The 71293-nt window shown below is 44.9% G+C and overlaps 2 protein-coding genes across 6 annotated transcripts; one reads left to right on the top strand and one right to left on the bottom strand.

The window, feature by feature from the left end:
* Positions 1-18594: 18594 nt before the first annotated feature.
* Fam114a2 (family with sequence similarity 114 member A2) lies at positions 18595-50163 on the bottom strand. 4 transcript variants are annotated; one of them, XM_041665700.1, is made up of 15 exons: positions 50110-50142; positions 49657-49716; positions 47437-47633; positions 46990-47089; positions 46604-46696; positions 44200-44288; positions 42099-42233; positions 41487-41645; positions 40082-40205; positions 33691-33770; positions 28699-28821; positions 27673-27812; positions 25529-25601; positions 21978-22031; positions 18595-19824 (listed from the first exon to the last, which is right to left on the bottom strand). In XM_041665700.1, exons 3-15 carry the CDS (start codon positions 47614-47616, stop codon positions 19690-19692), a joined length of 1485 nt encoding a protein of 494 aa, XP_041521634.1. In that variant the 5' UTR covers positions 47617-47633; positions 49657-49716; positions 50110-50142; the 3' UTR covers positions 18595-19689. The 4 variants fall into 4 exon arrangements, with proteins under 4 accessions (XP_041521634.1, XP_041521635.1, XP_041521636.1 ...); XM_041665701.1 differs by lacking the exon at positions 49657-49716 and having other exon boundaries at positions 50110-50163; XM_041665702.1 differs by lacking the exon at positions 49657-49716 and having other exon boundaries at positions 47437-47630; positions 50110-50163.
* A 38-nt stretch (positions 50164-50201) lies between these two features.
* Positions 50202-69115, top strand: Mfap3 (microfibril associated protein 3). 2 transcript variants are annotated; one of them, XM_041665262.1, is made up of 3 exons: positions 50202-50244; positions 61296-61721; positions 64716-69115. In XM_041665262.1, the coding sequence occupies exons 2-3, from the start codon at positions 61457-61459 to the stop codon at positions 65477-65479; spliced, it is 1029 nt and encodes a 342-aa protein (XP_041521196.1). In that variant the 5' UTR covers positions 50202-50244; positions 61296-61456; the 3' UTR covers positions 65480-69115. The 2 variants fall into 2 exon arrangements, with proteins under 2 accessions (XP_041521196.1, XP_041521197.1); XM_041665263.1 differs by lacking the exon at positions 50202-50244 and adding an exon at positions 52449-52549.
* Positions 69116-71293: the final 2178 nt, after the last annotated feature.

The following is a 71293-nucleotide window of genomic DNA, read 5'->3' as shown; positions in this document are numbered from 1 at the left end:
TCAACAGAGAGAGGTAGGTAGCTATTACCACCTCTCGCGGAACTGTCGACAGGTTTATGAAGTAGTAGTCCCCGTAAACGTTCCTTATTGTACAAATACAAAAAGAAATCTTGTAAGACCAAAAAAATTAATCCCCTGGAAATACCACTTCATAACCCTGCTGAGAAGTATGTATTTCTTGTACAATAAAAAGAGAACGAGAAAAATTCAATTCCATTAAAATATCAGTGTAGAAAAAGATCCTATTGTTGTGGAGGTGGTGTTAATTTTCTCCCTTCCACTTACTCTCACAGTTTCGTAGCAATGAACACACACTACTTGGCTAACATAGCGGAGAGCTGTTTTCATAAGCAGCGTACTTTGTATTCAACCTTCAGGTAGACACGATGCAGGAGAGCTTGTTCCCTGGGCTCTTTCCCCGTGGAATGAGGCATAATAGACAGAGATGAAGAACAAGCCTGGAACAAATGCATTGCCCCATGGGGCTAGAGGACCCCGAGGAGGAGGAGCCTGCTAGCTGTGCCCTGCAGCAGCGAGGCAAGGCAGAGCGGTCATGCTTCTCACAAAGATGAGCAGAACGCCATCTGGACCGTCCCTCCTAGGGATGGGGGGGGGGCGGTGGAAGCCGGTTTTTAGGGGCACAGAAGACCCAAAGCAAACAATTCTAATTCATGTCTTTGGGCAGAAGTCACAAACATCCTTGGCCCTGCCCTGGCTGGAGGCCTGGAATGCAGGAAGGGAGGGTGCTTGCTTGGTTTTGTTGTCTCTTTCTTCTCCTAAGTGACCACCTCTGCCTGGAAGCGATACCGGAGGAGGTGACCCAAGCAGAGAACAGACAACCTGGATACCTTGAAGTGACCAGGTCTCCTTCCTCTTCATGACTCACCCTAGTCTCTGGCATAAATCCTATGAAAAATCGTTTTTAAACGATTATCGGTTGTCTAGTGTCCCGTGTACAGCGGCTGGCTAGTGTCCTCCTCCTAGGTTCAGGAGGTCCATCTCCTTTCCTAAGTTCCTACCCATGCATCTATAATAAAACTTCTTCCAAACTCAGCTTTTGTCCATGAAGTTCATTCTTTGAATCTGAGAGAGAACGGACTCCGTGGAGATTTTGTGTGACTGTGAACATCTAGAACCCTAACTCCCAAGTTAAAGTCCCCATGAGCCAATAAAGGAAGCCTCTATGTGACTCAAAGACACCCCACTTTCCCCCTTTCCCTAAGTGCCACGGTGTGTGGTTACTGCTCTATGACAAAGGAGGAAGTTTCTGGGCCCTGTAGAGTGTCAGGCTGGGCAGGGTTTGCACAGCCATATCTGAACTGAGCACAACAGTTAGCTGTGAGGTCTGTGCCCGGTGAGAGTAGGGAGCGGCACTTACTGCCACACAGACCTGGTCCATTGATGGGGATGGCGAATTAGAGAAGGCCCAGAGTTACCATCCCTGACCCAGCTCCTGCTCTGCCACTCCCTCCTGTGTGGATCCTACCCCCCTTCTCTGGAAGCCAGCTCCACAACTTCTAGGCTCCAGCCTGTCTCTGCCTCTTACCCTGCTCCTTAACATTGGCCAACCACTTGAGCCTACGGAAGCCCCCAGATCCTCTTCAGAGCAAAAGAGGACCTCACCTAACTCAGAGAGGCCCTGTGTTTAGGATTCCACAAAGCAATTCCCGAGAGGCTCCTAACAAGGCGTCCACCGCATTTTTGGTTTGGGGAATGAAAACTCGAGGTGCAGCCTGCATCTGAATTTATCGCGAACGGCTCTAGGTATCTGGCGTTATGAGGCATCACAAGCCAGAACAGAGGAGAAATGAGCAGCCCCGGTTCAGCGCGCAAAGGAAGGCTCTGGAGCGGACCCTGAGCAGACAAAAAGATTCCAGCCACAGCGTCTCCCTAGCCCATATACTAGAGCCGGCACTGCCACCTGCTGGCGAGAGAGGAGCTTTGCAAGAAAGCGCTTTCCCAACTGGCCCGGATGAGACTAAACCTCTAATCCCAGGAGATTGGACACAGGGGGTGTAATCAATGGAAAGGACTGGGGGCTGGTACTGGCATTCTAGAGCTATGAAGCCCTGTTCCAGATTCCTGCTTTTAAACGTAGCAGCTGCACACTGATAACTTCCCAGGCTTCCATTCCCTGGTCCAGGAAACTTCTAGTCCAGTCTTGTTTCCGCTATAAGAAAAGCACTCAACAAAAAGCAACGTAGGAAGGAAAAAAACTCATTTGGTTTAAGATTCCAGGTTACATGACTGACGGGAGTTCAAAGCAGGAACTTTAGCGCTGTATCCACAGTTAAGAGCAGGAGAGGCTAAACACACGGGTCCTTGCTCAACTGTGCTCAGCTAGCTTTCTTTCCTACACTGTTCATGGCTCCCAGCTTAGGGCACGGTGACACCCACAATGGACTGTGTCTCCCTACACCAGTTAGTATTCAAGACCATCCCCCCAGAGACATGCCCACAACCCAACATCTAGATAGTGAGTACCTCATTAGGACTTTTCCCAGGTGATTCCACCTTGTGTCAAGTTGGCAATGAAATCTAACCAGCACGATCTACCCTTCTGTCAACTTGACACAGACATGTCACTTTAAGCCATAATTTTCTATTTCTTGTCTCCAAAGTAGCATGCTAAAATAATAATATAAAATACAATTCAACTCCAAAGAGTCCCCCAAGTCTTTAAAACTTCCAGTACTTCAAAAGTCCAAAGTCTATTTAAATCTCCAACGTCTTAGTTGTGGGATCATATAAAATAAAAAACAAGGGACTGGGGAGATGTTAAGAGTGTGTGAAGAATTACGAGTGTCTACTGCCTTTGCAGAAGACCCTGGTTCAGATCCCATCACCCAATCAGGCCTCTAGCTCTACCAATAACTCCATCCCCAAGGAATCTGGTGCCCTCTGATGGCCTCCACCAGTACTGCATGCCACCCATTATACAAGTGCATTTACACAAACATAAAACAATATCTTTTTTAAAAAAAAAAATATTTGCACGCCTTTAATCCCAGCACTCGGGAGGCAGAGGCAGGCAGATCTCTGTGAGTTCGAGACCAGCCTGGTCTACAGAGCTAGTTCCAGGACAGGCTCCAAAGCCACAGAAAAACCCTGTCTCGAAAAACCAAAAATAAAAATAAAAAAATTATTTATTTATTATGTATATAATATTCTGTCTGTGTGTATGTCTGCAGGCCAGAAGAGGGCACCAGACCCTATTACAGATGGTTGCTGGGAATTGAACTCAGGACCTTTGGAAGAGCAGAGCCATCTCTCCAGCCCCAAACAATATCTTTTTTAAAAAATCAAAAACAAGTAATACTGCCGCATTTGTGGATGAAAATGAATATTAAGCACCTGAGTAAGTTGAGGGGTCAGTGGAAGTGTCCCCCTTCACATCCACTGGAACTTCAAGGTAAACTGCAGCACGGAGCCCTCCACACCGTGCTATGTCATTACCCCTGGGTGCTTATCACAAAAGCAGGTGCTTAGGCCCCTCTGAATCTGCTCCCTGGGCTGATGGCCTAAGAATCTGCACAGTGGCAAGAACCCCACTCCTCTGTGATTCCTCATATCCATCAAGGTTCAAGAGTTCCCACAACAAGGCCAGGGCACCAGGCTAGACGCTTTTGCCAGACTCCCCCAGAACGGCATTCTCTTGGAATCTCTCCAAGTCTCCTTTTTCCTTTCCATGCAAGAGGTCGAGAGTCCTGTCTGGTGAGCCCCGAGAGATTATGATTTGGTGAAATAATGTCAATGCTGACCAGATGACTAAGGTACCAGATGTGGGATTCCCCTCTGTATGCTGTGAATGTGTTATTTTACCAATGGTTAATAAAAATGCAATTTTGGCCTATGGCAGGGAAGAATACAACAAGGTGGGAATTCCAAGCAGAGGTAGAGGTGGAAAGAAGGCGGAGTCAGAGAGATGCCATGCAGCTGCTGAAGGAGTAAAACTCTAGAACCTTACTGGTAGGCCACACCCTTGTGTTGATCCGTGGATTAATAGAAATGGGTTAATTTAAGATATAAGAGTTAGTAAGAAGCCTGAGCTAGTAGGCCAAACCGTGTTGTGATTAATATAGTTTCTGTGTGATTATTCAGGTCTGGGTGGACGGGAAAGGACGTGCAGTGGCCAGTTACAGGTACCTGCTCATCAGGGGCTGGCCTCTTGAGAACAAGAGGCTTGGGAGACATGAAGTCGCTGGAGTCAGGTGGGTGGAAGGATAATGGGCAAAGAGGTGTAGGGGTTAGTAGTTATCTCAGGCTACTTCTAGAGGGGCCAGTACACAGGGAACTTGGTGGGTGGGGCCCAACAGTCCTAAAGGCTGTGGTGTTGCATACAGGAGCCATCACAGTTGAACTCTCCCTCCTGAGCAGCAACAACAGAGGAGCCTGGGGTAAAGGTCTCGTTTCTATCACACAGAAAAGAAATCCAAACCAGAAATGGTATGTAGGGGGAGAGCCTTGTTACTACCACACTGCATATTTTCATACATTCTGCAAGTAAAAGGTTGGGCCATGTGGCGAACGTTTCAAATGAGAATGACTTCCATAGGCTCATTTGAATACTTGGTCCCCAGTTGATGAAACTGTTTGGGAAGGATTAGAAGGTGTGGCCTTGTTGGGGGGGGGTGCACCACCGGAGGCAGGCTTTGATGTTTCAAAAGTCTGTGCCTTTCCCAGTTAATGCTCTCAGGTTCTCTCTCTCTCTCTCTCTCTCTCTCTCTCTCTCTCCTCCAGAATGGTTATCTCTTGAAATAAGTTTCAGCTACTGATCCAGTACCAAAGCTGCCTGCCTGTTGCCATGCCCCTGACATGATGGTCGCGGACTCACCCTATGAAACCATAAGCCCCCTATAAACTCTTCCATAAGTTCCCCTGGTCATGGTGTCTTATCACAACAATATAAAAGTAACTAAGACAGGGGCTGGAGAGATGGCTCAGAGGTTAAGAGCACTGACTGCTCTTCCAGAGGTCCTGAGTTCAATTCCCAGTCAACCACATGGTGGCTCACAACAATCTATAACGAAATCTGGTGCCCTCTTCTGGCCTGCAGGCGTATATGCAGGCAGAATACTGTTCACATAATAAATAAGATCTAAAACAAAAAAAAAAAAAACCTATATTTAAAAAAAAAGGTAAGACAAGCCTCTTCCAACTCTATCCTATTAGGACTCTCTCTCCCCCTCTCTCTCCTTCCTTCTCTCTCTCTCTCTCCCTCCATCTCTCTCCCTCTCTCTCCTTTCTTCTCTCTCTCTCTCTCCCTCCGTCTCTCTCCATCTCTCCCTCTCCCTCTCTCCCTCCATCTCTCTCCCTCTCTCCCTCTCCCTCCTTCCTTCCCTCTCTCCCTCCCTCTCTCCTCTGGGTCCCTGAGCACACCTTGACGTACCCTACTGATTCTCATGTGTTCATTATCTCTCCCACCACACCAATTCTCATCTCTTCTCTTGGATATTTGTGAACATTCTCCAGTTCTGGACAGCTCAGGTCTGTTCTCAACTTCTTCAGGAAGGCCCGCCCCCACCCCACACACGAACCCTGTATTCCTAACTGGTGTCAGTGCTGTGCTCTATCAGCTCAGACGCTGTTTGCTCAAGGAAAATTCCCTCCTAGAGGAATGGACTTTGAGATGTGGTCACAGTGTCCAGAGTTAAAGCCTGAGCAGCCATGTCTGAAAGCTCCTAGCTCAGCCTAGCCATGCCGGGCTAATTTTACTATGACCATGATCATATTAAGAAATACCTTGAACCCCGACAACAGACACCTTTGGACAGGTCTGTCTGTGAGGGAGTTTCCAGAGAGTTTAACTTGGGAGCAGGGAGACCCATCCTGAAAGCTGGTGGCTCTGCTCCATAGACTGGTATGGTACGGTGAAGTGAATAAAATGGGGAAAAGGAGGAAGCCAGCTGAGCACCTCGTGGTTTCCTTCTGCTTCCTGATCCTCCCAGACGTGGCCGAGCAGCATCACACTCTTGCCACTATGCCTTCTCGCCATGATGGAGTGGACCCTAAAACTCTGGGCCAGAGTAAGCCTTTCCCCACTTCTGCTGCTTCTCATCAGGTGTGGCCATGGTAGCAGGAAAGGAGCTGCACCAGGACTTCCCACGCTTACAAGAAATGTGGGGGATGTTTTATTTATTTAGTAAAATCTATTTAACATCCCCAAAACTGGTGCTCAGTGAACCACCCTAAGGAAATGAGAGGAGCTGGCTGTCTGGGCAGTAGATGTGATGGTCAGGAGGCCATCCCTTCCACCTGCCCTCAGCTCCACTCCTGTCAAAAATGCCTGCATTTTATAGGAAGTGCGGTTAAGATAAAGGAATGGAGTCCCCTGGTAGAATTTAATGCCACAGCCAGTCCCTGGGACGGTAGGCATCAGAACATCATTCACTAAAGGTGTGGGCATCTGTAAACTCCTTTATTTCTCTGGGCCCCGCTCCTGTACTGTCAACACGGTGAGGATGGATGAGTCACAAGTTAACAAGTGTTCAGGTCAGATCCCGAAAGACTCACAGTCTCCATATAGCCGTGTGTGTGTGTGTACTACATGTGCAGGTACACATGTAGGTATGCACGCATCCATTATGGATGCCAGAAGTCAACCGCAGGTGTTGTTCCAAATGTCATAAGAGAAACACTGTTAGAACTAAAACCACAGATCAGCCACACCACAGTGACAGTTGGGGACTTCAATACCCCACTCTTATCAATAGATAAGATACGGGACAAAAACTGAACATAAAAACGTGAGGGATAAATAATGTCATCAATCAAATGGAGCTAAGAGACAGATAAAGCACTTCACTCAAACACAGAAGAACCCATGTTCTTCTCGGCAGCCTATAGAACTTCCTCCAAAATAGACCACAGAATAGGATACAAAACAGGTCTCAGCAACTATAATTAAAATAATATCCTGTGTTCTAGCTGACCACAATAGGATAAAGCTGGATAGCATCAATAATAGAAACCATATGGAGTCATGGAAACAACACACTAGTGAAAGATAATTGAGACAGGAAAGAAATTTTAGAATCCCTCGAGGGACTGAAAATGAAGGTACAGCATATAAAATCTGTGCCACGGTGAGGAAAATCCAGACAGGAGAGTGTCTACATCAAAAACATTAAATCTCAAATTAATAACTGAAGGATGCAACTGAAAGGACAAACAACACCAAAACGAGGAGATGAGAATGGGGCTGGAGAGGCGGCTCAGCAGCTGAGAACACTTGCTGCTCTTGCAGAGGACCCAGGTTTGGTTCCCAGCACCCACACAGTGCCTCCCAAGTCAAAAAAGCCCAGGGCCAGATGGATTCAGAGCAGAATTCTACTCAAAAGGACTTCAAAAGGGAACTAGCACTAATACACCTCAGATTAGTCCACAAAATAAAAGAAGGAGGAACGTTTCCAGCTCTTCTTATGGGGCCAGTATTACCCTCATACCAACAAAAAAAAAATCATAGGACAATATCTCTGATAAACATAGATACAAAAACTCTCAGATAAAATACTTCCAAACCAAACTCAAGACCACATTTTAAAATATTATCTATTATCCACCATGATCAGGCTGGCTTCATCACATACAGGGATAGTTCAATATCGGTAAATCAATAAATGTGATCTACCACATCCACAGATTTAAGGACCAAAACTTCATTAGCTGCAAAAAGACCTTGGACAAAATCAACATCCCTTCACGATAAAAGCCCTAAAGAAACTAGAGACAGAGATACTGGGGATGAACCTCAACATAATAAAGACAATTTACAGAAAGCCCACAGCCACTATCAAGGTAAACAGAAGAAAAACTCAAAAGTGTTTTCAAAAGAGTGGGCACCAAGACAAGGGTGCCCACTCTCTCTGTTCCTCTTCAAAGCCATAGCTGAAGCCTCAGCTAGAACAGTAAGTGAAAGAGATAAAGGGGGCACAAACAGGGCATGAAGAACTCAAAGTATCCTTACTTTCAGGGATATGATTTTATGCATAAAAGGCCCTAAAAACTCCTCCAGAAAACTCTCACAGCTGATAAGCACATTCAGCAGAATAGCAGGGTGCAAGGCCAGTACACCAAAGTCAGTAGCTTTCCTAGCTCCAACAAGTGTACCAAGAAAGAAATCAGGGACGCGCTCCCATTCACGATGCCCTCAAAAACAATAAAACAGCCTGCAATAAACTTTACCAAGAAAGTGCAAGCCTTATACAAGAAAACACTGGCTACTCAAATGTGGGTTTGGGGATCGAACACAGACCCCCGTGCTTGCCTGATTGGCACCTTACCTGCTGAGCCATCTTCCCAGCACCAGCCTCTATATTTAGCAGTTTCCTGTTCCACTCTCACAGGAAACTTAATGTGCTTATAACCCTAGTAAAGGAGGCCTTGATGTGACATAATTCTGGAACACTGGGCCCAAAGGTCCTGAGACGTTTGGAAGGTATAGCGCCTGCACTACAGGACGGTATGCAAGCCAGGAACTAGGCTGGAGATTTAAAAATACGCGCGCACAGACAGAGACACGGGGACACGGGTCATCCTTGATACAAGAATGCCAACTTTATTGCGCTCCAGGGAAGATTATATAGGGATCCTTAACTGATAGCCACGCCCCAGCTCTTGGGATTTCCAGCTGTAAAACCCACCAGAATTCACTCCCTTGTCATCAGGAACCCATGAGGGTCTCGTGCTCAGAGCAGCTGCAGGCACAGGTAAACAAGTTGTTTTGCTCAGTTCACTCCAGCAGGCAAAGGGTTGAGGCAGGCAAAGAAAGTCAAGGGGTCAGGGGTCTGCAGCCCACAACAAGAAAGGAAGGATTCCTGTACTGCCCGTCACCCAGGAAGGTTTCACAACGGAAAGGAAAGGTGAGCTGGGCCCGGCATAAACAGCACGGACAGCAGGAGCCCTGGGAAGGACTAGCAACAGTCAGCAAAGGCCTCTGGGTACCAACAGTCTGGGCTCCGTATGGGCAGGTCATTTGCTTCAAGGAGACCAACCAACCACTGGGAGTTTGGCAGCCTTGTGGACGGTTTGTAGAGGATAGAGTCATCAATGGGTCCTGGAGGAAACCCAGAGCGACAGCCAGTCTGCTGAGCAGAACACAGCAGCAGCATTTGCCACAGTCTGCAACACGTTCCCTGAAGAACTCAGAGCTCCCTCCCTAAAGCCGCCACCAAGCCTGGAAGAGCGAGTTTCAGAGTGACAAACTGTGTCCTGTGGTTGCTGGAAGGATTTGGGGCCTCTCAGAGGCAGCGAGGCAGGATGGGCAGGTGAAGCACAGAACTGGGAAAATACTCAGTGCTGGCACCGCAGATTCATCTGTCCCACCTCTTCCTCCCCATCTCCCAGACTCCCAGCCCCTCCTCTGTCCCTTCCTCCCCAGTATTTGATGTCATTGGCTTTTGTTTGAAGTTCGTTTTTTGGTTTTGTCATTTTTAGATAGGGTCTCACACCATGGCCTAGTCTAGCCTCAAACTCCTGGTGATCCCCTAGGGTTCTGGAGCTACAGGTGTGAGCCTCCATGCCTTGACTGTTTCCTTAAACATCCATTCTGATTGGATTAAGGTGGAGTTTCAAAGTCGTTTTGATGTGCATTTCTCTAGTGGCTAAACATGCTAAACATTTTTTAAATTTTATTGGTATTACTGGGTCTCTGTCGGAGACCATGGGAGTTGCATCAGGTGACAACTAGAGTTCAAATGTCAACCCACCAGAGGCGTGATTCTCTGAAGGAAGAGAATTCCATCTGGGAAAGGCCTGTGGGGACACTGGCTCTGGAAACGGTTGCTCCTGTCCTGTTGTAATTTCACCTGTGCAAAAGCAGCTATGGTGTCTCCCCAACACCTGTACTGTAGTGTGTAATATCATATGATATGTATGTGTAATCTCGTGATTGCACCTCAATCATATGGGCACATATATCCATGGGAGGTCAGGAAGATGACTTTGTTGTAGAATATTATTTAAATATTTTGTTATTTTTGTTGATGCTCTGGACTATTTGTTTAATGATGCAAAGATGTGTTTGATTAAATAAAATCCACCTGTTGTCCAGAGGCTGCATCAGCAACTAGCTGGCAGGGAGGAAGTAGGGAGGAGCCAGGAGGAGAAGGGTTTGTTAAAGAGAGGCAGGGGCGAGGGCAGGGGTGTGAGAAGGGTATGCATGAGAACTTTGTGGGAGACATGAGGAGGTAAACTAGGTGAGCTGCTTGCTATTCAGCCTCTCTGGGAAGAAGGGTTCTACCTCAGTCTTTGAATCTTGAATTCTTTAGTGGGAAGAGATTTAAATAAGTTCTCTTACTAGTTTTGAAAGTCAGTGCAGTGCCTGAGGGAACAGAATTTCTTCAGCCTGTGGCTCTTGCAGGCGAGCCTCTGCTGGGAGCAGGGGAGTTGCAGTTGCTGACTGGGACAGCTGGAGTTGGAAAGGCAGGCCATTAAAAAAGAGGACAACCTGGCTTCTCATTTATCTGTAGAATTTTGTATGTAGAAAATATACTAGGAGATGCTTCCTAACTAGATCTATTGTCCCACGAGGTCTGTAAGACGCTGACAAGCCTGCTTCGTTCTTTCACTCAGACTAACACAAGAAAACAACAATTCTCCCCAGTCTGAGACGAGTTACACACAATCAGCTCATTTTTACCTCAGAGAAAGTTCAAACTAGACTGAATATTTCTGTAAATGGATTGTAAGTTAAAACTTTTACAGATGCGCACAAGAGAGAGCTGCAGCTGTCTAGCCAAGGTTATGAACACAAGGCAACCTAAAAAAAATCATGCCAATTCTTTGCTTGCCAAGTCTCGCAGCTTGTCTCACCAGGCACTGTGCCCCTGGCCTCTCTCTGGTCACAGAATTACACCAGAAACCTTGAAATTTTGTGTTGCCATGGTAAATGGCTCAGTTCCTTATCGTGTACCCAAGGAATGTGCCTTAACCAATGAGATACAACTCTTGTAACTTTCTTCTTATTGCCTCAAACCTCCTATAAAAAAAAATAGTAAAACAAAGAAGTAGGGTAGAATTGAAACAGAGACTTGGGACTAAAGAGAATTAGAGAATAATAAAGAGAATGACCCTCAGATCGTGTGTGAAGTTGTTATAGAAATCTCTTAATCTCGCTCCTGAGAAGTCTTCTCTGAGTTACCCTGGGTAGCGCCTTGGGAGCTGGACTTTCAAGCCACTAAAGGCCTCATAGTAACCCAGGCTAGACTTAAACTGGGTGTCGCTGGGGACAACCTTGGATTCTTGATCTTTTGCTTCCACCTCCCGAGTGTTGGTTATGCCTTGTAAGCATCTCGTCTTTGTTCTCTCGATGACGGGATCTGAGTACCCACTGGCTGATTGGAGGTGTGGGTTAATTTCCTAGTTCTCTGTGTGTTCGGGACAGCAATCCCATGTTGGATGGCAAGTCGCCAGAGGGCCTCTCACTGACTCTTCACTTCGCTGAGGATTTCCACGGCAGTGTGCCCCTTCACTCCATCCCAGCCCATTTGTCTATCCTTGCTGCGGCTGGAGCCTTCCAGAAACCTCTCACCAGTGCCTGTGGACTGAAGAGTCCTCCTCTGTTCACATCAGGGTTTTAATCCTTACTTACATGAGTCAGAGGTCCAGTTCAGTCTTCTCAGATGTCCGAGGCTGTCTTCTCTCTAATGTGTTTTGGCATCTGTCAGAAGTCGGGTAACAGCAGCTTTGGGAGTTATTTCTGGGTCCTCCTGCTTGTCTGTGTGCCCAGGTTTGTGCCAACACCTGGTTGTCTTCCGTTGTTTAAGAGTCACACAGCCTGAATTTCCCATGTTGCCATCTTTCCTGCATTGCTCTTTGCTCAAGACCGTTTCGGCAGTGCAGGGTGTTTGGGCTTCCCTGTTGGTTCTAGGACTGGTTTTCTTAGCTCTGTGAACAAGGTTGTTGGACTTTTTACGGGGTCTGCATTGAATCTGTATATCATGTACATCCATTTTCACAATGTCAATTCTGCCAATCCAGGAACACGGGAAATGTCTCCATCTTCTGTCACATTCTCTTCTTCTCGCTGCTGCTTTTGGAATCCAGCTCCCCACACACCTCTCTGCTCTGAGGCTCCACAGAACCTGTGCTAACGAACAGCAGTTCGCTCCTAGTGCTCTGGGTGGCTTGGGAAAAGACACAGACGCGGAGATTTAATGCTTCGGCAGAAGGCCCGCTAACTCTTAAAGCACTTTACATCCAACCACCCATTCACCCTTCTCAGCCAGCTCACAGAGCTGGGTGGCCAGGGAAACTGAGGCTCAGAGAGGCCAAATGGAAGAGTACCAGAGCTGTAGGCAAATGCAGGACTCTCCTCCTTTCTCCCTCCGCGTTCCGTTCCTCCAGGAATGCTCTGACTTGGAGAGAAGGAAGAGCACCCCCACCAAGTCAGACTGTGGCTAGGAGAAGGAGGAGGTGGTCGTCATGGTTACCAGTGGATAGAGCACTGTGGGTATTACTTGGCTCTCCCTGCTTCAGGGAGAAATAAGGGGTCAGTCAGGACAGGTCAGGAGGCAGAGAAGAAGCAGGTAAGGGGTGAGCTGTAAACTTGGTGTTGCAAAACTGTACCTGCATGTGTGACCTGGAGTGAGTCCTGCTTTCCCATAGACCTCTGTTAGCACAGAGGCATCAGGCCCTGTGGTCTCCAGCACCCTATGATCCTGACGCTTGGGACTTCTCTACGGTGAATCAAGCTGAGAGTTTGCGGAAGGCTGAAAAGAGCACCAATGTGACCTAGGGATGATAGCAACTCTCTGGACAACTGTGACGTGTCCAGCCCTCCCCCAGGGCCCCACAGAAAACAAATTTTGTAGACATCTTAGCCTTCCTGAAGGGAGGCATTATTGCAAAATAGGTACAGTGACCAAAACTGGCCAGCAGATGGAGCCAAGCATCCTGGAATCCTAAACAGATTTCTCGTTTGGGTTTGGTGGTGGGGCGGGGGTGTTTTTATGTGTTTATTTGTTTATTCACTTATTTGTTTTCAAGGGCCACCATCACGATGGTGTGGTGGTCAGAAGATAACTTTCAGGAGTTCTTCATGTAGATCCTACAGGTTGAACTCAGGACTTCAGGCTTGACATCGGACACCTTTAACTGCTGGGCCATCCCACCAGTCCCTACTTGCAGTTTTTTTCCCCAAAGCTATAGGGGCAAAACTAAATTCCATATAAGAGATGTGTGTGAGGCTTCCCACCTGCTAGCCACAAAACTAGACAGAAAACTCTGTGGCCAGCCAATATCTTTTTTTCCTAGTCTCCTCTGCAGTCAGCAGGACTCTAGTCAAGCAGAATATATCCCGAGATACCCTGATCTAATTATAGCTTGCTTGTGATATATTAATAAGGATGGGGGTCACCAGTCAGAGGAATTCAGGCTAGCCAATCAGAACACCTCGGTTCACATATGCACGTAGCACATGTCAAAAATGAAGGCTAAAGAACACGAAGTCTTAGTGTATGTGGACTGTTTCATTGTGCACCCTTCTCCCTTACTGTTGCCCCTCTCTTGGGTTCTCACGCCTGTGCAGCCCCTTTTCCCCAACTTCCTTCTGTCCTCACCCTCTCCCTGGGCTGCGAATACCTGTCGGCTGGGTCCTGAGGCCTGGCACAATTTTTTTCTGTTTCTTGGGCAGCACTTCCTGATTCTGTGTGATAAGCAATCAGATACTACCAGATGATGAGGCAGAGGGACATGGCAGAGGCTGGTTGGCCAGGGCTCGAGAAAGCACAGAGGTGATGGGAATCCCACACCTTCCCTTCTGTCAGCTGCTTCACAATCTAACCTTCTAGAACTCTGTGTCCACTCCTGAGCTAGCTCCATCCCCTCGTATCGTGTCTCCGACCTCCTTCTACAGAAACCGGGGCCAGTCTCTTGCCGGCTGTGAACGATTCCATCTGCCAGCAGCCCATGCTAATCCCTCCCTCCCCAACCAGACCCTCTGTGTCCAGGAACATGTGTTTCTCTGGCGAAATCTTCTGGAAGCAGAGCATCTTGTCTCAAGGTAAGGACCCACACTGTTTGGGACAGTGGAAGGGACACTGTTCTAGTTTGATATCTACTGCTGTGAAAAATATCCTTGACCAAAGGCAACTGAGGGAAAGAAATGGTTTATTTCAACTTATACTTCCAGGACGGACACAGTCCAGCACAGAGGGAAGTCAGACCAGGAACTCAATCAGGAACCATGGAGGAGGATGCTTACTTGCTCTTCACAGGCTATGCTTACCTGGCCTTCTTATATAGCCCATAACCACTTGACCAGAGGATGGCGCCACCCACAAAGGACTAGGAGGCCCTCCTGTGTCAAATAACAATCAAGACACTCCCCCACAGACCACCCTAATAAAGACAATTACTCAATTGAGACTTTTTCTCGGGTGATTCTGGGCTACTAGGACAAGCACTATGGAGTCCGCAAATCCGGTTCAAGTCTGAGCCTGCGGCACAGGGCACTCCTTAGCCAACTAGAGGTCCCATGCAATGTGGCCAAACCAACTCTGACTCCACGTGACCTTGGCCAAGACTCAGTATGCCTGAGTGCCTTCCGGGTGGTGATCCACAGCTGAGGCCTCTTGCCAGCATGCCACAGACGCTACTGTTACTATGCCCCCCCAGACCTCCCCAGTCAGGGCTTTTTACTGCTACTCTGCCCCCCCAGTCAGGGCCGAGATGGCACAGGCACCCCAGTCTCTAGAGCCCCCACAGTACTGGAGACTGGCCTATCTTTAGACTCAGCTGGTTATGGAATATATACAGAAATGAGACAAGTCAGGTCCTATGACTGAATTGTCTGTCGTTTTAATGCTACATAAATAGAATTACGCAGCATAAAGCCTTTAAGGTTTTTTTTTCCAAGCCACATAATTAATTCCTCTGGGATTGACCCAAGCTCTTGCAAAGATCTATTATGGGTTCATTTCTTTCATTGCTGAGCAATCCACGTAGCACGGCTGTAGCAGAGCCTGGGACTTTCCAGTTTGGGGGGTGTTGCCAGTGTAGTTGCTAGACATACTGCGTTCCTCTTTCTGACCACTAATTAATACAGATGCCCCTACCTCACTGAGGTCTTTGTTCCCGCTATGGCAAACATGTTCTGTAACCACAACCTCCTTTCTATGCCAAGTCCTAGTGGCTCTGGAAAGCCCTGACCAGATGCTTCCAAATAGGTTTTCTCCTAAGATAGGCATCTCCGTGCAGTTCCCTTCAGGAAACAATAGAATAATCCTGAGGTTAAAACCACACAACAGACTTGCTGCAGAGGTGCCGTGCTTGGAGCTGTGACATCTAAAAGCCAGCCAATCCTCTTAGTCTGCCCCATGGTCATCATCATAACCATGATGGCTCACAGTGACAGTGTCATGGCATGGCAAATGGGCACGCTGGTGTCTGGGTTTGAGCCCCATCACTGACACATTGGTGACCTCAGATAAATGACTGACCTCTCCCATGCCTCAGTTTCTTCATCTATAAATGGGCATGTCAATAGCAGGGTGGTGGTGAGGATTAAATGGTGTGAGCAGCACACGATACATATTCGGGACAGTGTCTGGGGCACTGTCACATGGCAGGCCCTCTGTAGATGCTTTACACAGTCATCTACTGATGACTGATGCTCAGTGTCATTGTGACTGGTTTTACAGATAGGAGTGAAGAGTCAGTCATTGTCACAAAGCTGGAAAATGAGGGTGCAGAGGTTCACTTATGAGTCTGTCTACATGAGTTTTGCAGTCCCCAAACTGGGGGTGCCATTACCCTGCCCCCCAAGTAGCTATGTGGACTGGTTTTCTTTGCTTTATGTTTAAAAACCACCTATGAGTGAGTACATGTGATTAACCGTCTTTCTGGGTCTGGGTTACTTCACTCAAAATGATGTTTTCTAGCTCCATCCATTTTCCTGCAAAATTCAAGATGTCGATTTTTTTTCTTTCTGCTGTTAGTACTCCATTGTGTACATGTACCACATTTTCCTTATCCATTCTTTGGTCGAGGGGCATTTAGGTTGTTTCCAGGTTCTGGCTATGACAAACAAAGCTGCTATGAACATAATTGAGCACATGTCCTTGTGGCACCATTGAGCATTTTTTGGATATATACCCAAAAGTAGTATTATGAGATCTTAAGGAAGGTTGGAGAAAAGATTGTTTTTAAAAAAAGTAAATAAAATTAAAAAAAAAAAACCTAAGGGTGCCACTCGAATGGGATAGGGATAAATTAAAAAAAAAAAGAGTTAATAACTGCTGGGGACATGGCTATCTGCTGGGACTGGCTTGGAGATTTTCTTTCTGTCTAGCATACCACAAAAGCTACCAGCCTGAGAAAAGGCTATCATATGTCTCTAGATTCTTATATGAGGTTGATGGGTAAAAATTATTACAAAAGGTAACTGTTTATCAATGACCAAATAAGAAAGCAATGATTGTAAAAGATGACTTTTCTGTCACGGTTCATCAGTGATGACTAAACTATGACCCCAGATGTGCAAGAGAAAAAGTTAAACACATGTCCAGAAACAAAAATGGTATGATCTGCATTTTGCAACATTAATCTATCCCTGCTTACTGAATCCTGTATACATTAAAAACAAAAACAACAACTGCTAGTCAGTTAGGCTGCAAGATTCTCGCCACCATGGCCTGGCTTGCTCCTTTCCTCGCCTACTCTTTCCCTCCTCTCTGGAACGTGTCCGGGCCCACCCTCAGCACACAGGAAAGAAGGGCGCTTTGAACAAGGTCATTTCTTTTTTTTTTTTCTTTTTTTTTCTTTTTTTTTTTTTCCGAGACAGGGTTTCTCTGTGGCTTTGGAGCCTGTCCTGGAACTAGCTCTGTAGACCAGGCTGGTCTAGAACTCAGAGATCCGCCTGCCTCTGCCTCCCGAGTGCTGGGATTAAAGGCTTAAAGGCGTGCACCACCACCACCGGCCAAGGTCATTTCTTCATTGGCTTTAGGGTCTACTTCTCTGGTATTTCAGCGTACACTGAAGACTAGCTGAGACATCCAGCCTCACAGACATAGCATCTACTGAATTCCTAGCCAGCCACTGTTGGATCAGCTGGACCACAGCCTGTATGTCATCCTAATAAAGCCCCTTTCTATATAGAGAGATTTATTCTATAAGCTCTAATACTCTTAGTAAGTTCTGGAAGCCTTACTAATACAGTTGGGCAGCTACAGAAGCACCTCCTGATTTACTGAAGACAACATACTCGTAATGTTCAATTTCTGAAACGCCTCCTGTACCACGCAGCTGAGCTGTGCGGCCTGCACTATTCCGTGCCACAGGAGAGGAAAGAGGTTTCAGCTGCAAGAAAAACGTAAGCCCTTAGGGTTTAAAGCTGCAATTGAGATTCCCACTCACTCTGAGTTACTCAGCTAAGACTGCCCATTCCAGCTCATAAATGTGCCTTCAAAGTAATGCAAACTTGGCACATCTTTAATCCCATCAGTTGGGAGGCAGAAGCAGGCGGATCTCTGTGAGTTCAAGGCCAGCCTGGTCTACATAGCAAACTCTAGACTAGCCAGAGATAGAGAGGGAGACTCTGTCTCAAAAAAGAAAAACAATTAAGCATATCTAAGTCAACGTGCAGAAAATAGGTGACAGTGGACCGTTCAGACAGATGTGACAACTGCGTGGCACCCCGTCCCCACACGGCTGGGAGGACAAACAGCATGCAGGAGCACAGACTGTGAGAGTGGAGTTTGTGGTGGACTGCTGAGAAAGGGTGTCCCAGACATGGCAGGGACACGACACTCATGAGCTTACAGCAGCTCCAGATGCCTGCGCACAAGATAAAAGATCTGACATGGATGGGAGGGGTTCACAACGGCTGCCGTGGAAGGGACGAATTCATTTTCTTCGGGGTGAGGCCCCTAGTAGGTTGCTCACTCTTCAGTGGATGGCCCCACACAAATGCACATGTGAGCAGCATTAATGGGACTCTGGGTTATTAAAAAAGTCTTTTTAAAGGACATGAAGTTGTGAGAGGATGTTGTGGTGGTGATCTAGGAGGTTTGGAAATGGGGCTGGCGGTCTAGAGAATCCAAACGTGTTATCCACACGAATGAAACTGACACAAAACTACTTTAAGAACACCAATGCATGCAGAGTCACTTGACCTCCACCTTAGAACCAGCGGGCACACACAGCAGCGGCAATGTGTACAGAAAACACAGTGTGGGGCCCTCTGTTCAGGTCTTCACACAAGGTGAGGTCACTCAGAAACGAGCTGTCTGTCTGCTAACAAGTGCCGAGAGAGCAGCTGGACGTCCCTTTAACTCTGGGACAGTGACTGACACAAACACGTAGGGACACGGGTTTTCTCCAGACAATACGATAACCAGCAAGGGTTCTGCTGAGAAATGAGCAGACTGGTGTCCGAGAAGCAGACAGCAGCTGGAGCCACACCAGTGTGTGGATTTCCAAAGTTCCCCTCATAGATTCAACAGGGCCCTTAACGACATGTTACCTAAGAGGCTTGTCTTTCTCAGAATATCCTTGTTTCTCAGATGCTTCATTTTTAAGCCTTTTATGAAAATAGACAACATTAAAGTAAAATATTTTAATTCTTTATGTTTTTTTAAATATCACATCTATAAGTAGGCATAATCATATTTTATTGTAAAGTTGTTCAAAGATGAAGGCCAGGGCTCTCAAGTTACCAGAGCCACTAAAAACCACTAAGGTAACAAACATTTTTAAAAATAGCTGGATACCAAAATAGCTCTTAATTGTTGAAAACTGCAATGAAGGCTGAAAAGTATAGGATGGCCTTTGAACTGTTTTCAGAGTGCACTAACAAATGCATTAAGACAAAGGAACAATGAGGGAGAGATGTGTTATGTCTGAGACTAAATCCTGTTATAAGCAAGCATTCACAAGACCAACAAAAACCCTATCACCAAAAGAGCCTCCTCCCCCTCTGGAGTAGGCAGCTGAAGAATGCACCCTGCATGAATGCAGCCTCAGGCAGGGTGTGCACAATACAGTCTGAAGAGTCTCAGAGCATCTGCAGACATGCAATAGCATGGTCTTGAATCAAGTTGAGCAGGGGTCTCGCTGGGAAAGGAATCATTTGAAGCCAAAGGGCACTTTGCTGCAGTTCATATATACAGCTACAAGTTTCTCCTCGATGCCAAACATCTACCAAGGTGAGAGGGTAGAGGACCTGTCAGACCATCTCACTTGGGGCTTATGTAGTCTCAGTTCTGCAAAAGTCACAGACTTTATTCCAGTAAAGAGAAAGCCCATGGTGAAAAGAATGTCTTAAACCCAGGATACTAAATTGAAGTTTTCTTCTTTTTTGTATAACAACCCACTGGCAACAAATTACATCCATGTCAAACTTGTTAGTGTTTTCTGATATTTCCAAGAAAGTCCAGCATTTTTGACAGAATGTCCCAGTGACTTTCCTGAAATATGTCTTTTCAAATACTGTATTACTTCTAAAACTGGGAAGAGCAGTATGCCGATCTGGGTGCCTTGGCCATGGAGAGAAGCAAGCACCCCTGTGAGCCTGCAGCCCTGTGAGCCTACAGTCCTGTGAGCCTTCACCCTGTGAGCCTACAGTCCTGTGAACTGTGCTCCTGCCTGGGTTTCACACACTTGGTGATGTCTTGTTCTGACTGCAAGGCTTCCCTGAAGAAAGTCGGGTTTCTCGGCCTTCATGATCTCAGGTAGACTCCTCTCTGTCCTTCAGTGCTCTGTCAGGGGGCTCTGGGCTGGCGGCTCACCCCTGGGTGACTCTGTCTTGCTCTCGATGAGCGAGATCTGCAGCACAGGCAGGAGAAGCTGGAAGGCATCTTGAATGTAGGAGGCACTGTTTGAGGCCTGGAGGATTGAAAAGTCATCAACAAGAAAAGGTTACAACACCTGAAAGAGAAAGCACTGAAAGACAACAAAAGGACAGACCTGTGTCTGCAGTCCAGCAGAAGCCACAGCTTGTGAAGTAAAGAAAGGACCGGCTTGACTACTGCACTCAAGTTTGATACAGGACAAGACAGACCTGGGAGATAATACAGCAGCACCAAAAAGAGTGCCAGCACCCCAACTTGCCCAGTAGACATGGCCCACTAGATGGCTGCTCACACTTGACATTCGAGGATTGTCTAGCCCAGGACTGAATGGGTTTCTGTTCCGGCACTGGAGTCAAATACTGACATGCTCTCAGGAGGCTCTGAACCATCACTGCTCCTCCCATGGATTCGGTGCCATGACAAAGCACCACACAAAGAACAGTCACAGACAGGTCTGCCTGGTCAGTGGACATGAGACGAGAAGCCTTAGAGAAGTCAGGCCCAAGTGAGCAGATCTGATGTGTATCTGACAAGGTCTCCCCTTCCAGAATAACAACAGTTCATCACACTAAAGCAAAAACGTACATTTTCGCTGGAGAGATGGCTCAGTGGTTAAAAGCACTGGCTGCTCTTCCATAGGACCTAGGTGCAATTCCCAGCACATGGCAGCTCACAACTGTCTGCAACTCCAGTTCCAAGGGATTCAATACCCTCACACAGTCTTACACACAGGCAAAACACCAATAAAATAAAAATAAATAAATCTTTTTTTAAAAATGTACATTTTCAAGGACAAGAGCACTTCAAATTTGTATGTACAAATATCCCGTTCAAACTGGCAACAGGGAGTGCACACCAAGACAGCCTACCTTTTGTGCACTTATCAATGGCTGGCACCCCTATCAGAACTTCCGTGGGACACTTGATAACACAGCTTCCAGCCAAAAGAGACCTCAGAAATCATCTAGTTACAGCTCCTTGCACTGAAAACAAGATTCCAACACAAGGCTACAGAGCACTTGAGGGAAGTCCAGGGAGGCCCCTTGCTGCTAAGTGCTTCCAGCTCTGCCAACTAATGAACTACAGACTCACTTTTAAAATAACTGACCACAAGAGTTCTGAGCTACTCAGAGCTGTGTAGCTGGAGAGTTAAGTGCATTTCCTTAACAGTAACTTAAAATAATTTTAAACTAGACAGTCTGGCTGGTTCTTAGTGCACAGGTGGGCGTGTGTGTGCTACACATGTGGTGGTCAGAGAACAACTTTCATGAGTCCACTCTCTCCTTCCACCACGGAGATCCTGGAGCTCACTAATGTCGTCCAGCTCGGTAACAAGCACCCAGACCGACTGAGCCATCTCACTGACCCTCAATTGATACTTAAACACTAGCCAATTATCAACACATTCCTCTCACGAGCTTTTTGTGTGTTCTAGACAGGCCATCACAGTCTCGGTTGTAGAGTCTGAAAGCATGGACTCCAGAAACCACCCCACCCTGGTGGCAAATGATCAACTATGGCATGCTCTCACACTTCCTCTGGAGACATTTTTGTTATGTGCATTGGTATATTACTTGCATGGATGGATGTGAGAAGGCGTCATATCCATGAACCTGGAGTTACAGACAGCTGTGAGCTGCCAAGTAGGTGCCGGGAATTCAACCCCAGGGCCCCAAGTAACCACTGAGCCATCTCTCCAGCCCCCCCTTCTGGAGACTGAAACCCTATGGTCCTAATGCTCATGGACTGACAAGGATATGTAAGCTCATTGCTACTCTGTCAAACAGAGGACTTTTTCCTTGGAAATGGTCACATGCCTTGTTTTCTAACACCTGTGCACAAGACCCAGCCCTTCAGAAAGAGCTTGTCTGGGGAGGGTCAGCCCTTCGTGTTTAGCAGCTGGTCTCTAGGAGGTGTTTCTTTACTGAGAATTGCGCCTTCAGCTGTCAAGGGGCAGGGACTGGGGAATGACAGCTGGTGGCTTCTTCCATCCAAGTTTACCCTGCAGCTTTGTTACACCTTATAAATACTGAGTAGGGAATGAATATAATGAACATCAAATAAACAGCAATAGTCATATTTGTATCAGCAGGGCTAAAATGCAATCTGGTTTTTAAAAAGCAGAAACTAAGGATGTAATAAATTAATGCATAATGCCTTAGAGATGCATAAAACATTACTACTAACCTCTAGAAACACTGCAGTGATTACTGGATTCAGAACATCCGCCTTTTCTCTGACCTGGAACAAAGGAGAGAGTTTCGTCACAGTGCACCTTAAGAAAACAACAGGCAGAACAGATTCCCACCTTGAAACATACATAGGTAAACAAAGGCACAAAACATCTCAACCAAGGAAGGGCAAAGAGTCATTTCTGGAAGGAAACTGTTTAAGTGCTGTAAACTTCCTTTTTGTGTCTTTCTTTGCTACCAAACTGAGAATGCACTGCTTTGTAGTTTGGGGGAGGGTGCTGATGCTAATGTTTCTTGGTGTGTGTGTGTGCGCGTGCACCTGTGTGCATTTCTCAAGTACACGTGAGTGTGGAGGGCAGAGAACAACAGTTGAGAAGTCAGTTCCCTCCTTCCGCCATGGCTTCGGGACACTGAACTCGGGTCATCAGGTTTGCTCAGCAGTGTCTTTACCCGAGTCATCTCACCACCCCTGTAGTCATTTACCAACGTTTCAAACATCCTCATTCTGTATGGTATAGACACAAAATGGAGTTCTGTTCAGGCAAAAAGAGAAATGAAGGAATGCCACTAGCAGGAGAGATGATAGTCTCCGTACCACCCTCATATGGGGTAGAAGAGATGGAATCTAGAGTGACATATCTCTGGGCGTGTGGAGAACAGGATGGGAGGTACGGCAGTATACGCAGGACTATTCAAGAGACAGCACTAGGAGGGACAAGAGAGAAAAATGGGGGTGAATATGTACACATGATGGCTAGTGTTGTCAACTTGACAGACCCCAGAATCAGCTGGGAGACAGGCCTCTGAGCACACATCTAAGGGGTTATCTTGACTGGGTTAAGTGCCTGCTGGTAGGACCACCCCCTAAGCAGGGGCTCCTGCGCTGCTTAAGGAGTGAACACCAGCACACATGCATCCGCTGCTCTCTTCTCCTGATTGCAGATGATGTGACCAGCTGCCTCAAGCTCCTGCTGCCTGACTTCCCCACCATGGTGGACTTCATCCTGAAACTTTCCCCCTTAGAATGCATTGGTCACAATGTTCTATCATAGCAGCAGGAAAAGAAAACAAGACAGTACACGCAAAGAAATTAAAACAATGAAATACACATGCAGATAAACCATAAGGAGAAAAGTAATCTTCATTTTAGAAGGGCAGTTGGAAATCTGACTTCAGGACACCTCAACTGTTGTGAAGAGAGGCACTTGCAAGTCTCCTTTTATGCAAACACGGCATGAATTTCAACTGAACACATCAGCACTCTGTAGTTGACTAGCCATCTTAAAACCCACAAAATGGCTCCATTCAGGAAATCCAGGAGCTTGTTTAAAGAAATTACTAGGAGGGAAGAGAAGCTGCGGCCTAGGATTACTCCAAAGAGAAAGTCCAAACTCCAGCTCTAGAATTTCATCAGGCCACGGTTTTGCTATATTTAGGGCCCCACAGCAACTCTTCCACAACACTGATGTGCACACTGTGAAGTCGTTTTCTGCTCCGTGCCCTTGGTTTATCTCACCGTGATCATTGGTTTCCTGGTCACCTTCCACATCACTCACCGACCTTCAGTAACTATAGACTGTAACAATGGAACAGGCAGAACAGCAGACAGCCAGAGCAGGAAACTGGCTGAAAACACTTTCAGCCAAACAAGGAAACAGAATGTGAACAGCAAGGCTACAAACTCTTAAAGCCCACTTCCAGTGGACATAGTTCTCCAACAAGGCTCAACATCCTATAAATTCCATGACCTTCCCAAACAGCACCAGGGACCAAACAGTCAAACACCTGAATCTATGGCAGTCATTCCTCATGTAAACCACCATGGTATAATACATGGTACTCAAATAAAGACATAAGAAATAAAGCGTGTGTCTAGGGTGTCATGACCTCTGGCAAGGGGCAGAGACTTCAGTGGGGAAGGGGTGACCTCTACAGTGGTGCATGAGACCGAAGAATGCAAACCCATGAAGCTGTACCCTGCCCCTCCCACCAACACACAAATTAACTCAATATTCATCACAGACGTAAGAGCTCAACAGTCATCAAAGAAAACTCAAAGTTGGGCTGGAGAGATAGCTCAGAGGTTAAGGGCACTGGCAGTTCTTCCAGAGGTCCTGAGTTCAACTCCCAGCGACCACATGGTGGCTCCCAACCATCTGTAGTGAGATCAGATACCCTCTTCTGGTGTGCAGGTGCATGAGGATAGAGCACTCGTATACATAAAACAAGTAAATAAATCTTTAAAAAAAAAAAAAGAAAGAAAGAAAGAAAAGAAAACTCAAAGTTGATCTGGGCTAGCTGACAACTTCTCAGGTAAAACACCAAAATTGTTTGTGATGATGAAAACTACTGAGAGTAGAATTTTGATGAAATTTTTAAACTGTGCATAGGATACCATCAAGAAAATAAAACAGGAACACCGATATGGTGGCGTACATCTGTAATTCCAACAGTTAGGAAGCAAAGGCAGGAGGACAGCAAGTTCAAGGCCAGCCTGGACTACACAAACCCTGTCTCAAAAACCCAAAAGATGGACCTACAACTCAGTGGAGTATTTGCTGTGCACATATAAGTCCCTGGATTTGATTGCCAGCACTGCAAAAGCAGACAAGTAAAAAATATAAACAACCCATGTACAGAGGGAGAGTCTGTGCCTAGCACATACCTGACAAGAAGCTGATCCCATAAGACACAAGAAGCTCCTAAATGTCCTAAAATCCAGTAATGAAAAACAAACAACCCAATTAAAGGCACTGCATCAGACAAGTGGGCATGAAGTGTATGGAAAGGCACTCAGAATCATTAGACACTAGAGGAACGCGAATCTAGTCAGCAGAGAGGCACCACTTCACACTCACCAACACATCGAAAACCACAAAGGAACCACCGCTAACACTGGTGAAGATGCAGGGAAACCGGCATTTCATGCACCGCTAATAAGAGCGCAAAACTATGCAGCCATTTTGGAAGTAATCTGACATTTACCATCTCACCTAGAAAGCCCAGCAAGTCTGCATCTCATACTCTACCCGAGAGAAGTGAAACCATGAACACAACAGCTCACACCAAGCTCGTGACAGCACCATTCACAACAATCATAAACAGGAACAGTCCAAAGGTCTATCAACTGAAAAAGATAAAACATGGTATACTCAGCCATAAAATAAAGTGTTGATAAAAAATAGGAAGTACCAGCACATGCTAAAACAGGACTAAGTTCAAAACTACCATTCTAGTCTAACAAAACATACACCTGTGATCCCACTGAAATAAAATTTAGAATAGGAAAGCTTTGTGGAGACAGGAAATGCACCATCATTGCCTAGGATTAGGGGAATATGGAGAAGGAATAGGGAATCGCTACAGTGTGGAAAACTTAGGGGGCAGTGATGAAATATCCTAAAATCCAATTCTAGTAACAACTGTACATCTCTGTAAATAGACGCGCTAACAACCATCAACTTGTACCCTGAAACATGTGAATTTTACGGTGTGTAAATTGTATCAAGTATTCAGCCATTAGCCCCACAAGGCAGGAACTCTTACCCCAGCAGTGGTGAGGCAGGTGGTAAACTCTTTAGACAGGGAGCCCAGATCTTTACACAGCACGACTGTCACCCTGCAGAGAAGAACACGTCAGAGGAGTCCTTTTTTCTCTTTCTACTCCTTTAATAACCTAAACAGGCCACTCCTAATAACAGTAGAGAAAGAAGCCTTTAAAGGTGCAGACACACCTTTCTCTCCTAGTGTTTCAGTATCGAATACACATTCTAAGACACACTTAAGAGACAGAGTGACCCTGCCACTTGTTCTGTACTCCATCTTGGGTTCCAGGGGACACCATCAGTACTTGGGAGGGGTAAGTGCTGAAAAGTGCCCATTTCTTCCTGCTACAGACAGACCCTTACCTGCTGCCTTTTCCTACAAGGGATGCTTCTTGGGTGGATGAGCTCTCTGACTCTGCACTGGACATCATGCTGTTCTTCCTCATCATGACTTGTAAACCAATCATCCTCTCCCAGGCTCCAGTCCCTGAAGGGCAGTCCCTCCATTTCCTAGCGCCCTTCCTTCTTGCCCAAGTCTCTCCAGCCTGAACACGCTGAGTGAAAACGCTCCCTGCCCTTGCTCATCTCTAACCTGCAATTGTTTTCTCAGCTCTTCTGTACCTCGTGATAAATTCCCAAGGCTCAAACACTGGCATACTCTCCGTATCAAGTGTTGACTCCTTTACTCTCTCAACACTATTATGAGCTAGACAGGCACTGATATTATTGGCTGGGTTTTTTGTTTTTTGTTTTGTTCTGTTTTGAAGAAAGGGTCTCTCTATGTAACTCTGGATGTCCAGGAACTATGGAGACCAGGCTGATCTCAAACTCAGAGAACCATTTGCCTCTGCCCCCAAAATGCTGGGAAAACAATGAAACTAAAGGAAGTTAAACAACCTGACTACTGTCACTCAGCTAATAACTAAGTCAAAAGATTAGTTAGTTAGAAGACATCCTAGTCTGCTTAGAACCCTCGCATTTTTGGTTGTCTATCAGTTTTATCCTAACTGACCATTCATGAGTGCCCCTTTTTGACTCCCAAAGGCATGTTTCAGTAAGTAAATACAATCATTTCTTCCTAAAGAAGGCCATACTGACTAGGAGAGCTTTCCCTAAGAAGCCTGCTCACTTCCCCATGAGGAACCTAGGAGAACGGCAGCAGTACCGCTAAGCTTAGCATCAAACACCAACCTAATTCCCACCAGAAGAAAAGAAATATAGTTCAGCATGCACTCACTCAAAAAATACCTGTGGAAAAGCATTTGTGGGCGGCAACAGTGAGCAGAGCTCTAGCTCTCACAGGCTTTAACCTACTGGCCAATCAAGGGCAAGATTACACACACACACACACACACACACACACGTATGCACACATACACAAAACTGTCTATTTCAATTTAGAACTAGTAGGCTTAGGTTTACCCTTCCTACTGAATTATTCACATTTTACTACTTTGAAATGTTTGTTCAAAATCAGCAAAAAAATTTTAAAAAAGAAAATTTATGCTGGGCTTGGGCAGCCTCTCTTAACTGCCTGGGGTCCGTAGCTCCTCCGTTTGTAAAGCTGTGCTAATCAGTCACCTTTTGTGCTGCTGTAAAAGTCAGAACTAATACACATTCATCCCTTAGCATGGTGCCTGGCATACAGCGAACAGTGGTAACTAATAACTGTAATTAAGAGCTGAAGTATTTAGGACTACTTTCTGTAGTTACTTGTTCCAAGTTCACCTCCTACTGAGACTAACAATCTGCAAAGAAATAGTTTTCAGAGAACAAATCCTTTAATGAAATGGGCAGGTTTATTTGTAGATTTTCTTCCTGCTCACTAACAATACCCTAAACACATATCCATGTGCAATGGGAACAGAACCTTGTTAAAAAGCAACTTTCTAAAACCTGGAAGGAATCGGGCAGTGGTAGCGCAGGCCTTTAATCCCAGCACTCAGGAGGCAGAGGTGGGCGGATCTCTGTGAGTTCAAGGCCAGCCTGGTCTACACAGTAGTTCCAGGACAGGCTCCAAAGCTAAGAGAAACCCTGTCTCAAAAAAAAAAACACAAATAAATAAGCAAACAAACAAACCTGGAAGGAGCAAGAAAACCCTCTCAGCAGTTTCCCTTTGAGAGATGCAGGCTGCATCATACTTACTGAGAAAGTGTCTGGCTCCTCTCTAAGGCTGTCACTTCCTGCTTCTGGCCATGCAGGACCAATGCTGCTGTTTTGTGGAACAGTTCAATTGAGCAGGCAGTCAATTCTGCTAAGCTCCGGATTGCAAATGCATGGATATCCTAAAAATCAAAGCAAACAAAGAAACAGAATATTATTGTTGGTGTTTATTGCTGCAAGTGGAACTGACGGTCCCTTCTTCCCACACTGAAGAATGCAGTGCCCCCATGCAGGAAAGATGAAGGCCACTGTTTACTAGACCCGCTCTTCTTCCACAGTGCGGCTTACAACTACAGAAGACTGGCTGTGACCGTGGAACTAACTCTGGCCAAAGGACTGAGGCAAGTGTCTCACAGCTTACTCTGAGGTAACATCCAACTTCCCTCCTTCCTTCCACCCTTCACTATTTTTCTTCTTTCCTCGCCTACAGTCTGAAACTATTTTATGATGCCACCCTGAATCATAACATTGAAATTACTAATACAAGCCTAACAAAATAAAAGGACCCTCATCTCAACTGCAATCTCTATTTTAGTGGGAGGTGGGGCGGGGGGGTATTCACTTGTGTGTGTGCACGTGGAACCCAGAGGCCCATGTCCAATGCTTTCCTATATCACTATCCACTTTTGTTTTTTTGTTTTTTGTTTTTTTTTTTCGAGACAGGGCTTCTCTATGTAACAGCCCTAGCTGCCCTGGAACTAGCTCTGTAGAACATCACCTGGCTTCACTTTATTTTTTGTGATAGGGTCTCTCACTGTACTTGGAGTTTATGGATAGAGATGGACTGGCTGGCCAGTGAGACCTGGGAGAATCCTTTTGCCTTCACACTCCCACACCCTCCCATGCTGGGGTTACAACTGTGTAATACTACACCCAGCCTTTTATGTGGATGCTGGGAACCCAAGTTTAGGTCCTAATGCATGGGCAGCAAGCACTTTACCACTAAGCCATCTGCACCCCTTCAATTTTATCTTTTTTTTTTTTTAAGAGCTTAGTTGCTTTGGTTACCTCTATTGAATTCTTTTTGGCTTCTTCAACATTTTCTGTCTCCAACTGTTTTTCTCCTCCTTCTTTCTCTGCTGCTGGTTTAGCCAGAGATGTTCTAATCCATTCGTAGGCTGTATTTCTTGCCTAAATAAAGGAAGATATTCCAACAATTCAATGTAGTTCTTACCAGGAATATATCAGCACTCTGGAGGACAAGCTCTTCTCATCAGAAAAGACCATGTGACTTTTAAGTCCTTGTCTTATTAGATACAAACTCGTACACTGAACCTTGTCCAGTGGCTCCTTGTGAACCCCAGTGGCTCTGTGGCTTATGTTAGGTAGAGTGCAGGCATCTGAAGCACAGATGAGACGTGTACATGTGCTCCTGAAACTGGAAGCCAGGTCAAGCTGCGGAGCACTCCCCAGCCCAGAGTCCTCCACATCCCTCACTCAATCCTGCCCACACCAAAGACGTCTACTCACCATCCACAACCTGAACCATCCTTAAAATTCATAAAAATGGGCCCTACAATCACTCTCATTTGTACCTGCATGTTTAAAGCACAGCCAGCATCAGACATGCCCACAGACACATGTACTAATCCACTGACTTACCGTGTGAAGTCTGCCACTCCATACAAACTCCACAATTCTCCTTCCTCCTAGCAATGAGCCTTTCTCAAGTTTCCCTGGTTTGTTTTGTTGGTTGGTTTTAACATGGTCTTACGGTTGTTCACATACTTCACAGTCACTGTTTCTCCATCTACAGCTCAGTGTAATGCTGACCTTGCTGGCCTGCCTACACTCGCTACAAATCTCACCCCACTCACCCTACTACTGTTTCTGCCTAGATCATTACTTCCAGTCTTAACTTCTTTCTCTGAAAAATTAAAGCCATGACGTCCCTCAGTAATGGATTGTAACAGAAGAGTTATAAGAAGAAACAAGCCCTTTCTTTCCTAAGTTACTTTTGGTCATGGTGTTTATCGCAGTGACAGAAAGGCAACTGCTCTTGAGTGAAGGCATCCACTTAATTAATTTTATACAAACATAAAAACACATTGAAAGTTGAGCCAGGCAAGAAGACTACAAATGACCCTGGTCATTCCAACTAAATCATAGATGTGCCACTGCACGTAAGCCTTTAGGGGCCCCGGGTAGTGCCGCACCCAAGGCTACAAGAACGAGCTGAAAAGAACCTGGTATCCATTTGTTTCAGGGTCCTTTCCTCCCTCTTCATAGAGGACTGCTCCCAAAGAACCTGCCAGAACAATCCAATCTAGTTCTAAATAAACCTTCCCTTCCCATTACTTAAATATTAACTTCTCTGTTTCTGAAAAAAAAAAATATGGGGAGAGGGCACACACTAGGGAGATGATTAAGTTGGCAAAAGCCAGGCACAGTGATCCATGCCTGTAATCCCAGAGTTAAGGGGCCAGAGACTAGAGTATCACTGGTGCCTTCTATCCAGCTAGACTAGGAAAATCAGTAAGCCTCAGTGAAAGACCTTATCTCAAAAAGAAAAATGGAGAAATGACTGAGGAAGACATTTGATAGCGACCTCTAACCTCCATATGCACAAACACATGACCACAAGGATATGCACACATATTAAAAAAAAAAAAAACAGATGAATTATATCAAAGCACAGAAGCAGGAATAGTCAGTGTGTTAGGCAAACAGATATATATATATCAAGACCAGAGTATAGAATACAGACAAGTTGGGACTGGAGATGGATCAGTGGTTAAGAACACTGTTTGCTCTTCCAGGGGACCCAGGTTCAATTCCCAGCACCCACACAGCAGCTCAAAACTGTAAGTAACTCCAGGATCCAGTACCCTGATACAGAAATACATATAAGCAAAAGATCAACAAAATAAAAATAAAAATAGAAGAATTTTTTCTAGACAAGCTAGAAAAGAATTGTTTTATCATTTTCACAGTAAGAACCAGTGTGCAGGAATCAAGAACGTAGCAGTAGGGAATAGGGCTCAGTTGATAGGAGTAGTTAGCAGAGGTCCTAGGTTCAATCCCTAGCACTGCATAAACCAGGGATAGTAACATATGCCCCTATTCCTAGCTCTGGGAGGTGGAGGCAGGAGGATCAGGAGTTCAAGGTCTTCCTCAGCTACAGGGTGAATTCAAGGTCAGCCTGAGCTACAGTCTCAAAAGAATCATAACAGAAGCTAAATTGAGGAAGAATCCCCAGCACCAGACATACATATCTATGTGTATATATATGAAGAAAATATGAGGAGTCGGAATAAGAGAGCAGTGGTATGGTGTTTACCTATCTCTTCACAGTAGCTTACCCACAGCAAAGGGAAATAAATCGTAACTACAGAGACTTGCACAACACATCACCAATAAGGAACAGATAAACATCCCACACCTGCAGATGTGACAAGTCATCTCACAAGGTTCTGACCTAGGAATGTACAGACTAACAAAAGAGAAAACAGCAGGCAAATGTTCAAGGCAGGTAGCAAACAGGAATGTTCTACTTTTAGAACGGGGAAGTTGTGTTTTTCAAAAAGATATACATCATGAAACACAAGAGCTGAGGAACTACTACATATTAAAGGAGTCTAAACACAGGACAACTAAAACCAGTTCAGTCTGAGGTTGGCTGGAGGTGAGAAGAAAACACCTGCTAGGAAGAACACCATTAAGTCATTAAGACAGTATTGTGGTTTGAACCCGAATGACCCCCTAAAGTCTAGGTGGTGATGGTGGGGCAAGCCTTATATTCCAGATTATGGGATTCTTTGATGGCAGTAGTGGCACACACCTTTAATCCCAGCACTTAGAAGGCAGAGGCAGGCAAATCTCTGTGAGTTCCAAGGCAGCCTGGTCTTCAGAGAGAGTTCCAGGACAGTCAAGGCTACACAGAGAAATCCTGTCTGGGCAAAAATGAACAAACATCAAAGAATGCCTCCCATGGGCTCATATATTTAAATGTTTAGTCACTGGGGATGCACTATTTGAAAAGGAGAAGGCTAGGAGGTATGGCCTTGTTGGAGAGCGTGTGTCACTGGGGTAGGCTCTGATGATTCAAAAGTCCATGTTAGGCCCAGTTTCTCCGCCTGTTGTCTTTGAATCAGGATGTAGTTCTCAGCTACTGCTCCAGCACCATGTGTGCCATGCCCCTGCCATGATGATAATGCCCTCTGAAATGTAAGCAAGCCCCCAATTAAGTGGGTTCTTTTATAAGTTCTGCCATGGTTATGTTGTCTCTTCACAGCAACAGAACCATGACTAGGACAGTCAGCTGACAAATATGGAGAACAGATGAAATCCAAGTCTTTCATTCATGTTAAATATGCGGAAGTGACAACCATACTGTGGTTATGCAAAGGGACAGGCACATCGTCCCACTTACTCTCAAACAGCTACAAGAACAAGATGCATGTGAAGACAGAGAAAGTACATGCGGTTAGCAATAGAAGTAGCATGTCAACACTAGTGACCGTACAGGAATTTTTTGTACTGTTTTTGGTCAAATTTTCTTTCTTTTTGATGTTGCTTCCAATAGACTATAAGCAGTGTCATGCTTTGACTCTGAAATGTCCCCTAAGGGCTCACATTTGGAACAGTTCCCAGCTGGTGGAATATGCTGGAGGGCTGTGAACTCTTTCGGAGGTGGGGATGAGAAGGTTCTTAGGGGCAGGACTCTGAAGGGTATGGCCCAGGCCACTCTCTGCTACCATAGGAACAGCCAGTACCTCACACTCCTGGCACCATGGGGTCAGGGCTGAACAGCCATGCCTTCCCCACTATGGCAGACTAAGATCCTCTGAAAACATGAGCTAACTACTAAGTCTTTCCTCCCTTGAGCTGCTGACATCAGAAATTTCAGTCCCAGTGATATAACAATTACCAGGAGATCGAGTGCTAAGTGGCTGCTGAGCACACACTGGGGAATGCACCATCTTCCCCAGGCCAGCACACTGGGACACAACACAAAGTCTCTCACTTCTCATCTGCTGGGAGGGGAGAACGGATGGCTGTGCTGACTCCACACAGCCAGCAGCTCTGTGGCCAAGCAACGAGGCATGCCTGCTGCTGACTTCTGCTGCAGCTGTTCAGGGTTGGGAGAGGTGGATGCCGATGCTGGAAGCAATGCATGAAAACCAACAGTATCTCATAAGCAGACAGTGGGATGCACGGGAGTGCCCTTCTCTGAGCTCAGACAAGACTCTTAGACACATGGCAGTGCAGAGTCTCCACCAAAGACCAGGCTCAGTCATGGTACTTCCTCATCCCACATTCTAAATGGTCACTAGCAGAGTCACTGTCAGTCATTGTGTGGCCACAGCAATGTCCAGCTCCAGGTCCAAACTGGACGGGGCCACAGCTTGACCTTTGATTCCATGAAGTTTGGTCAGCACTGTCAACTTTTGTTTTATTTTGTTTTGTTTTGTTTGTTTTTCAAGACAGGGTTTCTCTGGAGCTTTGGTTCCTGTCCTGGAACTAGCTCTTGTAGACCAGGCTGGCCTCGAACTCACAGAGATCGGCCTGTCTCTGCCTCCCAAGTGCTGGGAGTAAAGGCGTTCACCACCACTGCCCGGTCCAGCACTGTCAACTTTAAATGACCAACTCTACAAGCTTGATTAAGCATTCAAGCAAATGAAGCACTCCATATAAACAGGTCAAAAAGGGACATGTGATGAAGAGGTGGACACGGACTTCACACGCTAACCTGGAGAGCAGGAGGCAGGGAAAATGTGCTCCTTTTCTAGAACTATCAAGAATAAACCCTCCATTCTGGAAATCTAACTGGCCAGAAAATTACAATCTTACGTCCATATATTGGTGGCGGGGGTGGGGATGGGAGTGGATAAGAGACAAGGTCTTGCTAAGTAGCCTAAGTTGGCTTGGCTTTGAACATGCAATTCCCCTGCATCAGCCTCCCAAGTGGTGGAATCACAGGCATGTGCCACCACACTGTACTACCCACTAAAAAATTATAAAAAAAATAACTAAGATCCCCAAAATGCAATAACTTACCCTGGTGAGTTTCTCTGGTCTAGAAGAGACAGGAAGCTGAGCAAACAGCTCTGTTATCTCCTTGGTAAAATCTTCGTCACCTAAAAACCAAGGCCCACATAAAACATTTGAGAAAGACCATCAAGAATGCTCTGCTATCTAGATTTAAGTCAACTTGATCCAAGCTGAGTCATCTGAGAGGAGTGAACCTCGATTGAGAAAATGTCCCTCTAAGATGGGGCTGTAGGCAAGCCTGTAGAGCACTGTCTTCATCAGTGATTGGTCAGGAGGACCCAGCTGATTGTGGGCAGTCACACCTGGGCTGGTGATCCTGGGATCCACAAGATAACAGGCTGAGAAAGCCATGAAGAGTAAGCCAGTAAGAAGCAGCACCCCCCACGGCCTCTGCATCAGCCCCAGCCTCCAGGTTTCTTCTCTGTCTGAGTTACCTAAAAGTGTAAGCAAAATAAACCCTTTCTTCCCTAAGTTGCTCTGGTCATGGTGTTATCTCAGTATTAAAGGCCCTCACTGGGATAAGGAGAACACAAGAGACACCTACACAAACAATAATGCCCTCCTTTCTCTCTCATCTTAACCCTGCCCATCGGCGCCTGCTGAGGCCCAGGCCGTGTAGTGCAGAATAGAACTCTTACAACACAGAAATTTTTGAGCACAAACATGAGTATTTCTTAATCATAAGTCCATGGTGCATAACACCAAATTAGTTCTCCTTTATACCTAATATTTCCCCAAAAACATCCCCAGAAAAATTCCGGGGTGGGAGCATCTTGGTTCTTTTCTTCCACCTGTTCTTCTGTCCTCTCTCTTGACAGCTAAGGCAGGGAACAGCTATTCGCTGATACAGCCCTTGCTCACATAACTCATGTAAACAACTCCTAGTCACAACCTACCACGAAAGGAAACAACACCTGGGTCATTTGGTTTTCCCAACTAAGCTCTAACTGTGACTGGGTGTAAGGGAGGACTCTGAAACCACCTGGAGTGGTCCACGGAGCTCACAAAATAACCAATTATAAATCTATATTTACCCCACAAAACAATACCACCCTGTGGTATATTTTAGGTTGTTCATAACAGAACATTACAACAGCACATATATGAAATTTATAAGCATTCAACTATATTATCCGAGTGATCAAAGAGCTGTTACTATTAAAAGCAGTGATGAAAAAATGTGGTAATTGCTGTCAAGTCCTGCTACATAAACTGAGGACACAAACAGCTGATGCATTAGAACAGAAGTAGTTGTTGGGCTGGGCGTGGGGCTCAATGGCCGAGTTTAGAGCATGGATGGAAAGGAGGCAGGTACTTCTGCTTAAGAGGGCTGTGGATAGAGAGGCTGGAGCTGCCCATACAGAAAGACTCTGAAATGAGGTCTAGAAAACATGGGGGCTCATGGGAAGGAAAACAACCAACATCCAGAGCTGGGCTCTGCACCGTCTCCTCTTGTTATTCCCAAATCTCTGTCTTAACGGCAACAGTGACATACAATTAACTATCAAGTCACTGAGCATTTTCCACCAAAACCAGAGAACTGGGACAGGCAGGCAGGAGGACCACATAGGAGAGCTGAGGCAGGGCAGGCAGGAGGACTGCGCTGGAAGAGCCACTACTGTGTTTTCAAAGTCTTCATTCCTAGCAAAGGTAAGCAGAAATGTCACAGACAGTTCCATCTGTTCAGAAAATTTGGAGCCCTCTGAACAGTAAAGAAAAATGAAGACTTCTAATTATCATACAAAGCCCAGATGTTGACTAAATTGAACAAGTACTGTTAATTTTTCCATGTACAAATAACCTAAATTAGGTTGATAAATAAATGGAAACTGTCTGGTTAGGAACAATGGAACAACTTAAACCAAAACTGCTTTATTGGTTTCCTGTTGAGTTTTTTAAAATGCAGCTTTTTCCCCCTATTTATTACTTATGTTTTCTAAATAATGAAAATACTAGCAAATATTTGTTTGGTACCTATTATGTGCCTGGCTACAAATATATTTAATTTTTCCTCATGACACCATGAGAGGAATTAGATCATCTTCTAACCAAGATGAAACAAAGGCTCCATGCTGAGACACTTACAGAGGTCACATGGTTTTGTGAGAGGTGGAACCCAAATCTAACTTCACTGTATCACTTGGGGTACTAAACTGGCATCTCTAGATCTCCAGACATTCAAATCCCATTTCCAATCAAGAGCTGAACCTTTACATAAACGGTCATTACATATACTGCAAGCTTGACTTCTCAGTACACAAAGAGAACAGAAACATCCCTGTCTTACAGGTAAAGCCACACTCAGCCTCTGTTCTTCTCACACAGAAAGGCCCAAGAGGTGTCTTTGCTTTGCTTTCAGTAGACAAAATTATTTGATTTCCCACTCACAGTAGATTAGAAAGGAAAAAATTAAAGTGAGACTGAGAGCCGTCTAAGACAAGCATTCCATACTCAACGGAAGTAAAAGATGAATCACCAGAGAACAGGGACACACAGTTCTAAAGCAATCACGATCAGTTTTTATAGGGCTGCAGTTTGGCATAATTAGCCCAGGAATCCTCAAACATTGTAACACCATGGCCTCCCATGAACTATTATTTTAAATGCAAAGTATATATATTTTAAATGCGATAAAAATAAAAACTAATGTATTTATTCATTAAAAATAATAAACACTATAATCAGGATATATTGTATGAGGAAAAAATCTATTTTCAATATAAGAAAAATGCAAACTATTAGGAATAAAATAAAGCCAGGCTGGGCAGATGGCTCCATGAGTAGCGTGCCTGCTGTGCAAGGACGATGACTCGCATTAGAATCTGCAGCGCGCACGTGAAACCCAGGCATGACAGCTCATGTCTGTAATATCAATGCTGGAATGCAGAGCAGAGGACACTGGGAGCTCACTGGTCAGCCAGCCTAGCAGAAGCTGGAGCTCCAGACTCACTGAGAGATCTTGTCAAAAAAACAAAAACAAACAAACAAACAAAACCATAAGATGGAAAGCAATACAGGAAGGCACCCTACATCATACTCTGGCCTCAACAAGAATATGCACATATGAGCATGAATCACCCCCCGACACACACACACATACACGCACACACATATACACGCACACACACACAAATGGTACTAGCCCTACTACTTGTCAAAAAAATAAACTTTTTGAAACAGGGTCTACACAGTAGAAGAGGAACTTTAACAGAAGTTCTTGCCTCCACCTCCCAAGTACAGAGATTACAGACATGGGTCACCATGGCCCATTTTATGTGGTTGTGGGACTGAACCCAGAGCTTCATGTATACAGACAAACATTCATTCTACCCACTGAGCTATGCTGCCAGCCCCAATAAAACATACTTCCAAAAATGGAAAACTTAATGAAAACAGTATCACTGTTGTCTACCTTTGCTCCACGTCTGACAGCTAACTTAATGAAGAGAGCTAGACTCTCTGAGCAGTTTCACACTTAGACTGCTGAGACAGGATGTTCTAAGTATGTGAAAAATATCCAACCTTACAGAGAGGCACTGCAGCAACGGAAGATTAATGACTTTCCAGATAACAGTAATAATCACCCTTGAATAATCTTGTGAGTGTATATGACAGAGATGGAGGAGGGGGAAAAGAAGAGAGGAGGGGGAGAGAGAAAGAAAGGGAAAAGGGCAGAGGAACAGCCTTGGGTGTGAGCCCTTGCCTTCCTTTTTGTTTAAGACAGGGTCTCTTTGATGTCCACTGGAGTGTTCTTCAGGCTAACTGGCCTGCAATATCCCAGGATTCTGACAGTCTCCACTTCCCACCTCCCTGTAAGGATGCTAAGATCACAGAAGCCCTCTACCATGCCCAGCTGTCACATGAGTTCTAGAGACTCAAACTCAGTTCCTACACTTGCATTTTACCCATTGAGCCATCTCTCCAGCTCCCACTGAATACTCTAATACTACAGGAAAATTCAGGAAGTGCTTATTTCTTAAAGGTTAGCAGCAACGACCTATATTACAATGAACCTGAAGACACACTATCCAGTCTTGTACATGACTGTCTTAAATTAAAACCCACTGGACTATCTCTTGCTCAGGTGCAATTTTATACATCACATATCAGTCAGTGAAAAACATTCATTTCTGTTGGGAAGATATCCAAAATGCTGACACATTTCACTGTAAAACACACAAATGTGAATGCTACTGTACTAGCACCACAGGGCTCCTCAGAAGAGTGCACAAACAGCCCTGGAAACTGCCAAGTTCATAAATATGGTTCACAAAATTCTAACTTTCACATATTCTGAATTTTCTTCATCAGTGACTTAAACAAGTCAAGGGTCATTTCATTCACCTTGCTGTTGCTTTTTAAAGATGAATTTTATTTTAATTATATTTGTGTTGGCAGGGGTATGTGATGGTTTGAATAAGAATGGCCCCCAGAGGCTCATATGTTTGAATTATTAGATTAAGGAGTATCACCATTTGAAAAGATTAGGGGTATGGCCTTGTTGGATGGGTATGGCCTTGTTGGGTAGATGTGGCCTTTTTAGAGGAAGTGTGTCACTGCAGGTGAGCTTTGAGGTTTCAAAAGCCCATGCCAGGAGCAGTGGCTTGCTTTCTTCCCGCTGCCTGAGGATCTGGATGTAGAACTCTCCAGCACCATGTCTGCCTGTGTGCTGCCGTACTCCCTGCCATGATGAAAATGGACTAAACCTCTAAACTGTAAGCAAGCCCCAATTAAATGCTTTCAATGATAAGAGCTGCTGTGGTTATAATGTCTCTTCACAGCAATAGAACCCTGACTAATTGGATACCCTGGAGATGGAGTCTCAGGCAGCTGTAGGTCACCTGGTCTGGATTCTAACAATCAAGCCTGGGTCTTCTGCAAGAGCAGCTCTTAACTACTGAGCCATCTCTCCAGCCCTGTTACTATTCTTTTTGTTTTTTGTTTGGTTAGTTGGTTTTTGGTTTTTTTTGAGACAGTCTCACTATATAGCCCAGGCTGGCCTGGAACTCACTGCATTCCTCTTGCCTTTGCCTCCCAAGTACTGGAGCTACAGGCATGCTCCACCAGCTATTCCCTTCTGAATGGCCTATGCGCTGTTCATACTTCTGTGAAAACAGTCTTCTGTGTCAGAAGAGGGTTCAGCTCAAACCCAACACCACATGCTCTTCCTGAGACAACGATCATCCTTCAGTATCCGCTGCACAGAATATGGGAGTGCACTTTAGAGCTGAGATCTGATAACACTAATAATTTATACCACTTTCTCCAATTCAAGGGTCAATGAAACGAGCCCTTTCCTTGTAACTCTGAGTGGCTGGCAATAAAGACTCAACACAGCAGTGTAAGAGCTACCACTTTGACAGAGACACACTGTGGCAGCACCAGTTTCACCTGTGGCTATTCATCAACTGGGTGTTAAAACAGTAAAAGCTGAATTAAAAGTCTGTAGAGGAAGTTCTGTTCCATTCAGACAGTGCTGTGCAGGTCTGACTCCCTGAAGGGTGACAGGAACATAGGATCACCACACCTCACAAACCACCAGCTTAACCTGCTGCACAGGCGGCAGGCCCCACATGCCACGATGATCTCTGAAGGAATCTTTACATTAAACTTCAAGGTTTTTTGTGGGTTTTTGTTTTGTTATTTTGTTCTTTCAAGACAGGGTTGCTCTGTAGCTTTGGAGACTGTCCTGGAACTAGAGACCAGGCTGGCCTCGAACTCACGGAGAGTCACCTGCCTCTGCCTTCCAAGTGCTGGGATTAAAGTATGCGCCATCATTACCTGGCCCAATTCCAATGCTTCTAACTGCTTGCTTCATCAAAAAAAAAAAAAGGGCAAAATCATCATTAAACTCTTGCTTCTTAATTTTGGAAATATTTTCAACTGAAATATCCAAATAAAACTGTCCTGATCAGAGTTTAAGATGCACTTCCCAGGAACTATAAGTAAACCGTATTTCCTGATAATTTTGCAAAACTGAGTCGTTTCAACATTTACATTTCCTAACATATACAGATATTAAATTGTAAACATGACAAAGACAAAGGATTACCCCCCGCAGTCTGAGTAACAACTGCCTTGCATGCTTTAGGAAAGGGCCAGGGGTTACAGAAGGGGAAGGGCACAGCTGAAGTGTCTGAATAGACATGAAGGCTCACAGTGGCGACCAAACAGGAAAGGATCTGACAGGTACAGATCTCCAAAACAGCAACAGAGACCTGTGCAGCAGATGAGACTTAGGGAAGTGGCAGGACCCTGCAGGAGAGAGTGGGCAAGCCCTGGTGAGGGAAAAGCATGGAGATTCTGTAAGGAAAGTACAGTCGGGCCAGTAACTGACTTCAAGGGCATCGCTGCAGCCAACAAAGGAGTCACCACTTGGGTGCAGAAGCCTGGTTACCTTGTCTCTCCTCCTCCTCTTCCTCACAGAAATCTGCTAGGGAGAACACTTCTTTGAGCTGCTCTAGCTCAAGTCTTGTGGTCTGTAATTCTTCTCCACTCAGAGAACTAAGGATAGATTTCACCTAAATGGATATGAGACAATGAAAATTAAAAGAATCTCAAATAGAGATGAGTCCGCGGGTCAAATGAAATCTGAATGATAAACTAACCAGTTAGCACAGCTGTTCTGGAGAGGGAGGGGGAGCACCACCTCACTATGTGGCCCAGGCTAGTCCTGAACTCTCAAGTCTCCTGCCTCAGCCTCCTGAGAATCAGGACTATAGACTTGCATCACCACAGCCAACTCCTAGTCCTTAAAACTTTTAACGTGGAGCTGGAGAGATGGTTCAGTGGTTAAGCGCACCAACTGCTCTTCTAGAGGACTCAGCTTCAATGCCCAGCACCCACATGGCAGCTCACAATTTTCTGTAACTCTGGTCTGAAGGAATCTGACACCTTCACACAGAAACACATGTAGGCAAAACACCAAAGCACATAAAATAAGAATAAACAAATCATTAAAAAAAGAATTTTAATTCAAAAGCTAATTGCTACAGAAAGGAAAGTTGGGAAAATCTGTGCTTTCCAAAGTCACATGGGCTAGAGCTGTCTGAAAACTATCAGTGCTTAACCGCAGCTTAGAAACAAAGGGGAATGAAAGGTCTTCAGTTGGGCTGAGATGGCTCGGCAGCTAAGAGTGCTTGCTTCTCTTCCAGGGGACCTGAGTTTAGATCCCAACCGTGCTGCTCACTATCACCTACAATCCCTGCTCTGAGGATCTGGTATCTCCTCCTGGCATCCATGGGAACCTGCCGCACATGGCATACACATACACAAATAAAAAAAGGTGAATACTGATCCAGGTATGATGATGTCCACCTTTAATCCCAACACTCAGGAAGCACAATCAGATCTCAATGAGTTTGAGGCCAGACTAGTCTACAGCAAATTCAGGCCAGTTAGGGCTACACAGTGAGGTCTTGTTTACACATACACACACACAAACTTCAACCAACTAAAAGCCAATAGTTAACTGCATGCAAACTGGTTGCTTAAGTAAGTTTTTTGGCAGCTAAAGCCAAAGAGACTACAGAAAATAGATAAATACAAACAGACAGATGATGGAAATGGCAAATGTGTTAAGAGCTCTTTTTTAATCCTGTCCTTTCTGTGTCATAAGGACAATCACCCGTGACTCTTCCCAGCACTTAGTTCATGCACAGTCTCTGCTTGCTGTGTGTAGGGCACTTCCAAAGTCTCAAGCCACCATCAAAACATTGAGCCTTTCAAATGCACAACAGAGAAACATCTGCAGCATCCTTGTGTGAAGACTTTCTCGGGAGGGGTGCAGGGTTGGGAATTACCTTTATTTCACTTTCTCGTGAAAGCATCTCCAGAGCTTCTAGATGTGAAAGGCCTTGAAACTCATCAAAGAGTAGCCCATAATGAGTTTTCTTGTCTGTTTCCATGGTTACCTCACTGGAGGGCCACTGCTCTTCTTTGTCCTTCACCTCTCGTAAAACCTAAAAAGAGAAGAAAGCACTGCGATGCACCACGTAATGAGAGCTCAAGAGTGAGGTTACAGAGCAGAAAGGAGCACAGCTGCTCGGGCTCCACTCAGAGCACGGCCCCTTCAGCCTGGCTTCGCAGTTCACATCCAAGAAGCTGGGGGATGGCCGAAAGAAAGTCATCACACAGAATCTGACACCCAAGACACCAGGTACTGTTCTGCAGGTGGTTTAACAATTAATCAACAGCTCTGACAGGGTTTAGCAGTCCGCTCTGCTGACAGGAGGCGGCCGCAACAAAGAGACGAGGGACAAACAGCAGGAACTTCTCTATGCACTGCGCTCTCACTGTCCACCCTCAACCCCAAAGAATTCAAAAGAAAAAACATCAACAAGGTTCCCAAGTTAACATCGGCTAAAATCAAATCAAAGCACAAACAGGAATCACACAGGTAAAGGAAACAGTACCTGTGACAGTGTAGAATTCCGATTCATCAGGCCTTTGGTTCTTTTAAATCCAGGATCCCCTTCTGCTATGACATCCATTGTCTTCTTCCCAATGAATTCCAAGGCATCCAAACCCCCACTGATAACGCTCTTGCCCTAGGAAAGCAGTAAAACTCCACTATAACAACACTGAGAGTGTTTACAGATTGACTGTTCAGTAATGGCTGAACAGTGTGGCGCCAGTAAGCAGGAGGCTGACAGAGGAGAATATTCAGGTACAGCAAAGGAACAACCAGTAAACTCTGGCCAGTCTGGGCAAATGATGAGAACCCTCCTCAGAATAAAAGGTAAAAGGCAGCTAGGGTGGAGTATTTTTCTGTCATGTGTGAGGCCCTAGGCTTAATCCCAGTACCAAGAGATTAAAAAAGAAGAAGCAGAAACTACTAAGCACTGGGCAGGCTGAGAAGCAGCTAAAGAAATCATACACAGCTCACACAAATACACACAGGAAGAACCACTTTGGGAAACTGTGGGTCAGTATCTACTGCAGCTGCATTACCTAGCAACACATTCATAGCTACACACCCAAGAGAATGTGTGCAGAGATGTACTAGAAGACATGAATAAGGGTGTGCAATGCAACACTCTGTAACAGCTTACACTGGAGCCTGGCTTGGTGTTTACCAATTGTAGGAGCAATAAAATGTGACAGAGTCACACTAGGAATACAGCAAAGCTGCAACATGGACATGTATAGACACCTATGGCTCCATTTATACAAAGCACAAGAGGAGGTCAAAATTAACTCATGATAGCAGATGTCCTGGCAGTGGTTATCTGAGCTGGGGAAGAGCACATGCCTCAAGAAGGAAAGGCAATGGACTCACAGGTTTCTTACTATGGTTAAAAGTAGTATGCTATGAAAATTCAAACTGAACACATATGATGTCATATTCTATGTGCTACCATATTTCAAAGTTAATATGTGGTTAAGCATGGTAAGACATGCCTGCAATCCCTACACTTGGGAACAGAGGCAGGGTAACTGCATATGGAGGCTGTCTGGACTACAAAGCAAGACCCTGTCTCTTAAAAATAAAAAGAAAAGAAAAATACTAGCCATCTACCCCAATGTAGGAAAGACATTAAGAGCCCTATGCTATCCTTTTTTAAACATTCTCATCATCTACAGTTTAGCAAGTGTCCATCAAAAAGATCAAATTTCCCTTCTGCTTAAAAGATGAAGTTATAAGATTTCTGCATTGTTGGTGGGAATGTAAGTTGGTACAACCCCTTTGGATGTCATGGGGCGATTTCTCAGAAAATTAGGAAACAACCTTCCTCAAGACCCAGTAATTACACTTTTGGGTATATATCCAAAGGATGTTCAATCATGCCACAAGGACATGTGCTCAACTATGTTCATAGCAGCTTTGTTTGTCATAGCCAGAACCTGGAAGCAACCTAAATGCCCCTCAACTGAAGAATGGATAAGGAAAATGTGGTACATTTACACAATGGAGTACTACACAGCAGAAAAAAATAACGACAGCTTGAATTTTGCAAGAAAATGGATGGAGCTAGAAAACATTATTTTGAGTGAGGTAACCCAGACACAGAACGACAATTATCACATGTACTCACTCATAGGTGGTTTTTAAACATCAAGCAAAAAAGTCAGCCTACAAACCACAATCTCAGAGAATTTAGACAACAATGTAGACAATAAGAGAGACTTACATGGATCTAATCTACATGGGAAGTAGAAAAAGACAAGATCTCCTGAGTAAATTGAGAGCATGGGGACCTTGGGGGAGGATTGAAGGGAAGAGGGGAGAGGCAGGGAGGGGAGCAGAGAAAAATGTAGAGCTCAATAAATATCAATAAAAAAAAGTTCAAAAAAATTTTTAAAAAAAGATGAAGTTATAAGAAAAGATCTCTGTGAAGCAGAGACATTCCCTAAGGACACCAAAGCAGAACTTGCCAGTCCTGAAAATAACCAGCTCACACAGCACTTTTCTGAACTCCCTTAGGAGCAACAGTACACACGCATCCCAAGACAGGGAGACAGGCACACAGCCCATCACTCCAACACAGGGCAGGTCGTGCACTTTTCGCTCACCGTGCTCTGCACAGCTGTTGAGATGGTCGAGAACACCCCAAAAGGACCAACCACTGGTGAGCTTTCCTTCTCACTGCCATTTGTTTCTCCTGAAATAGAGGGTGGTAAACATGAAAGAAAGGATCATTAATTGCTTTAATAGCAAATTTGTGTGTGTTTTTTTTTAATTAGACCCTGTTTCTCCACACAAAGCTTCAGGTCTTTCTGTATTTATTTTAAAACATCTGCCTATGTTAAAATAAAAAGCCAAAGTAGGCAGTTGTTTTCCATTTATTTCATTTCAAAAATAAAGTCAAGTCTTGAACAAACTAAAGACTGATATGCATTCAGGCTATCTACTGGATAATCTCAGAAACACAAACTTCTGGACAAGGGAAAACCATTCAGCACTGGGAAATAGACAAGTGGCTGACCAGGGATGAGAGTACATGAATCTTCTTGGTTAATAAAATACTCTTATATTCCAAGAATATAGATCCAGGGAAGTACCTGTCAGTGCTCTTTCGATTACACAATATAAACAAAACTACCTCTCCAAAGATCCAAACATAGAGCTATACAGCTAAAAGTAAGTTGTAACTCGCCGTGTCCTAGAAAACGATGCTCACCACCTGTCATCAAACAGACTGCATTACAAAGGTGGTTGTGCCTCAAAAACAATCTGTTCCATTTATTAACTTTTAAAATCCTGTAAGAGATCAACTTTGGGGGCTAAGAGGGTGTTGAATATGTGTTCATGTGTGTGTAGTACACATTTGCAGATATGTGGAGGCCAGAGGTTAACTTTGACTGTTCTTTAGGATAGCATTTTGCGAGACAGTTAGTTCCTCACTGGAACCTGGGACTCACTGATTAAGCTAGCTGACCATCAAGCCCCAGGCGGCTTCCTATCTCTGCCTTCCCAACAGTTTGCAGTATTAGAGTTTTTTTCACATGGGTTCTGGGGGTGGGACCTCAGGTCCTCATGCTATAACAATCAGTTTACAGACTGAACTATCACCTGATTTGCGGGCTTCTGCTTCCAGTTACAATGTATTAACTAATGTTGGACTTGCCCTCCTACCATGGCAGCTACAAAACTGCACAAGAGATTAGAAACTACTTTCAAAGTCAGGCAAGAAGATTTTGGATCAACAGAACAGAGAACTAAAGTGACTCCCATGGCTGAACTGGCTTGCTGTCCAGGAGAACTTTCCAAGTACCAAAAGGGAGGGAAAGACAGAGAGACGGGAGACAGCAAGAGTTGAGAGGAATCTTCAAGACTGGAGAGTATGGAGGCATCCCAGAATTCTCAGCTTCTACACACATATGTCTGAGTGCTTTTCCATGAATACTGCACTGCTCAGTTTTCAGTACATCGGCACAAAGAGACTCCCCAAGGCTGGAAAAAGAACCTGCCTTGGAGCTGTAAACTAAACAATCCCATAGTTCACACAAAGCTAAGAAACTTGACTTCCAACCTATGGAGCAGACTAAGCACCTGGGAAGTGAATTGAGCCCCCAGGAGGGCTGGGCCTGAAACAAACCCTTGGAGTAAAGGCTACTCCAGACTCAGTCTAAACAAACACACTGAACAAAGCCTCAAATTCACAGGCAGAAGCCTGTGGGGCCATGTTTGTGTAACATGAGCTTGTCTCTGGCCATAATTAAACTACATGCCGTCAAGTGACCTAATTTTAATGCTAATCTAATTCTTACTCCAAGAAATTCCTAAGTGGAATAACTGGTGTCAGCTAGTTTCTGGAGGTCATGTGTGCCAGAATTTTATAAAGGTGGAGCTGGAGAAAACAGTCCTGTGGCGTCAAGGGAAAATGATAGAAATAAGCAACGAAAAGCAACAGTGAGAAACAATAAGGCCCCCAAGAGACAGAAGAAGTAAACATGGTTTTAAAACTCTGTTCTGGCCCCTGACCCTCTAGATCCATAGTGATAATAACTGTGCCCTTTGGGTCTGAGTGACTATAGGTTTTCCATTGATCCAGACAGACCAGAATAAGGTTTCATCTTTACTTTAAAAAAAAAAAAAATCCAAGTGAGAACAAAAAAGCTAACACAGTAAAATCTTTTTTGTCTTGCCACAACTTACTCAAACTTAGCTAATTCTTACTGATGATAAACTTAATTATGGCGGACAGAACACAGAGCACTTCTCACATTCTATGCTCGTGGCCTTATTGTAAATGTTTACCAGTCCTCTGAATCACTTAATCCATGCAAAAGTGCAATAAAGAGACATATGAATGGTTTCAGGAGACACGGCCAGCGCTCAAGATTCCCGCCCTCTTCCTCACAGTCCCGAGTCGCCCTGAGTATCAAGTGCTGAATTAGTATTATTACAAAGTGTTAGTGTTGAAAATGAACTGAAATGCCCATTTCCACCAAAACCCTGAGCACATGTGCTGACCTGCAGCTTGCTTGACTTCAGCTGAAATTTCAGTGGGGCTAGGAATTCCAAGAGAAGTCTCCGCCTTCTCGATGACATTTGAAATACCTTGTCCTAATGGGAAAGACAATTAACATTTGTGTGCTCTGTGTTGTTACTGAAACTGAAGAATCAATAAAACAAACAAAAACCCAAGTCTGCAGTATTTCTAAAATCATGGTCCCAAGGCACATTATTTTAATAATATATGGATTCTTGTCATTATCTCCTTACCAAAAGACAAAAATCCCACTGACTTACCATCACTAAAGCGTAGGCTTAAACTAATCCCTAGACTTCAGCTTCCTAACAGAGCAGGGCATGAGCACAGTGTACACAAAACCTAAGAAAATGACCAAGGGTCTTACCTACTGTCGCTACTGTAGCCGAGGCTGAGGAGAGCAGGGACTTGCCCCAGCTGCCCCAGTAGCCCCATCCAGTCTGAGGTGCATCTTTACAAACAGCCTCCTAGTTTTCCAGTGAGAAAGAAAACAAGACAAAGGAAACAGGAAAATTAGAGGAGACTCCGAAGAGCACAGACAAGCTATCGACTCAGTAGACAAGCACAACCGGGCAAATCCGTGACTTGGGTAAAAATCACCTGATTGACAGATAAATGCCATCAGCACATAAATACCCCGCAGCAAACACAATTACTGACAGAGGTATTTCTAGAAATCAGAAAGCTGTTACTTTACGGCTGTAAAAAAAAGGAAGGGCCACAGTAAATTAGTAATACCATGTCCCTTTTAAGCCTTTTATTTTTAAATCCCACAATTTCAACAGATTGCTACTTTGGTTACAGTTTGTGTCACCTGGGCAGGAAGCTGAGAAGCCTCAAGGTCCCTGGAAAGAATGGGTTCTGGTCTTTTCCGAGTGGATGCTACAGGCTGAGATTTCTTCTCTGGCTTCTCAGCTGGCTCACAGTTCCCATCTTGAAGGATCGGGCCTGCTTCAGTTACCGTTGGGGTCTCTGTAGCATCCTTATCTGACATGACTAGAACATCACCTGCTAAAACAAAAGCACAAGAATCTACTGATGCCAGCTTCTTTAGTATAAACTATCTGCTTAATATTTTTGAGACTTTCAGATTCATATACTAGTACAAGATGAAGAGATCCTATATACCTTCCCCCACTCCCCCCAGCAGAAGCTAACATTGTTACAATTCACCAGTATCCTTCCAATTTTACATGTATCCATGTATACATTAGTTATACAAAATGTTACCACATACAGAGCTGATACAAAGTCCCTTGGTATCTGTAAGGAACTGGCAGCAAGAAGCCTACAGACAACACAATCTACAGTGGTCACGTCCCTTTTATAAAGTGGATAGGATCTGCATATAACCAAGACTCATCTTCACAGTCTTGTCACCTCTGCTTCATTTGTGATGTCTAACACCACCTGTGATGCTATGTAAATGACTTTTTTTTTCTTTTTGACTTTTTCTAGACAGGGTTTCTCTGTAGCTTTGGAGGCTGTCCTGGAACTAGCTCTCTAGACCAGGCTGGCCTCGAACTCACAGAGACCCCCACCTGTCTCTGCCTCCCGAGTGCTGGGATTAAAGTCATGCACCACCAGCCACCACTGCCAGGCCTTATGTAAATGGCTTTAAACTGAACAATCCCAAGTCCACATAGGTTTAGTACAGATGAAACTTTTTTCACTTAGGTTTTGTTAAGTCTATGAATGCTGAGTCCCAGATACAGCAGGCCAACTGCTTAACTGGCCTGGTATTTTGTTTGTGGTTTTATAAATAAAGCTTGCCTGAAGATCAGAGTGCAGTGCTAAACCACTAGAAGCCAGGGAGTGGTAGCACACACCTTTAATCCCAGGATTCAAGGCCACCCTGGGCTACGGGGATGGAATTGTCTAAAAAGAGAAACAGAACTCACACAAACCTTTAATCCCAGCACTAGATAGGTGGATACAGGAGTGAGTGGCTGAGCAGAGAAAGGCATATAAGGAGGAGGAGACAAGAGCTCATTGGAGTCTGAGGTTTGGTGGAGTCACAGTGCAGCCTAGGCAGTCTGAGGATCGCCCCTTCAGTCTAAGCATTGGTAGAGGTAAAAGGTCTCTCTAGTGGCTTACTGCTCTACTTCTCTGATCTTCAGCTTCAACCCCTATATCTGATGATGGGTTTTAATTAATTAAACCCAACTACAAGGGTGTGTACTAAGTACAGGACAAAGCCAACTCATGCTGCCATCCTTCTAATGCACTAAAAAAGAAATTAACAAGGAAGGTAGGTGGGATACAGCACAATAATTGAAGCATACACACACACACACACACACACACACAAAAAAAAAACTCAGTGGTGCGTGCCTTTAATCCCAGTACTTGGGAGGTAGAGGTGGGGAGACCTCTAAGAGTTTAAGGCCAGCCTGGTCTACATAGTGAGTTTTAGGACAGACAGAGCTACAATGTGAGACCCTGTCTCAAGCACACAGACAGAAGAAATGTAAGGCCACTTCTGCCCCACTCAGTCCAAAGGCTGATCTAATAACAAGACACCGACATGCCTGCACAAGTTCAGAAGCTGTTCTTGCAGCTGTAGTTAAAAAAAAAAAAAAAAAAAAACTGTGGCCTGGCGGTGGTGACACACACCTTTAATCCCAGCCCTCGGGAGGCAGAGGCAGGCGGATCTCTGTGAGTTCGAGGCCAGCCTGGTCTACAAGAGCTAGTTGCAGGACAGGAACTAAAGCTACAGAGAAACCTTATCTAAGGGGAAAAAAATTATCTTTTAAAACTACTTTTTTCTCTTTTCTCCAGTTTTCAACATATGGTAAGTCCACAGATGTGCTATATGTAAGCAAATACACACGTTGCAAAAAATTTCATTTAATTTATGGCACTAGAACATTACAAATTTGTAAACTCCGGTTGCCCCTATTCTTTCCCTTGCACAACTAAGATTTTAAGAAGCATCGAGGATGTGCCAGGCTTTCAGGCTGAGCCAGGCGACGAGATTCTGTGTGTAGTGATGCCCGCCTCCCCGTCCCTGTAAACAAAATTAAACACATACCAGACGGACGGAATAGTACTATTTAATGTTTGCCGGGTAGTCTGTGGTCAGTGTGCTTCCCTGATTGGAAGAGAAAGACCCGATGACGGGAGAAGTCGAACGACAGAACACATTCGATGCACACGCGTCCCCACCGCATTACCCAGAGGCAGCGCGGCTGAGAGCCGGGCCGGGGTCAGCGCCGCAGCCAGACCGCGCGACGAGGAGGCCGGGCGGCGGGCGGCGGGCAGCGGCGGCTCCCAGGCTAACGAGGCCAGTCTCCAGTCTCCGCACACCCGCACGCAGGTCCCACCCCCAGGCCTGAGGTAAACAAGCTCCTCAGCCCCTGAGACTGACGAAAACCCCCGGACACAGCCGCAAGCGCAGCAGCCCTCCAACCCGTGACCCCAGCGACCCCAGCCCTCGCCACCCTCACCCGGAAGCCCCGCAGACCCGACACTCCCCACCCCTCACCGAGGCTACGGCAGCCAGCTCGCCACTCCGACGGTCACGGAAGTAGTCCTGAACTCCGTACGGAGGCGGAGTCGCCTTCACGGAGTGCTTCCGGGTCAGGCATCCGCTGGGGCGGAAGGAGCTGACTCCGGTGAGGTGAGTGTTTATTCTGCTCAGGTAGCGCCCTGAGAGATGGGGGATGCTTGGGGCTGGGCGCGGAAGGTGCGGGGTTGCCCGCCGTCCGTGAAGGCCTGGGGTGGGGGTGGGGTTCCGCCATGAAGTATTTACGGACTCCTAGAGAGGGCCAGCGACGCCCCAGGGAAACCAGTGAGGACCCTGCTTAGGGGATGGGGAAGGGAGCCCACAAACAAGTCAAAACAACGCCATCTAAGATAGTAGCTAAATGCGTTATCGAAGTTTTTTTTTTCTTTTTTTTTTTTTTTTACGGAGCGGAACTGAGTGAGGAAGTGGAAAGAAGGAAGGAGCAGAGGGGGACAGCGCGGAGGGAGGGAGGTAGAACAGAGACCTGGGCACTTGAGTCCTTGTCGGGTCAGTGACAAGGAGTTCGACTTTTAATTTGGAACTCGTTGGGAAGTAATTAAAGTTCTCTAAGCAGGTGGGTGACGTCCTTTTGACTCATAATTTCAGGGTTGCTCTTCTTCCTTTGCCCCTGAGCTGTCGCCGACAGAATCATGAAAACATTAAACACGATTTTGTAAAACTGGGGGCACCTAAAGCCTAAGGAAGCTAAGATTTGCTTTCAAGTGTCCAGATCTTGTGTGGTGTATAGCTCAGTGGTAGTGCGTTTGCCTGTCATGTGTCTGGATTTGATCTCTAGCACCTAAAAACAAACAACAACAACAAAGGATCCAGGTTTCCTCCTTCTGGTCAATCCCTTATATCAGTGTCCAGATGTAATTACCACTTCCTGAAACCCTTCGACTATTTTCCTTTACTTTCGATGATAATTCTTTATATTTTGGTACACTGGTGTTACCTGGGATCTTACTAAATGCCTATTCCTTTGAAGTAGAATTGCAAGTTAAGGCTAGCCTTGGCTACATTGTGAGTTCTAGGCTAGCTAGAGCTAAATAACTACATCCTGTCTCAAACAAAAGTGTCTGGTCAACAAATAAACTAAAAGTATAAAATGGATTGTTGTTGGAGGCCGCTTGTTAGTTCCCGGCTGCTCAGCCCTGAAATAATCACACAGAAACCATATTATTTGCAATGCTATTTCGCCCAATTGCTTAAACGTATTTCTGGCTAACTCTTCTATTCTAAATTAGCCCATCTCCATTAATCAGTGTATCCCCACATGGCTATGGCTCACCCGCAAGATTCCTACCGGGTGGGGGGGGGGGGCTGCATGACTTCTCCTGACTCTGCCTTCTTTCTCCCAGCATTCAGTTTAGTTTCCCCCACCTAGCTAAGTTCTGCCTTGTATAGGCCAAAGCCATTTCTTTATTAAGCAATGGTATTCACAGCATACATAGGGGAATCCACATCAATGGATTTCTTCTGGTTTTCTTTTGTGAAGGAAAATGTACAGAATAGGCATGTGTCTTGGCCAGCTAGTAACTGTCTTATTTTTTTCATATTGTCATTAATAGAGCAACAATTGTAATTTTTTTTGGTTTTGGGAATCCATTGCACTTAAACTTAACAAGATTTTCGAAAGGGTTTTTTTTTTTTATGTAGGTTACAACTACCAGTAATTTTCTTTTAGGAAATCAAAGTCACTCTCAAAAAAAATAGCTTATTTTAAAATAGTAAGCTCATTAGACGATAACTGACATTTGTATAAAGACTATTTTCCAGTTGGAAGTGCTGGCAGGTGTCTATAATCCCAACACTTGAGATGGATACAGGCGAGAGGAGGAGTTTAAGTTTATCTTGGGGTGAAAATTTGAGATCAGTCTGGACTACGAGAGACCTTTTCTCAAAAACAACAAAAATACAATTTCTCTAATGCTTGGCTTTCTAGAATACAGCTAGGGTCTGTTTTCCCCTATGTTCTCTTGAATATCATCTTTGTATAGCCTTTAGAAAAATTCTGTCACATATGAGCAGGGACATGAAACTGTCAGGGACACCCAGGACTCCCTGTTCCACAGGTGGGAATTGCTGAATTACAGCGTTGTCATGACAATTAACAGAACCGTAAGCTTGATTTGTAAATCAGTACAGCTATAATGTGCATCTGAGAGAGGCCAGAACTCTACTTCTTTAACAAGCACCATAGGTTAATTTGGTATTTTCTCAAAGTTGAGTTTGCAAAGCCATATAGATCAGATTCTCTGGAGTGCCGCTCCTAAAGAAAATAAGCCAACAACAAAAGGCTGTTTCCTCCTCTTCAGATATCTTCGTGAACAGTTTTCAGAGCCTGAGAACAGGAAACTAGTTGGAAGTTTTTGAACGGACACCTTTGCTTCTCCAGATTGAAGCTCATCTGAACTCTGTATGTTGCACCCTTCCCCAGAAAGTGGTCTCTGTCAAACGCTGAGGTTTTTCAGACTGGGCTTACCATCATGGACATCTGAGCAGAGAGGCAGCTGAAGGGAAACTGCTGAGTCTTACTGAAATTTAGCTTTCAGGGTGCTAGAGACTAAAGAAACCCCAAATAAGGAGGTTGGGGGAGAGTTTGGGTAAGTAGGTTTCCTGAGTAACAGGAGATGAGATTGCAGGCAGAGTCTCATGGGAAGATATCGCTGGGGAAGGGAAATGATAAGCAAAAAGCAACTAAAACTAGAACATTACATTGGAAGTTAGAGACAGTGGAGAGTAAGAGACACATAATTGAAGTTCACAGACTGGGAACATTGTACGGTTTTAGGCAAAGAAAGGGATCATGATGGAATCAGCCTCCAGATCCGGAAACTAAGAGTTCCAGAGCACATCTGAGCGAGTGATAGAGGAACAGCTAACAATCGTACAGCTTCAAGCAGTTTGTGCTTGTGTGCACTGCCGCCTACATATTCAACTTCTAGAGAGTTACAGGTGCTAGCTGGAGTTTTAAGCTTATCTCTTGGGTAGTGAAAAGTCCCCTAATAGAGTTTGTCTTTCTTTAAAAGGCGGTATTTGGGTAGATCACAAGGAGTTAAATTGACTTAAGAGTGTGGTGCCCAGTGTTAGGAATATTCCTAAAAATGAGCTTCTCTACCGACGCAAATAATCCTAATCAGACCAAAGCAAACCAAATTAAAAGATATACAGGTTTAATTGGACGTATGCACTCTCATGTGGAGGGGGGAAAGCAGACATGACCACCAAAGAGGAAGAGGGAAGACCACGTGATTATTTTCTGGGGAGCAGTTTAAATAACCTGTGGGAGTGGTCTTGTCCTTTCCTGGGGAGGGGTCAAGGTTTGACGGGCTCAGGGAAGGGGGCCTCCAAAGATGGAGGCTAAGCTGGGATTACACCCAGATGGGATAAAAGGATTGTGATCTGGGTAGTTACAGTTGACCTAACTGGGAAATATTTAAAAAGTATACTAATAACAACAGCATGTATTTATAATGTGCCCACATTCATGCTTCCAGACATTCCAAGATGATTACTGATAATAACCTCATTCATTAGGTGTGAAAACTAAGACATTTCCAGCCTGGGCTTCACCCAGAGCAAGGACTGAGTACTTGTAACTCCAGAACCCATTCTTCTAGCCTCTAAACTACAAAATCCTATAATTTGGCATTACAAAACTGTAAGGATTGTGTGAATACCCTCTAAGCTGTGTGTATGTTGGACAAGTATGTCTGGGGTTACCAGGAGAGGTTGTATCTACTGAGTTAAAGACCAGTGAGGTCTCGCTCAGTTTCAGACGGCAGAGAGAAGAAAATGGGATGGAGAGGTCCTGGATCTAAGCTGGTTCACAGATATCCTGCCATCCACTCACAGTCACTGTTGCGGCAGAAAGGATAAAAGTCAGAATGATGCTGGGACTTAAAGCTCCAGAAAGGATCAACACAGATGATTTTCATTGTGCCAGAAAATATGTTGATGTTTAAGTTGAGATTGCCCATATGTCTGAAAGTAGTGTTGTGGGCTCCAGGATACAACTGGAAATACAGACTAGAAACGCTTGAGTAAATGGCCCGCAAAACGACCTCTTCAAATAAAATAACTTTAAAAATGTGTGTATGTATATGCACATATAGATATATAGATTTAGTTAGTGTGCATATATGTATGTGTGTATGCATATATATGTGTATATCATGACACATATTAATATGTAGCTGGCAGGCAGTGTGTGTGCCATGATGCATGTTTGGAGGTCAGAGGACAACTTTGTAGAGTCAGTTCTCCCCTTGCACCTTTATTCCACCTTTATGTGGGTCCCGGGGTGGAACTTAGGTCTTCGAGCTTGCACAGTGTGCCCACTGGGCCATCTCTTTGGCCCCAGAACTAACTTTGTACTATCACAGATCCCCATGGCAACACTGGCGGTAAGCAGCACAACTGTGTTTGCTCTTTGCTGTGGATGGAGAACATGCAAGCTGCTCTCCATGTGCTTTCCTCCTAGCCAGCTCAGAATGCCACTTTGTCAACTGTGTGGCTAGGAGCGCCTCCACTGTGTCAACTGTGGCGATCTGTAGGAGCGCCTCCACTTTACACATGTGACTAAAGGCAGAACAGAGCAGATGCACTGTAAATACAGCAAGGAGCGGTTAATTCTGGAGAGTAAGACATTAGTATCCTGCTGTAATTGGAGTGGAAAACATTGCCATCTGGGCACCAGCGCTCTCCCCCTTGACTGATCCCAGAATGATTTCTGCAAACGGCAGCTTCCTCAGCCAACTTAATACTGAGCCCCCAGAACGGAAGTCAGCCACATTGCTTCCTTGTTTGCTTCTGTTGAAAATCAGAGCCGAAGGGAAATATTTCTTTGCTCAAAGTTGGCAGGAACAGCAGCCAAGCAGTCTGCCATGACAGTGAAGGCTCGCTTCCTGACTTTAAAAATAATACTCAATATTCAGAATGATTTTCTAGGGTAAAATCATTTACATTTCTGCTTATTCATGATCCTAACGTGTCAGCTGCTACACTGGAATAACAGGCATGGTGTTGGAAGTGCCAAATTTAAAAGTGGGTCACACTCGTGAAATTCATGAACGCTCTGCTCTCTTGCTTTCGCAGCACAGTTGCACTCCCTTCAGCTCTGCTCATGGCATCGCGCGCGTGTGTGTGTGTGTGTGTGTGTGTGTGTGTGTGGTTAGCCATTCCTACCCCTCCCCCAGCTTCTCAACTAGTGTGCGAGATAGAGTCTGACTCACCTGATCTGCACTCGAAGCATTGGCTGCTTCAGTCTATATGAGATGGGTTCCCAATTTAACTGCTGTAAAGTCAGGCTGTGAGTTGAGCAGCGACAGTTGCTAACCTCCATCATCACTGCCGAGGACAAGGAATGGTCACTGGATGAGGTTCTGGTTGCAGGTAGCAGAAACCACCGAAGCTAGCTTAAGGTGTCGTATGAGGAATAAGTCGTGAGTGTCTGATCCCTCACTCCCTCTGCTCTCAGACTTTTGTCACTGTTGTCTCCAGCTGCTCAACATCCCCCACCTGCTTCTGTTTCTTGATGGCTGACATCAGAAGGCCTGAGGATGCCTGTGGCTGGTCTGAAGTGACTGGTGCTGACTGGACACTCGAGACCGTTGTCTTATCCAGTTTTCTCCTGGCATGAAGTCAGGTTCAGGCTGCTGTGATCCCTTTGGCATAGGACCAACTTCAGGGTGACTGTAGTGTCTCTAGAGCCTGTTTTGAAGGGGTTTGTGAACCTCCGCTCCACGCAAATGGCTGTGTCAGTATAAAACAAAGACTACAGGTATGGGCCACAGGGCAATTTCTCAAAACATCCCTAGGTGCAATGGTTCTCAAATTCCAAATGCTTTGACCCTTTAATTGTTGTTTTATTCGCTTTTGGGGGGCCCACCTCAGCTTCCAAATAAATCACACACGGAGGCTTATTCTTAGTTATAAATGCCCAGCCTTAGCTTGGCTTGTTTCTTGCCAACTTTTCTTAACTTAAATTAACCTCTCTACCTTCTGCCTCTAGGCTTTTACCTTTCTCTTCTGTATATCTTTCCACTCTTACTCTGTGGCTGGCTGGGTAGCTGGCCCCTAGTGTTCTTCTCTCCTTGTTCTCTCAGTACTCCTTCTCTTCCTCATTTCTCCTTCTATTTATTCTCACTGCCTGCCAGCCCTGCCTTTCCTTGCTGCTAACCCGCTATTGGCCATTCAGCTCTTTATTAGGCCATCAGGTGTTTTAGACAGGCAAAGAATCACAGCTTCAGGGGCTGGAGAGGTTAAGAGCACTGGCTGCTCATCCAGAGGTCCTGAGTTCAATTCCCAGCAACCTTGTGGTGGCTCACAACCATCTGTAATGAGATCTGGTGCCCTCTTCTGGCATGTGGGCATACATGGAGGCAAAATGTTGCATACATAATAAATAAATAAATCTTTAAAAAAAAAAGAATCACAGCTTCACAGAATTAAACAAATGCAGCATAAACAAAAGAAACACACTTTAAAATACTATTCCCCAACATTTTAATACAGTTCCTCATGTTGTGGGTGACCCCCATCATAAAATTGTTTTTATTGCAACATCATAACTAGTTTTACTAATGTTATGAATTATAATGTAACTACCTGATATATAGGATACCTGATATGCAAACCCCTATGAAAGGAGTGTTCGAACTGCTGCTGTAGTATAAAGAGAATAATTGACCAGGCAGTGGTGGCACACACCTTAATCCCAGCATTCAGGAGGCAGAGACAGGCGGATCTCTGTGAGTTCAAGGCCAGCCTGTTTTACAGAGTAAGTTCCAGGACAACCAGGCCTGTTACACAGAGAAACCATGTCTCAAAGGAACGGGGCGGGTTGCAGGGGGGTGTTGGAGAAGGATGAAAACAAGGATCACAGCTGTGCTCCTGTTAGTTTTACAAGGCTTAATCTTCCTTCTTTTACCTAACCATTTCCCCCTATTTGCTTCCTTGTTTGCAAGGTTGGCCTTAATGATTTGTGGTAATAATTTTGAATAAAATCAAATAAGGATGTTTATTGCTTTAAGAAAAAAAAGTCATTGGTACCAGGCAGTTCTGTAAGAACCAAAGCAGCATGTATGAGCCTCTTCTCCTCCTCCTCCTCCTCCTCCTCCATCTTCTCTTCATCCCTCTTGTCCTGCCCTCAGCTTTCCATTGTAGGAAGACTGAACCAAACTGTCTCAATCCCTGGATGCCTGCTCTTCTCAAATAACCCCAAATGCCTCCACCCTGAATCTCAAGAACGAAGGTTTCAGTTAGCTTACTTAACTAAAGGGTTGACTATAGGGGCCATATTATATAGGCCCATATTTTTACATTGTGTGGCAGCCAGAATTTTAGGCCACAATTTATACCTACCATACAGAAGGTGGTCACCTAGCCTTTTGAGACATACTGACATCCTAAACAAAGGGCCAGGATATGCTAATGCTGTTTTGCTCCTTTGTAAGTTGGGAGGTCGCCTGAGAAAGAGGTGTTAATTTAGTCTACATGACAGAGCAGACATCCAGAGCAGTCATAGATAGGAAGACGTGACAAAATGGGCATGGAAAGGTGTGGAAGTGACCTTTTCAGCCGGTGATTTTTTCAGGATGTAAACTCAGGATTTCATAAAGGATCCCTAAAAACTCCCTCCCAATAAAGTCATATGAGTTGTGTCTCTATTCCCACACCTCCACACTGGTCTGAAAAATAATTTAGGCCCGGGCTGGCCCTGGACCACAACAGTGGACCCAGGCAAACAGAAGCAGGACTTAAAAGGAGAACCCACAGGATAAGTGGATCATAAAGAAGCTTCCTTGCCCCAAATGTAGGGCACAGGTAATGTGACATATAGGTAATTTTGACTCACGTTATTGCAAGATACTGGTTTGTGGTGAGACTGTAAGAAAAGCAATATTTTGAATTGAAAGTTGAAATTTAAACCATGCCTCCCCACACCAGATTATTCTGTAGTTGTGTGGTATTCTGAGTCAAAGTGCTTCATGGAGTAGCTGTCAGGTGGTATGCGTGTAAGCACATCTAAAGAACCATCAACAGTATTAACTAGAGTGCACTTAGTGAGTGTTGTTGCCAGACTCTGTTTTACGTGAATTACTGTAGTTGCCACTCTCCTGTAAGAATAGCTACTACTGTTTTTCCTACTTTAAAGACACAGACTTTAAGTCCTTTGTAAAAACTAAAGGGCTGGTTAGAATCCAGGCCTGAATGCCCATCCAGGAAATTGGGCTCAAGTCTGCACTGTGCGCCTCTGCCACTCTGGCTTTATCAGATTGCAGGTATTCAGTTGCACCAGTGCAGAGGAAGCCAGAGCCAGGGTGGAATGTGACAGCTCAGCTCCGTGGAAGGACGTTTTCCAACAGTCTGGAGCACCATTAGCAGGGCTGTCAGAGAGGAGAGGAGCTGTTGGTGCTGCCTGATGTCAGTCCAGGGACCCTTGCCTCAAAATTACCCAGGATGCCAATCTAAGCCCAAATCAGCTCTCTGGGTGATGATAATACTTAGATGGGTTTGAATTCCTGAATTTAGTGATTTATTTTTTACTTCCTTGTTTTTCTTCTAGTACCAGGTAAAGAAGAAGTTGCAAATCCCTTTGAAAAATGTCTGTACACTTGAGAATAAAGCAACAATGCAGTGTTGCTCACTCTAGAGGTACTGCCACCTGGTACAAGCTCAGAGATGGACACCCACCATGTTTGTAGGGAAAACAAACTCCAAACCAAGAAGCTCCTCACAGCTCCAGTCTGTACCACTTCTGCTTCACGCCTACCCTGCACCGCCTTCCTCCCTGCCTTCACCAACACCGAGTTTCAGCTTGGGGACCCCTTCTTATCTAGCCACATTCCTGCTGAGGACATACATTGTGTTTGGTGCTCCCCAAGGGGGAAATGCAGGAGGACACAGAATGGGGAGCTATACTCACTGCCTTCCCAAGAGAGTAAACAGTGCAGTAGATCTGAGGGATGGGCAGATCAAAAACAACTGCTCAGGTAGAAGGCCAGGGCACAAGCAATGAGCAGAGGCGTTATTGGTCAAGGGGTGTACAGGAGAGAGCCACAAGCTGTAATGACAAGTACATCTCATGACCAAACTCAGGAGGCAGAAAATGCTGGACACTCACTCTCAGGGAGACTGGGTTGGGTTCTTGGTTCTGACATGAAATCACAGATAGACCCGGGGATTACAATGACTAGGGTAAGTAAAGGAGATACGTGTTCAACAACAAGAATCGAAGAGGTCAAAGACTAGAGTCGTCACATGGCTCACTTGTGGAATGGGCATCGAGAGCACACAGCCTGGGAACAGATCTTCCTCTGACACACAACATTGGGCAATGACTGGCCTTGAGATTGCAGCCACAGCCGTCCCCACCACAAGACCACAGAGACAGTGGGTGTCCATCTCTGAGCCTGAAGCAGGTGGCAATAATTCTGGAGTGAGTCATTTTATATTCAATCATGCAGGTGATTTTATCCACCGAAGTGGTTGGTATACAGTTTCCCTTTAAAATAAATACACAAAAAGAAAATGAGTGGATTTAAAGGTTTTGCTTTAGTAAATAGTAAAAAATATGGCAGCGGAGTGAATGACATTTCAAAGTTTGATTCAGATGAACCTGGGGGACTCCCTGTCAAAGTCCCGGGGAAAGCTTGGAACTCTTGCCAGGAGAACTGCTAGTGTAGAAAGAGGACAAAGTCATGCCTGTCAGATATTGCTCATCTTCAGTGACCAAGAGTTAGAAGCTTATCCTAGCACAGAGCCTGGCTCCTGGTCCTCATCAGTGTTTGTGCTGTCACCTCAGTTATTCGACCAGACTCTCCCATTACCTTCTGGCATAATCCAACCCAACACGTTATCACTGTGAAGTCTATAAATTAAGCTAAATCATTTATTAAGTGCCCAAAGCTGTTTCTGTCAGTGTCATTTTAGTAGGCTTTTTAGGAGGAAATGGAAGTAAACACATTTAATCTATCCTGTAGAGCCAAAGTCTGAAGTTTTTGTTTTATTTTAATAGTCTATCCTTAAATTTTAAAGTTTGAGATTTTTTTTATTGTCATTATTCATCCAGTCTTTCAAGACCTTAATGAAAATTAAATGACATTTTAAACTTGTAATTCAGACTTGAAGGGTTTAATGACAATATACAATGACCCATTGGTTTTTATGTTCTGGATTAAATAGCCTTCCTGTAAGTATAAACGTAGATAAACGTCATCTCCAAATCTAATTACCTTGGACTTTGACAAGAAATAAAGCAGTCTCGCCACATATTTATAGAAGTGTAAATTGACGTTTTCCTTGCAAGCTGGTGGTTTAAAGTGGGGAATCAAATTAGCTAGAAGAAAATCATAAACACCTGGACTCAGGCTAGACTCTTACTTTGCTTTTTAGTCATAGTTTATTCTTCTTCCAAATCTAATACCTTTCCTTGTAGTAGTATATTGTTTCTACCAACTGCACACTCAAGGTAGCAATTTTGTTAGACTTCATCCTCAAAATTTGTTAATTGTACATGCTATTAAATATTCTGTTTTGTCTCTTAGTTGTAAAGAAGATGATAATTTTTTTGTACAGCATTCTGAGAGGGAGATGTATAGACTCAAGAGTCAGGTCACACAGTTTTTTGTTTTTTTTTCCTAACAAAACCAGATTCTACCTCAGATGTCCCTGAATTATTTGTTTAATCCATGTATGTAGTTGGATTACATGGATTCTGATCCCCATGGTAATGAATCAGGCATATCAGCTGCTTTACATACTGATATAGCATATGGTTTTGGTGCAGGTTGAAATAAAAGATTGTTAAACTATATTTCAGCTCTCATTGACTCCCTGTTGCATAGAAACTTTCCAAGTGAAAGGGAATCTCAGCGTTTACAACCGGAAGCATCCTTAGAGAGTCTCTCATCCTTCCCTTCAGAGGGCAGGTGAGAAAGTGGAAGCCCAGAGAAAGCTGCTTGTCAAGATGGGGGCCCTGGCAACAAGGTTTGACTGGGATGGAAGTCTGCTGGTGCCTGGCTCAGCACTGCTTCTCCACCTCTGTGGGGTGATGTCGACACTGGTTACTGAATTGGTTTCATGTCTATTCATTTCTGGGGCATGCAGTTTTATTCCATGATGGATCTCAATTTAAACACTATGTGGCTTTCTCTTAGGCTGGCCTCCACATTCCTTTTCATTGTGAAAGCCTCAGAACACTCTTGGACCACTTCTTCGGAAAACCCTTCTACTGGCAGCAAGTCATTCACTGTGATCCTGTTCAGCATAGCCACATTTGAGTTTTCCAAGTCTAAAGAAGACTGCTTTTGGTTTTCCCATGAAGCTGCATCATTGTCTGTCCATCTTAGTGGTGGTCACTCTCCTGCCAGCTGCTATGGTTTTGGGAGATGTGGGAGCAAATCATAGTTCCCACAATGCATCATTTCTCCCGAGCTTTGAACTCCCAGCACGTTCTTACTCTAGTGATGATGTCATCATAGCCAAAGAGGGAACAAACGTTTCCCTGGAGTGTCTTCTCACGATGGATCAGTATGAAGATGTCCACTGGTACAACTCAAAAGGACGGCGGCTACATGGCAGAGGTAATCCTATAGGATTGTTGTGGTCAGCCAGGTGACTCAACCCTGCTTTGGGGGTTAGGACATGCTGAGCAAGAGTTCTCCAAGATAAGATGTCAAGGGGACTGCTTCAAAGGGGGTTAGGGATGCAGTTCAGTGGTTGAGCACTTTCCTAGATGCACAGAGCTCTGGGTTTGATCCTGGGGTTGGCGAAGGGATAAGGTCTGAAGTATTATACCTATCAAAAGAGCAAAACAATTATAATCCTTGAACAAAAAAGGATAGGTATAAGTTTATAAGGTGGTCATATGACAGTAAGCTGCTTTCCATCCTGTTGAGTTTTCCTTCTACTTCTTTTGTTCATTTGTTTTGTTTTGGGCAAAGCATCATAGTTCAGGTCACCAGGTGCTCTGTAGCCAAGAATAACCTTGAATTCCATATCATCCTGCCTCTGACTTCCTAGTACTGGGATTATTATCATGCCCCATCATGCCCACCTTCAGCTTTTTTTTTTTAATTTAATTTTAATTTGCTTGAAAGCAAAGTTTGTCTTCTAATCTTTATTTATTTTATAAGAATTGCACAGTGACGAGTCGTCAAGGTAGCTCAGTAAGTAAGGCACTTACCATCAAATCTGGCAACTTTATACCCACATCATAGAGATAGCAAACCAACTTCCACAAGTTGTCTTCTGATGTCCACACATATATACCGGTGTGTGGACCATATGTACATCACACACACACACACACACACACACACACACACACACACAAACACACACACTACATATATATATTTTTTTAAAAGAATTGTACACTGATAATTTTGTCAAGGTTTACCTTTTATTGGGCTTTTATTCTTTGTATGAATTCGTTTGGTGCACATTTTAATCTAGACTAATTCTTTCACTAGTGTTCTGTTAGATCTTTGAGTACCTGAGGCGGTGCCTCAGTGGTTTAAGAGCACTTGCTACTCTTCCAAGAGACTCAGCATCCATTTGGCAACCCACAACTATCTGTAACTTGAATTTCAGGGGACCAGATGCCCTTTTCTGGCCTCTAAGGCATTGAGGCACTCATGTACATAGACATATATGCAGGCAAAACATGTATATACATAAAATAAAAATAAGTCTTTAAAACAACAACAGAGAAAGAAAGAAAGAAAGAAAGAACGAACGAACGAACAAGCCAGGTCGTAGTGGGACGTCACAGCATTCAGGAGGCAGAGACAGGCAGATCTTTGAGTTCAAGGCCAGTCTGGTCTACAGAATGAGTTTCAAGACAGGCAGGGCTACACAAAGGAACCCTGTCTTTAAAAAAAAAAAAACAAAAAACAAAAAAACAGATGTTTGTGATAAATACTTGAGTTACAAAGTACCTCAAAGGGAAGTTACCATGAAACCAAAATGATGGAGAAGTCGCCCCATTAGCTAACCTTTCAGGAAACGCTCTTGAAACATAGAAGGAGACAGATGCTCTCTCCATCTCAAGTACCCATTTGCTGAGCAGTGGAGTGTGTCTCAGTGCTCAATCCTCGCCTAGCAAACACAGGTTGGCTCTCCAACACCACACACTGGAAGTATAGTTGCCTTAGTCTCTTTTCCGTGCTATAGTAAAAACCCTGACAGAAGGTGCTTGGGAGGAAAGGGTTTGTTATAGTCCGCAGTTCCAGGTTACAGTCTGTTGTTGCAGGGAAGCCGGTAGCAGTAACTCAGAACAGCTGCTTGCATGACAGCCATAGTCAAGAGGCAGGGAGCAGTGAAAGCATGCTGCTGCTCAGCTCAGTGCCACAGGTCATCAGCTTTTGTGAGCAGTGCCTTTACCCAGTGAACTCTCTCTCTCCGGCCCTATGCTAGGAGTTTTTTTAAAAAATAACTTTGGTACATTGTCATATGAGTTCGTGATGGAAAATAAGCAACATTTCAATCAAGATAGAAGCCCATAGCCTATTACCCATAAATAAGCATGTCTATACTTCTGAGACATGTCTGTCTCATGTATGAAAATGTATAGGCCACGGCAGCGAGATGTCTCTGTCATTTCTAGAGTTTTAAAAGTTGCTTTTTTCTTGTTTGCTTAGGTAGTATTGTATCTTTCTGGAGTCTTTGATGGAGTTAAGAATAGTTAGTTATAGTTATAGTTTTCCTTAGTTATGATAAAGATTATTGTAACTTTTACTTGATAACTGTTTTGTTATATGTAATTTTGCTATGTTAAAGTTAAAGCTTTTTTTTTTTTGTTTAAACCGAAAAAGGGGAAATGATGGAGGAAGGTCATTGGCTAATAAAGGAACTGCCCTGGCCCATTTTATTGGTTAGAGGATAGGTGGGAGGAGTAAACAGAACAAAATGCTGGGAGGAAGAGGAAGTGAGCTCAGAGACTCGCAGCTCTCCTCTAGGGAGCAGACGCCTGAGAGAGACGCCATGCCCTGCTCCCAGGATGAAGCTCCGACCCAGGATGGACAATAGGCTAGAATCTTCCTGGTAAGCGCACCTTGGGGTGCCATACACAGATGATTAGAAATGGGCTAAATTAATATGTGAGAATTAGCCTAGAAGAGAATGGGCCAAGCAGTGATTAAAAGAATACAGTGTCCGTGTAATTATTTCAGAGCATAAGCTAGCCGCCGAGCAGGCAGCCGGGGTGCTGGGGACGCAGCCCCGCTGCCCCTATTACTTCAGCATGGTGTAGACTCACACACATGGATGAGCATGTCTTTGAAAGACTGATCATTTGGGTCTATATGGATGCTTGGTGTCTGGCTATGAGAAGGAAATATTGGCCTTAGGATGGATGGTCAGGAAGATCAATTTTCATTACTTGTTTTATGCTGATAGAATCCTAGTCAGACATGACAGTCTGCTTTTCTTTCTTCCTTTCTTTCTATTTTTTAGCATGATTGAAACAGTAGAGTCTAACAGACAAGCTACGATAGTTTTATGAAAAAGTGAATATTGGCAAAGCAGTTGATCTTTTCTGTAATTTTTTTTTCTGTTTCTGTTGGATTTATTAGATGGAAAATGGTTGGTTTCTGACAACTTCCTAAATATTACCAATGTAGCCTTTGATGACCGTGGGCTCTATACGTGTGTCGTCACCTCTCCAACTCATGCCTCCTACTCAGTCACCCTCCGTGTGATCTTCACCTCTGGGGACATGAGTGTCTACTACATGGTTGTCTGCCTGATCGCCTTCACAATCACACTCATCCTGAATGTCACTCGGCTGTGCCTGATGAGCACCCATCTCCGAAAGACTGAGAAGGCCATCAATGAGTTCTTCAGGACTGAAGGAGCTGAAAAGCTCCAGAAGGCCTTTGAGATAGCAAAGCGCATCCCCATCATCACCTCAGCCAAAACCCTGGAGCTTGCCAAGGTCACCCAGTTTAAGACCATGGAGTTTGCCCGCTACATTGAAGAACTGGCCAGAAGTGTCCCTCTCCCACCCCTCATTCTGAACTGTCGGGCCTTTGTTGAGGAAATGTTTGAGGCTGTGCGAGTGGATGACCCTGATGACATGGGAGAGAGAATTAAGGAGAGGCCAGCCTTGGATGCTCAAGGTGGCATCTATGTGATTAACCCAGAGCTGGGACGCAGTAACTCACCTGGTGGGGATTCAGATGACGGCTCTCTCAGTGAGCAAGGCCAGGAGATAGCAGTGCAGGTGTCTGTCCACCCTCAGTCAGAGACCAAAAGTATTGGGACAGATTCTCAAGACAGCAGCAATTTCAGCACATCCGATGAGCCTGCACCTGCTGAGGGCAGCACTCACTGCTGAGTGACAACTGACAGCTTGCCCAGTGCTCAGGAAAGGAGCCTGCTATGAAGAATAGCATTATTATAAGATGACCAGGGTAAGATGACCAGGGTCCTCTCTTTAACCTTAAGCACACCAGACTATGAATTGCCAAAGTCCTTGTGAAAAGGCAATATTTTTCTGATATTTGGTCATTTTCTTTAAGGTTGCTGGAGTGATGTGTGCTAAGACTGAAAACTACCTGAGCTGTTAACACAGTGAGGCTTCTTTTCTGGTTACAGTTTTTCTTTGGCTCGTGTGTGACACATCAAAAAATGAGGGATTTGTTCTCAGCGAGTCGTGTCTGGCCCAACACTTCCTAACTGTCGCACCTGTGAGTCAGCCTTGCACTAGACCCTTGGTCCCTCTCTTGAGACTTTATTCTGCACTGTAGCTGTCTACACCAGTGCCACACGTGGAGATGCCCTGCCCTGAGGAGTGAACAGCCCCATGTGCTGGGCCAGATCTTTTCAGTGAGCACTACTGTGTTACACACGTCCAGAGAGTAAATTGCCATTAGAAAACCATTCTCACTACCATTGAAGGTAGCACACACCTTCAATCCCAGCACTCAGGAAGGCAGAAACAAGCAGATCCCTGAGTTCAAGGCCAGCCTGGTCTATGGAGTGAGTTCCAGAATAGTTTTTAGAGATACCCAGTCTCCAAAAACAGAAGAAGAAAACAAGAAGAAAAGAAAAAACATTCTCAGTGAGAAATGTGTCCTTCTTGGGAGTACATCGTGTCTTTAGCTTACTAAGACCTTTAGTCCAGTGAGGCTGGCCTCAGTGTCCCCAAGGAAGAATGTTTTCAGTGTTTTGTGAGCAAGAATGATGTCAAGTCATCTCTTTCAAATCATTAATTTTGATACTTCTTAATATTGTCTCGGGCTTCCTTCCTTTTCTTAAAAGTACTGAATTCCCAAGCAAGCTCTGTTTGGGTTGAGAACTGAAGAATCCACTTTAGAGCAAGCTCGGCAACACTCCTGCCCTCTGTGGTCCTCAACCTGGTGCTAAAGGTGATACACCTATTCTAGTCTCACTGAAACTCATCATTGCTGGAGTTTTTGTTCTTTGAATGTGTCCTTTTGAGTGAGGGCTGCCGTTGTAGCCTTTCTAGAAGCACTTACCTGAACTCAGATGAGATCATTGTGTTCGGTGAGTTATTGTATTAAAACAGATAATCCAGCCGTAAGGTGGGAAATGACAGATAGTGCCACCTGGCTCATCTGGATACAGTGAGCACTGAAGCTGCCACTTCCCGCCTGGCCAAGAATGACAGGACTGATTATAAGTAATCTTCACAATCATCTCCTCGGCTGCAGGAAGCTCTTGTAGAATTTTAACATCGTGGCCGGGGAGCTCAGTGAGATGCTTCTCTTCATTTGGCTTCTAGTTGTGGAAGCACTGCTTGAATTAGAAGGTCCCGAGGGAATGTGCAGAGGGGGTGTTCGTTGGAATTGAATTTGAAGTGTCAAACAAGCAGAGGATGACAGAAATTGACAGTGTAACAGTGAACTCAGTGCCTGCCTTTGTCCAGGTTTATCAAATATGACGCCTCTGCCCTGGACAGAGTGAACGAATCAGTGTGCAGTGTGATCAGCTGGCATATGGATAATATGGTAATGCTGCCTTTTCTATCTCTCAGGCTGTTTCCATGGAAACCTCCAGAGCCAAACAAAAGCTACCAATCATTTAACCAAAAAGCTTGCCTTGGCTCAGAGATGTGTCTTTCTTTAAGGAAAGCTGTTTTTGTACATTTGGCTGTAGAACAAGGGCTCTTGAACATACCCTAAATTATAGAACATGTTTTCCCTTCTTACACCGTTCTCTGGACAAATTAAAATTTTTAAGAATCTCTTCTGTGGGGTCACAATCTCCTGAATGTCCCTCAGATCTGCAGTCCCTTACCTGATAAAGCAGGTTTGGGATCTCTTCTTACAATGAAGTTTGTTGCCTTAAATACTGGTTCTACACCACATGTTCCTAGAAGGGACATTAATGTCTTGAACTTTAATTTAATGACCAGAGTTTAAGAAAATAGTACTTTGCAAAAATGGAAAATACCAAAACGATTGGGTAAATTCTCATATTTCATGCAGGCCACTCTACTGTAGCCTGGGCCAGTTGTCATGGAAACATAAAACAGGCACTGGGTGTGGTAGGACACACCTGCAACCCCAGCACATGGGAGGCAGGGGCAGGAGAATTGCAAATTCTAAGCCAGCCTGAGCTATCTAACAAGACCCAGGCACCATAAACTAACCAGTGGGCATGCAGTTGGGGATGGGGTCCATTTCCCTACATGCACTAAGCCTGGACTTGATCCCACCAGCGGTGGTAACCTACCTGGTGGCCAAAGCTACTGCCCTGCTTTGAGCCTTCCTTCCAAGTTCCATCACCATAAGGTAGGTCAAAGCCAGGAGGCGTGGCAGACTAGTAAAGCTGGTTATCAGAGTGAGGGGACATTTGTTAACGTGTCCTGCGTCTAATCAAATAGATGGACTCAGCACAGACTCGTCTGTCTGTAAACCTTCGCTGTTGTTACCAGCTGGTGTCAGTATCTCTGTCTGGTTGAGTTTTATAGGTTAGATTTTTTTAATGCCTTTGAGCACAAACTGTGTCTAAAATAAGTCTGTCACCATATTGTGAATTTTGTATTGTCATTTAATGAACTTCAACGTTCTTACAGAATTAATAGTTGTGATTCCATCATCTTCACGTCTTTCCACACATGCGCTCTGAGCTGATGCCCTGTTGTCTATAGCAGTTTGGTAACCCCAGTCCTCAAAGCCGTATTTATTATGATTTAAATTTTTTTTATGAAGCAGATCTTGCCATATTGTTCAACCTGGCTTCAGATTTTATCCTCCAGTCCCAGCCTCCTGTGCTGTGCTGGCCTTCACATCTGCCTTTGTCGCAATTTGTAGTAGGCTGGACTTGAACTTGAAATAATCCTCTTGCTTCTGTCTCCCAAACACTGCGGTTACAATTTATGTGCCACTGGGTCTGACTTTTTGGCTTGATTCTTGAGTCAGGCCCAGTCCACTACACACAGGTCTATTTCCTGTCCACTACACACTGATATAAACATTATCAGAACTGCTGCCAAGGGACAGTTGTGAGAAGCCCCCCTTCTGCTACTTTGTCTCCTTTCCACATGCTTAAGATCAATTCCCATCCACATGCCACTTCCTCTTCAGTCCCCGAGCCTCGAGAGCGCTTGGACCAATGCTTTCTTTCTCTATACCTTGCATGTGGTTTCACCCTACAGCAGACTAAGCTGGGTCCCTGACCATCCCAGGAGGCTTCATGCTTGCTGTCTAGAACCCAGCTCAGCCCAGTGCTGGCTTCATCCCCACACCAGTGATTGCAACTCTAGTGTACCCTCTTTCCAGAGCCACATCTTCTCCCCTGGGCAGGAGCGTGACAATACTCAGCCTCATGAAAACTTGGGGTGCTTATGGATTTGTCTCACCAAGGAAATGAGTGTTGTTTGATAGTACTTGTGTCTCAGCCGTTATTTTAATAAAAACTTGAATTAAAAAGTCAGAGTTGAATGTAGTACATTAAATGGAATGTTTGAGTCCACAGAGGAGGTTTCTTCTCAAGGATGATCCAGTTTGCTCTCTTTTCGTGTGTATGTGTAGGGCTGTTTGCTTGCATGTATGTCTGCAGCATGGGATGCCTGGTGCCTGAGAATGTCCGAAGAGAGTGTTAAATCCCCTGGAACTGGAGCTATGGACGGTGTGAGCGACCATGTAGGTGTCTGATAACCAAACCCAGGTCCCCTCTAAGAGCAGTAAGTGCTCTGAACTGCTTAGCCATCTCTCCAGCCCCTGAAGTTCCATCTTGATGATTGTAAACAAGGGTGTATCTGAATGCAGTGTGATTGTTTCAACTCAACGTTCTTCTCCTTGTCTGTGTGGTGCCATGAGCCACACTTGGGTGGGTACCTTCCCCACAGCAAACCAGCAGGTAACTGTCACTCTGGACCCAAACAGCACAGCTTCCCACTTCTGAAGTGAAGCTCTCCATAACTGGGAAGCCGATCCAATGAATGAGTCAGAGGTCAGAGGACTGGCGTGTGTTCCTGGTGTGCCATGGTCACGAGCGTTGGCAACTGGAAGCATTAGCTCAGGGAGAAGTGTGGTGTTCACGCTAGTGATGGAACCATCAGAGAAAGGAGAAAGGCAAGGGTGGAACATACGGCTCATTACTTAAGTGGGGTGAAGATCCAGCCCTGACCTTCAGTGGCAAAAGATGATCCTGACTTTTGAAATCCAGGGTGGGTGTATGGAATTTGATATCAATTATTTTAAAGAGGAGTACATTTAAGATCAGCATGGAATTCCACCACACACTTCAGCATTTATTCGCCGAACCTGATGATGAGTTGATGCCTAATTGGTTGTAGAATCCACATGAGGATGAGCTGGAGCAGCATAAGGAAATATGGTTTGCTTAGCAAAGGCAGCATCAGCACTATTAGCCATGTCCAAATAATACACACGTCAGCTGCGAGTTCCTCACACCCTCAGAATTGCATCTGGCTGTGTGCTGAGGCAACCTGGGGATGGTAAGCCACCAAAAGGAGACTGTTTCTCAGATAATTGCAGCACAGGCCATCCAAGGATGGTGCAAGGGCTCAGGCCTGCTATTGAGCTCTTGACTCGTAGACTCCTTGCCATTTTTGTGTGCGGCTTTAATTCTCATGGTCACAAGATGTCATATTTGGGTTCTAGAAGGAGCTCCTAAGACATAATTTTAGAGATGATTCTAGAAATGCAGGGAAGACGGGAAGGAGAAGGAAGCCAATACAAGAACATTCTGGAGTGGATTACCGCTGTGGGCACTTGGTGCTTTGTCTTCCTGGGACTACTCACATCTAGAGTTGTCTGATCCAAGGCCAGCAAGATGGGCTATTTGCCCTCCAGAGAATCTATTATTAGTTACAGGCTGTTCTCGGGTCTCTAGCATGTTCCGGGTGGAGACTCAAGTCTGTCAGTAGGAAGTCGATGGTAGTGGCAGGGAGTTAATAGGCATGGTGCCAACAGCACCTGCTCATAGGACAGCCCTTCTGCTTATAGCATGGCTCTACTTTCAGGGTAGAGAGAAAAGGCCGTCAAAGGGTAAGACAGCAGCTGAGTCTGGTGGGGTTTTTTGTTTGGTTGGTTTTTTTTTTTTTTTTCAAGAAAGCAATAGACTTCCTGAAGCTGTACCCATGTGCTACCCAGGAGCACCCAGAACTAGGTCACCTATCTTATCATTGTGACCAAACACCTGGCAAAAGCAACCGAAGGAAGGAGGAGTTGTTTGGGCTCTTGTAAGGGTACATTCCATCATGGTGGGGAAGGCATGGAGGTAGGAGCTTGCTTGCCTGAACAGATCATGGAAGCAGAGACATGATTGGTAGTGCCAAGCTAGTTTTTTCCTTTTTCCTCTTTTTTTTTTTTTTTGTTTTTGGTTTTTTGTTTGTTTGTTTTGTTTTCAAGACAGGGTTTCTCTGTGTAGCTTTGGTTCCTGTCCTGGAACTAGCTCTTGTAGACCAGGCTGGCCTCGAATTCACAGAAATCCGCCTGCTTCTGCGCACACATTAAATAAATGGAAAAACACAGCCTGAGGTTAGTGAACTTGGAGCTGGGTACATTACCCAAAGCCTGAGGTACTTCTTTAGGGAAGAAGAATGAAATCTGTAGGCCACAGGTAATGTGCAGCAAGGTCACCTCATCAGTCACAGGAGCGAACCATGTAGGGGACTAAGTTCCCTCACCATGCCTCCTGAAGATGCGCATGAAGG

Source organism: Microtus oregoni, unplaced genomic scaffold (assembly GCF_018167655.1).
Source record: "Microtus oregoni isolate MIOR12 unplaced genomic scaffold, Mior012 000015F_ref0000493, whole genome shotgun sequence".
Lineage (NCBI taxonomy): Eukaryota > Metazoa > Chordata > Mammalia > Rodentia > Cricetidae > Microtus > Microtus oregoni.
Note: the sequence above shows the minus strand (reverse complement) of the source record. Positions and strands in the feature narration are given on the sequence as shown.

What these genes read in the sequence shown, in the direction of transcription:
- Fam114a2 (XM_041665701.1), bottom strand. Translation starts at nt 47,616, where the DNA reads ATGTCAGATAAGGATGCTACAGAGACCCCAACGGTAACTGAAGCAGGC. An exon ending in CTTCTCAGCTTCCTGCCCAG is followed by an intron (nt 47,090 to 47,436) that starts GTGACACAAACT and finishes CTGGAAAACTAG; the next exon opens with GAGGCTGTTTGTAAAGATGC. An exon ending in CACGAGAAAGTGAAATAAAG is followed by an intron (nt 40,206 to 41,486) that starts GTAATTCCCAAC and finishes ATATCCATTTAG; the next exon opens with GTGAAATCTATCCTTAGTTC.
- Mfap3 (XM_041665262.1), top strand. Translation starts at nt 61,457, where the DNA reads ATGAAGCTGCATCATTGTCTGTCCATCTTAGTGGTGGTCACTCTCCTG. An exon ending in ACGGCGGCTACATGGCAGAG is followed by an intron (nt 61,722 to 64,715) that starts GTAATCCTATAG and finishes TGGATTTATTAG; the next exon opens with ATGGAAAATGGTTGGTTTCT.